This window comes from Carcharodon carcharias, chromosome 20 (assembly GCF_017639515.1).
Source record: "Carcharodon carcharias isolate sCarCar2 chromosome 20, sCarCar2.pri, whole genome shotgun sequence".
NCBI lineage: Eukaryota > Metazoa > Chordata > Chondrichthyes > Lamniformes > Lamnidae > Carcharodon > Carcharodon carcharias.
Genome location: NC_054486.1, coordinates 45,310,862 through 45,382,950, shown reverse-complemented (window position 1 = coordinate 45,382,950; position 72,089 = coordinate 45,310,862). Strand labels below are relative to the sequence as shown.

General features: G+C 40.7%; 1 protein-coding gene across 5 annotated transcripts; it reads left to right on the top strand.

Annotated features, from left to right (window-relative positions):
- Positions 1-14,211: 14,211 nt before the first annotated feature.
- Positions 14,212-69,029, top strand: snx6 (sorting nexin 6). 5 transcript variants are annotated; one of them, XM_041214410.1, is made up of 14 exons: positions 14,212-14,307; positions 14,434-14,484; positions 26,596-26,700; positions 30,983-31,093; positions 34,763-34,884; positions 34,973-35,096; positions 36,748-36,843; positions 40,304-40,409; positions 40,983-41,058; positions 46,966-47,005; positions 50,268-50,354; positions 58,970-59,129; positions 59,870-59,955; positions 68,404-69,029. In XM_041214410.1, the coding sequence occupies exons 1-14, from the start codon at positions 14,302-14,304 to the stop codon at positions 68,455-68,457; spliced, it is 1,224 nt and encodes a 407-aa protein (XP_041070344.1). In that variant the 5' UTR covers positions 14,212-14,301; the 3' UTR covers positions 68,458-69,029. The 5 variants fall into 5 exon arrangements, with proteins under 5 accessions (XP_041070344.1, XP_041070343.1, XP_041070345.1 ...); XM_041214409.1 differs by having other exon boundaries at positions 30,980-31,093; XM_041214411.1 differs by lacking the exon at positions 30,983-31,093.
- The last annotated feature ends 3,060 nt before the right edge of the window (positions 69,030-72,089 follow it).

Sequence of the window (72,089 nt, the reverse complement as noted above, 5' to 3'; positions counted from 1 at the left end):
CTTGAACATAGCTATCAATGTTAAATATATGTGTTTGTGGTCATCTGGAATCCACTGCCTAAATTGGTGGTTGAGGCTGAAACATTCAACTCATTTAAAAGGTGCCTGAATGTGCACCTAGAGTGCTGTAACTTGCAAGGTTACGGACCAGGTGCTGTAAAGTGGGATTAAAATGTGCAGCTAGTTTCTTTTTCTTTCCTTTTTGGCCTACACAGACATGATGGATTGAATGGCCTCTTTCTGTACTGTAACATTTCTGTGATCCTACGGTGTTTGGAATCCAGCTCAATGTTTGTTTTGTTTTTGGTTGACTGAAGTTGTCGGTCGCTATTCAACATTGCTTTAGGCAGTTTGGGATTCTATTGGTTGTAATGGTGTTCTGGAACTGGCAACTAGTGTGCTGCCTGATGTGTTTGTTGTGCAGATGTTGAAGTTGTTTTGCTGGGTTGGTTATGGTGGGTATGAGATGGGTTTCCTTCTACTTTTTGCAGAAGGATCCTCTCTGTGTCCTTCTCATTGTTGTGATTGTTGGTGCGCTATAGTTGCAGGATATAGGGTGTGAGTTTCCAAGATGGAGTGATTAGAATGCTTTTGCTTTGTACAAAGTTATATAGTTTCTCATTTGGTAAAACATGGTTGAGGGCCAACTGACACAATTGGTGCATAGTGAGATAAGAAAACCTGCAATTATAGTTACAAAGCACAAGTTTGAATTATTGAACACCTTGCATTTCTCAAGGATCTTGAGGGATGGGTCTGGAAATATGGAGATAATCATAGAGTTATTACTACACAGAAGAAGGCTATTCAGCTCATCAAGTCCATGCTGGAACAGATGTGTCTGTTTTGGGAGTATAGTGCACCCTTGGAGATCATCTAGGACAGTAACATCTCCTTTGTGTGAAAGTTGAGACTACAGAGCCCTGGGTTTGCATCAGTCATGGGCCAAAGTTCTTGGACATGTTCTGGCATCAAGTCCTGGAGGATGAGTTCATAGTTTGTATTCAGAACAGTTTCTTAGAACAATATGTTCTGAAACTAACCAAGAAAAAGGCTATTTTAGACCTGATAATGTATAATAAGGCAGATTAATTAATGACCTCATAATAAAGGATCCCCTTGGTAAGAGTGATCATAACATGATAGAATGGACTGGGAAAATTGGTTAAAAGTTAAGATAGTAGAGAAGCACTGGCAAACAATTAATGATATTTTATAACTCAACTATGATATATGCCATTGAGAAAGAAAGAGTCTATGAGAAAGATGCACCATCTGTGCCTAACTAAGGAAGATGAGGATGGTACCAAACTTAAAGAAAAGTACAATACAGTGAAGATTAGTGGTATGTCAGAGGATTGGAAAAATGTTAGAAACCAGTAAAGGGTGACTAAAACAATAATAAAGAGTGAAAAATTGGAGTGTAAGTGAAAACTAGGGGGAGGCGATGGTGTAGTGGTATTGTCACTGGACTAGTAATCCAGAGACCCAGGGTAATGCTCTGGGGACCTGGGTTCGAATCCCACCATGGCAGATGGTAGAATTTGAATTCAATAAAGATCTGGAATTAAAAGTCCAATGATGACCATGGAACCATTGTTGATTGTTGTAAAAACCTGTCAGGTTCACTAATGCCCTTTAGGGAAGGAAATCTGTTGCCCTTATCTGGTCTGGCTTACATGTGACTCCAGACCCACAGCAATGGGTCTTAAAAATGCCCTCTGAAATGGCCTGGCAAGCCACTCAGTTGTAACAAACCACTACAAAGACACAAAAAAGGAATGAAACCGGATGGACCACCCGGCATCGACACTATGCACCAGAAACGACAACGGCAATCGCAGCCCTGTTGATCCTGCAAAGTCCTCCTTACTAACATCTGGAGGCTAGTGCCAAAATTGGGAGAGCTGCCTCACAGACTAGTCAAACAACAGCCCGATGTAGTCATCCTCACGGAATCATACCATACAGATAATGTCCCGGACTCCACCATCACCACTGGCAGGTCAGACCCAGCAGAGGTGGTGGCACAGTGGTATACAGTGGGAGTCCTCAACATCAACTCCAGATCCCATGAAGTTACATGGCACCATGTCAAACATGGGCAAGGAAACCTATTGCTGATTACCACATACTGCCCTCCCTCAGCTGATGAATCAGTGCTCCTCCATGTTGAACAAGGGTGCAGAATGTTCTCTGGGGGACTTCAATGTCCATCACCAAGAGTGGCTTAGTAGCATTACCACTGACTGAGCTGGCCGAGTCCTAAATGACATAACTGCTAGACTGGGTCTGCAGCAGGTGCTGAGGGAAAAACATATTTGACCTCATCCTCACCAACCTGCCTGCCACAAGTGGATACATTGGTTGTAACTTTCCAAAATAACCTGGAGGCTGGAAAGGTCCCAGTGGATTGGAAAACCACAAATGTATTCAAGAAAGAAGGAGGACAGAAAGCAGGAAACTATAGGCCAGTTAGTTTACACCTGTCATTAGGAAAATGCTACAATTCATTATTAAGGAAGTAGTAGCAGGACATTCAGAAAATCATAATATAATCAGGCAGAGTCAACATGATTTTGTGAAAGGAAAATCATGTTTGACAAATTTATTACAGTTCCCTGAGCCCATAACAAGCAGGGTGGATAATGGGGCACCAGTGGATATTGTGTATTTGGATTTTCAAAAGGCTTTTGATAACATACTACATAAAAGGTTACTGCACAAGGTAAGGTATCATGGTGTTGGGGGTGATATATTAGCATGGATAGAGGTTTAGCTAACTATCAGGAAAATGAAAGTGGGGATAAATGGATCATTTTCAGGTTGGCAACTTAACAAGAGGAGTGTCACTGGGATCATTGCTGGGGTTCAACCATTTACGATCTATGTTAATGATTGGATGAAGGGATTGACCATAATGTGTAGAATAAAAGGTTAACATCAGAAGCATACATGATGAGGATGTAATGATGAAGCCAGATCACATGACTAAGAATTAAGAGAGATCCGGAAGGAGGAGAAGCTCCAACCTTGTGTAGAGGTTCAGATGTGTGAATAAAGAGTAATTTTGAGAAACTGCAGACTCAAGCAGCATACTTTCAGAGATAGGTAATCCCCAAAAACCTGTTTAGACATGGACAACACAAGAAAACATGGTGGCAGTGAGTAAAAGACCCAACGAACCTTAAACCGAAGATGCATGGATGGTAAGAAAAGATATCCTCAAAGGAAGGATAAAAGAAAAGAAAAACTAAAACTCCCCAAGATGTTGGAACATCAAAGGAGCAGCAGATACAAGCTGAGACACAGACCCAGAGAATGGACAGCAGCGAGCACAGACCTGAAGCAGAAAACAGCAGCACAGAAGCAGTAACAATTCCAGGACTCAGCGGAAGCATGGAATCCTCACTACCACTCCCAGAACCATTTCAGAGTGCAGAATACTTGCAACAGGCCCTGAACTGGAACAGTTGGAGAAAAAGTTTCATAAGGTACAGAAGTGCTTCAGGATTACACAAAACAGATCAAAAAGACTAGGTTAGTACACTACTTTTTGCAGTAGGATCTATCACTGATGACATGATAGCAAGGCAGGGGGTTAATGAGACCAACTTCTTCTGAAGAAGCCCTGTAAACTCTTAATTTAGTGTCTGTCAGAATTTAATAATAGAGAGGGCTAAAATTAATAATAGAAAGCAAAGACCAGACAAAAGCACGGATTCATTCATCAATGATCTTCACAGGCCAGCAGGGAACTACAATTATGGAGCCTTAAAGGATGAGCTGAATCGTGACAAAATCACGGTTGCGGTCTGAGATGAAGCACTTACTACAGCCAAGAGAGGGTTTAACAATAGTGCTAGCAAAGCAGATTGCAAGACAAACAGAATCACAAAGAAGGAAAGGTCCTGTGGAGAAGATTGAGCGAGATCATTCAGTTTGTAGGCCATAAAAGAGAAAGCAAGCCAAAGCCTAAGCATGCCAAAACAGGGAGAAACATACCCATCACCATTTTGAAATATCTTCAATGTGGCGGAAACAAACTGTACAACGAGAAGAATGTCGGGGGGGTGGTGTAGAATGCCACAACTGTGGAAAAATAGGCTACGTCAAAACTTCTTCTCGCTTGCAGATGCTGACGACCTGTAAAAAGATGGAGAAAATGTTAAATCAGTGCCACACACAAAAAATGGAAAAATCACAGGCAAAGGAACCAACCTTCCTTGGGTAGGTAAATGATACTGAAAACAAGTATTGGAGTATTAAACTCCAAATCGATAGACACCCCACAGAGTTTAAGCTAGACACAGGAACAGGGGTTTCTGTTTTATCGGATAAAGCCAAATGGCTCAAACAGATTCTCATCTATCAAATTACAAGGTCCTGGTGGAACAACTTAAAGTGAAAGGCCAACTCATGGCAAAGCTGAACTATAAAGACTGAGAAATCCTCAAGCCTCTCTATGTCATTTAAAATCAAGAGTGCTCGCCACTAAGCAGAAAAGCATGCCTAAAACTGAAATTAATCCACAAAGTGGATTAAGTTGCTGATGAGAAATACAGCAGAACATTTCAAAATAAATTTCCAAAAAAGTTTATGGTCCGAGGGAAATTAAAGACCAAATACTATATCACCCTACGAGCTGATGCTGAACCAATTTGCCTCTTTATGCTTTGGAAAGTCCCTTACCCACTCTTGGACAAAGTCAAGGGTGAAATTGAAAAGATGCAGCAGCAATGGGTCATCTCACCAGTCACCGTGCCAACAAACTGTTGTTCAGGAATGGTTATGGTCCCAAAATCAAACTGCTACATAAGAATCTATGTGTATTTAACTCATCTAAACAAATCAGTGGAACATGAGATCCATCCGATGGCCTCAGTGGATGAGACACTTGCCAAACTAGCCAAGAGTACTTTATTGGACTACAAGTTGGATGCAAACAGTGGATTTTGGCAGTTGCCTCTGGACAAAGAATTCAGATTTCTGATCACATTTATAACACTGTTCAGTCATTATTGTTTCAATAGATTACCCTTTGGAATAGGGTCTGCTCCAGAAACTTTCCAGAGAACAATAACTCACACTCCAGAAGGTATGGAATGTGCCATATGAATGGCATACTTATATATTACTCCAGAAGAGAAGAGCATGATCGCAGACTCAGACAGTCCTGACAGTCCTGCAGAATGCAGGCTGAACAGGAATGAAAAATGTGATTTTGTCAAACCTATAGTCAAGTTTCTAGGTCACATAGTACAAGCCATTGGAATCACAGCAGATTCACAAAAAATGTAAGTAACCAGAGAATTTCTACTATCCTGGGAACGTAACTGAGCTTCAAAGATTCCTCAGGATGGTCAACCAAGTAGGCAAGTTCCTAACAAATTTAGTAAAGGTCAATGAGCCTCTGAGACAGCTGTTGAGACAGGGTCAACAGTGGTGCTGGAATGTGGATCAGCAAAATGCTTTCAAAAGGATTTAAACAACTTTTAATTTCTTCTGAAATCTTGACACATTCCAACCCAGAATTACTGACCACAGTAGCAGCAGATGCATCATCTACAGGTCAGGGGGCAATTTTATTTCCAGTGCAAAGAGATAGCAAATGTAAACCAGCTACTATGCCTCTAGGTCACTAATAGAAACAGAACAATGATACACCACAATAGAAAAAGAAGCATTGGCAGCAACATGAATGAGCAAAATTTTCAAACAATGTTATGGGATTGTATTACAAAATTGAAACAGGCTATAAGCCACTAGTCGCCCTTTTGAATATGAAAGAAATTGTGAAGATGCTGTCCAGAATCCAGCGGTTGAGACTAAGATTGATGAGAAACGGTTCCATCATAGAGTATGTGCAAGGGAAGTATCAAACAACAGCGGACACACTGTCATGAATAACATCAGAAGGAACCAAACAACAGGATTTATACTTCCTCAAAAACAGCCTTAGTCACTCAGTACTTCCCAGCTATTGCGAATAAGTTGTACGGAATAAAGCAAGCCCAGCAACAAGATGAAGAATGTCTCCAAGTCAGAGAATATTGTCTGAAAGACTGGCCAGACTATATCGCCACTAATCTGATACTACAGAAGTACTTTGAACAGTGTAAGCACTTCACAGTCATTAATGACTTACCAGCTTTCAACGAGAGAATAGTCATACCAAGAACACTTCAGCTTGATATTCTTGAAATACTTCACCAAGGTCACCTAGGAATAGCAAAATGTCGTGCAAGAGCACAGCAATCTGTCTGGTGGCCAGGCATTACTCGCTGTATAGAATATATGATTTCTAACTATCTTATTTGTGCTGTAAACAGCCAAGAACAAAAATAACTACTATTGCCTTCTACTTTTCCATCAAGGCCATGGGAGTGCCTGGAAATGGTCTTATTTGAACTTAGGGGGAAAACTTTCCTTATTGTCATTGATTACTACTCACGATGGATTGAAGTAAACAGATTAAACAATATCTCAACAGAAGTAGTCATCTAAGCCCTCAAGAAAATCTATGCAGCACATGGCATACCAGGCATCATAGTGTGTGACAATGGGCTGCAATTTACTAATGAGCTATCCCTTAATTTTTCAACTAATTTGGCTTCATTCATGTAACCAGTTCACCTTGTTATCCTCAAGCAAATGGAGAAGATGAGGGAGGGGTACCAACCATTAAAGGTTTAGCGAAGATAAACAAAGACCTTAATCTAGCTTTTCTGAACTGCTGAACCACACCACTACAAAATGGTTTCCCATCAGAGTTAGTAATGGTTTCCCATCATAGTTAGTAATGGGTAGGAGATTGAGAACACAGCTTCCATCTCAAGAGCAAAAACTGAAACCCGATATCACCAAGAATGACCAGAAGAAGGTAAAGCAGCATGAGGAAAAACAGAGAAGCAACCAGCCTCAGAACTTTAATCACAGGAAAAGAGCATGTGAGTCACCTGTGCTGAAGCCTGGGGAGGGATTATGGATCTGAGACAAATAGAAGGAAGGCACAATCACTGAAAAAACTCCACAACCAAGATCATACAGGACTGAGACAGACCAGGAGAAACATAAGGAGAAACCGCACAGCTTTAATATTCTTGGAGAGAAAGCCAATAGAAACTTGGGCTTACTGCTCAGATCCTGATGATGGAGAAGAAAAACTGACTACAAGCTCTACAGTCACCTGGAGAAGGTCACTCACACTGACAGAAGGTGGGGCACGGAATATCCTCAACCTCAAAAGGAGATCAGAATGAGATCAGGGAGATTGGTCAAGGCACCTCTGGGACTAACCCTGTGAAGATTGAAGACTGAAGGCTTTGGGGGGAGATGTAGGATGATGTAAGGATAAAAATTTGGGGGGACTTGTAGAGTAAAGGGTTAACATCAGAAGTGTACATGATGCTGATGTAATAATGATGTTAGATCACATGACTGGGAAGTAAGCGAGGCCTGGAAGGAGAGGAAGCTGCAACCTTGTGTAGAGGTCCAAATGTGTAAATGCTTGGTGTAAATAAGGAGTAATGATTTTGAGAAACTACTTGAGCAGCATACTTTGGGAGAATAGACAATCCCCAAAACCCCTGTTTAGACTCTGACCACACAACGAAACATATTGTAACCAAATTATCTGTTGATACAAGGATAGGCAGGAAAGCAAGTTGTCAAGAGAATACAACGAGTCTGCAAAGAGATATAAATAAGTTAAGTGAATGGGAAAAAAAAGGAAGGTGGAGTATAGTGTGGGAAAATGTGAGGTTGTCCACTATGGTAGAAAGAATAGAAAAGCAGAATAATATTTAAATGGAGAGAGACTGGGGAATGCTGTTGTACATAGGGTTTTGGGTGTCTTTGTACATGAAGCACATAAAGTTAGCATGCAAGTACAGGAATTAGGAAGGCAAGTAGAATGTTGGCCTTCATTGCAATGAGGATGGAATATAATAGTAGGGATGTCTTGCTGCAACTGTACAGGATATTGATGAGACCACACCTGGAATTTTGTGTACAATTTTATTCTCTTTACTTAAGGGGGGATATATTTGCATTGGAAGCAGTTTAGAGAAGGTTCAGTAGGCTGAATCCTGGAATGAAGGTGTTATCTTATAAGGAAATATTCAATAGGTTGGGCCTATACTTATTGGAGTTTTGCAAAATGAGAGGTGATCTTATTGAAACATATAAGATCTGATCAGGCTTATCAGGATATATGCTGAGATAATGTTTCCCCTTTGGGGGGACAGTTTAAGAAAAAGAGTCTCCCATTTAAGGTGGGAATGAGGAAGAATTTCTTCTCTCCGAGGGTTATTAGACTTTGGAATTCTCTACTCCAGGGAGCAGTAGAGGCTGGGGCATTGAACATATTCAAGGCAGAGTTAAAAAGATTTTTGATCTACAAGGAAGTCAAGAGTTATGGGGGCAGGCAGGAAAGTGGAGTTAAGGCCACAATCATGTCAGCCATGATCTTATTGAATGGTGGGGCAGGCTAATGGGTTGAATGGCCTACCCCTCTTCCTATTTCTTATGATCTCATGAAATCCACCCTGTTATTGAGGTCCAGAAGGGATTTAGGAGTATCTTAGTTAAAGTGAATTGTTCTATTTCTCCCCAGGCCTTATGGGATATCAAAGATCTAGATGTTACCACCCTGATTGTCCAGGTCATCTACCTTGGCACTCTGTGTGAATGATCTGCTTTTGAACAGGAGGTTTTTGAAGAGTGCCTGGGTGGTCACCTGTAGATGTTATACTTTGACTCTAGATCGTTTGCTGTGGTTTGGGACCCAGTTGTGCAAACGTTGACCCAGATGTGCTGGCGGGGGAGGGCAGTTGGTATGGAGGGATTGTAGGTCCTGGTCAGGGTGTCAATCCATTGCTGTGGTTGTTGCCTGGATAGTTATGGGGATTCATTGATATTGGGTTGGTGTCCTGCTGCATGTACTTTGTGGAATTTACCATGATGCATTATCCCTTCTTGTTTTATTTGATGTCTCTGCGTCTATGATACTGTCATATGAACATATGAACAAGGAGCAGGAGTAGGCCATTCAGCCTCTCGTACTGATCTGATAGTAACTTGAAATCTGCATCCCGTCTACCACCGATAACCTATCACCCCCTTGCTTACCAAGAATCTATCTAGCTCTGCCTTAAAAATATTCAAAGATTCTGCTTCCACCATCTTTTCAGGAAGAGAGTTCCAAAGACTCACTACCATCTGTGTGAAAGAATTTTGCCTCATCTCTGTTTTAAATGGGTGACTCCTTGGGCAACATTTATTGCAGGAGCTGGCGTGGGTGGGCGGCCCTCCGATCGGCGCCCCTGATCGGTGGGGGGGGGGGGGGTGCACCGCCATTTTTCATGGTCAGGGCCAATTAAGGCCCGCCCAGACTGATGTCCGCATGGAAGCACTATGCGCTTCCTGTGCGGGCTGGGGGGGGGGGGGGGAATGCCAAATGCGGAAGTGCGTTTCTTCACGAGCGCTTCGATATCCATGAAACTAAGTGCTGCCTCAGGGAGATCGGTTCCCAAAGTGAAAAAGTTATTCTGTAGAAAATTTAATTTACCATCCATGTCCCCTCAGCATCTGTGGAGAGAAAGACAGAGTTAAGATTTCGAGTCCATATGACTCTTCTTCAGAGCTAGGAGGAGTAAAAATGTGGTGAAATTTATACTGTTTAAGGCGGGGTGGAGCAGGTGAAGCTGGATAGAAGGCCAGTGATAGGTGGAGGCAAAGGAGAGATTGCCAAAGATGTCATAAACAAAAGGACAAAGGGGTGTTAATGGTGGTGATACTGGCTAAAGGAGGTGCTAATGGTGACATAAAGGATAGAAAGCAGAATGTGATAATAGCTGGACAACGGTAAGCACTCTGGAAAGAACAACATGAGACAGTTGGCCCTAGTGGGGGTGGGGTGGTGGGAGGGAACATTTTTGGGAAAAAAGATCGAAAATAGGCTGAAAGGTGACGGTAAAACAATGAGTAAAAATGAAAATAAATTTTTGAAAAAATAATAAAAGTAAGTGGAAAAAATCAAAATCAAAATTAATATTAAAACAGGGGATAAAAAAGGGGTGAGGATGGAGGAGGGAGTTCATGGTCTGATGTTGTTGAACTTAATGTTAAATCCGGAAGGCTGTAAAGTGCCTAGTCGGAAGATGAGGTGCTGTTCCTCCAGTTTGCGTTGAGCTTCACTGGAACATTGCAGCAGGCCAAGGACGGACATGTGGGTATGAGAGCAGGATGGTGTGTTGAAATGGCACAGGAAGGTCTGGGTCATGCTTGCGGACAGACCGAAGGTTTTCCGCAAAGCGGTCACCCAGTCAGCGTTTGGTCCAATCAATGTAGAGGAGACCGCATTGGGAGCAGCGAATGCAGTAGCCCAAATTGAAGGAAGTGCAAGTGAAGCACTGCCTCACCTGAACGGAGTGTTTGGGCCCTTAATGTAATGTCTTATTGTGAGGAGGTGAATGTTTAGTAATCTGCATTAACTGAAAGTTATTTCACAAACCACTGGTTGACTATGGAAGAAAAGATTTAGTTCTGGGCTCGAGGATCATCTTTTTTCAACAACAGGCCCTCTGAACTACCTGATTGCACAGCTGATTGCACTTTTTCTTATCATTGGAAGGCAAGGCCAGGCATTGCTAGTGCTTTTTCTGCTCTGCATGGAGCCTGGGGCCTGGAGCTTGAGGAGGGAGTGAGAGAGAATGAGAGAGAGGAATAGGGAAACAATGAGAGCCTCCCTGCCCAACTGCAGAGAAGGACTGCTGAGGTGTTGGCTCTCCATATTAGAAAAGAGAGAGAGGAAGAGGAGACAGGAATTCCAGCAAGAATAACCTCCTGCTCTGAAGGAGGGAGGAAGTGAGAATAAGATGACCAGATGTCCTGATTTTCCACTAAACATCCCAGTGTCCCAACAGTTTTCTTCAGATTATTCAAGTGTCCATGTTTTCAGCTCCTGAGTCCCCTCATTTACCATTTACAAACCCAAAAAATCCTCTCAGCCTGGGAATCAGCATGCCACAACGAGTGTTAAGCAGCTGTGCTGGAACATTCCTACATGCACAGAAACCCTTCTCGGGGACATCCAGAGACTGTGCTGGGGTTAAATTTCTTCCCTAATTCAGTGTCCTGATTGGCCAATCAAGGATTACATAGAGGAGGCCAGTGGGGAAGAGCAGGAGGCCAACGGGGGAGAGGGGAGGCCAGCAGGGGAGAGCAGGAGGCCAGCAGGGGAGAGCCAGTGTGGGAGTGCCAGAGGCCAGTGGGGGAGAGTGGACGAGAACCAGAGCCCAGGAGGGAAAGACCGCGGGGGAGACAGACCAGTGGGGGAGAGCCAGAGGCCAGTGGGGGAGAGTGGGGAAGAGCTGGAGGTGAGGCAGGGCAAGTGGGGAAGAGCAAGATACCAGTGGGGGAGAGCCAGAGGCCATCAAGGGGGAAGAGCCAGAGGCCAGCAGGGGAGAGGGGGGAGAGCCAGAGGCCTGCAGGGAGGGGTCAGTAGAGGAGAGCTGGAGGCCAGTGATGGGGAGAGCAAGAGACTTGCAGGAGTGTGGGGGAAAACCAGAGGGCAGTAAGGGGGAAAGCCAGAGGGGGAGGCGGTAGGCAGTGGCAAGGGGAGGAGGGGGACAGTTACTGGAGTAAATTTACCCACACGACCTCCTATAAATTAACTCCATGACTACCTGGAAGCTGGGAGGGAATCAGCCTCTGGCTAACAACAGAGATTGATAGCGGTATCTGCCAACCACAAGCTACCCTTGAAGTGGTAGTCTGACTGCATCCATCGGTAAACCACCAGTCGGTGCTGAGGAAGGTGGCAGTCAAGTTTGGTTGAGCTGTACCATGTTCAACCAAACTTCTCATTGAAGGATTGTGTGCTTTCCTGCTTCTGGCTCTGGGTGCAAACAAAATCTTCCATACTTCAGGTACATTTGCTAGTTTAAAACCTAACTTGTGACTGAAAGTCTATTGTTAGAATTCAGTATGCAAATGAAAATAAACAAGTCTTTTAAATGGAGATTGGTCTCACCATTGTGCATTGCTCAGTAAAGTTAGAGATGATAGAGGTTTCAGACTGAGGTAACGCGACAAACGAAGCCTTGGTTCAGTATTATTAAGAAAATGAGTCAGAGGTATCATTGAAATGAAAGTCTGGTTCGTAACTGCTGCCTTCAATAATTGGTTGTCTTAATAGGGTTAACTCCAGCTGGATATATGCCAAATTGACATCACATGACCTCCTACCTTCAACTGCACTCCTTCAGATACCTGCCATTGGTCACACAACGTGTCAATCATCACAGAGCCCCGCCTTCCCAACACTTTTCAATGTGTCCTGGTTTTGACTTTTGAAAATCTGATCACCCTTAGAGAGAATAAACACCAAGGATACTTCTAATCAAAAGGTGGGTGCTTGGTGCACTTTATTGCTAAAGTCTGCTGCAGCAGGTGATGGGAGAAAAGGAGGCAGGCTGCAGGATTGTGAGGGTATGTCTGTGTATATATTGCTCTATACTGCCTAATGTTGTGTGTTTATTAAGAAACACCACCCTCCCTTATTGCCTAACCCGGGGCAGCTGGAGTTGCCTAGATGAAGATTTGATTTAATTTAATCCTTAAGATTTTTTGGAGGACAGCCTGGGCCGTTCTGGCTGAAGACATCTCCTTCCCCTACACCAACAGAAACTGTAACCATTAAGGGAGCACACCTTGGCAGCATCCGCCCATCCTATAACCTTCCTCCTTCATTTTCCCTCTGTATTTGTGGAGAGATAATTTTTCTAAAACTTTGGTCTCAGTGCCTATTGCAATTGTAATCATTGGACTGCACGAAAGGGAGCAGGCCACTCTATCATCCCATTCTAAGAATGGGGTGGTCATTCCTTTCATTCTGCTGCCCTTCTGGGCAGTCTGAGACCATCAATCAACTGGTGACTAGGGATGGGTGTGGCTTGCTTGACCAAAATGGCAACTCCACCCACGTCAATGGCAGTATCTGAAAAGAGCTACCCATGAGTAGCTGCCTCTGTTACTCCCGCTGCTCATGCAGCATTGTTCTCTTTCACACTAATCACCAAAAAGTATGGTGTGAAGAGTTACACCCACCCCAATGTGACAACTGAGACATGCGTGAAAGTCATGGCTTGTTTTGTCATCACTTCAGCTACTGTTGCTGTTTCAAAATGTACGGAAGGTAGTGCCTTCCTGAAGACAGAGCAGGTGGTACACCTGGTCCTCAAGAGAGGGCTCATAATGGACGGGACCATCCTGCCCACTGGAGGCCACCACGCAGTGGGTTACCATTTCCTTTTGTCCTGGGTAAGTTTCTCCTCCCCCACCTTCACCAACTGGGGGAGGTGAGGTCAGGTGAGCGACGCTGCTCAGCTTCAGTGAGGCAGGTCTCCAGCTCATGTTCTCCATCTGGCTCCATGCTTTTGTTGCTAAAGTGGATGACAGCAGCTGACTGGGTGTCACTCTCCCTGCCCCAGTGGGTGACAGCAGTTGACTGGGTATCACTCTCCCTGCCCCAGTGGGTGACAGCAGCTGACATTACTCCCAGTGGGTGACACCAGCTGATTGGGTGTCACTCTCCCCAAACCAACTGGGTGACAGCAGCTGACTGGGTGCCACACCCCTACCCCCAGTGGGTGACAGCAGCTGACTGGCTGTCTTTCTTCCTGCACCCAGTGGGTGACAGTTCAATGGGTGTCACTCGCACCCAGTGGGTAACAGTACCTGACTGGCTGTCACTCTTCCTGCAGGCACCTAGTGGGTGAGAGCAGCTGACTGGGTGTCACACTCCCTGCACCCAGTGGGTGACAGCACCTGACCAGGTGTCACTCTTCCAACACCCAATGGGTGAGAGCAGCAGATTGGGTGTCACTCTTCCAGCACCCAGTGGATGAGAGCAGCAGATTGGGTGTCACTCTTCCTGAACCAAGTGGGTGACAGCAGCTGAATGAGTGTCACCCCCTGCACCCTGTGGGTGACGGCAGCAGATGGAGTGTTAGTCTTTCTGCACCCAATGGGTGAGAGCAGCAGATTGGGTATCACTCTTCCTGCACCCAGTGGGTGACAGCAGCTGACAGGGTGCCACTATCCCTGCCTCCAGTGGGTGACAGCAGCTGACTGGGTGTCACTCTCTTTGCTCCCATTGGCGAGAGCAGCTAACTGGGTGCCACTCTCCCTGCCCCCGGTGGGTGACGGCAGCCGATTGGAGGAACTGCGTCGCCGTTTGTTGAGTCACGGGGTTCCCCGGGTGTCACGTGAGCCGGGCTCCTATCCGGAGCAGCCATGATGGTGGGTTTGTTTAATTTGATTCTGGTTTTTACTATTGGCTTCACTTTCTTTCTTAACGTGTAAGTTTTGGGGCGCGGACATTAGTATTGCTGTTTGCAATGACAATGTTGTTTTCTGTTCCATCAGCAAGAAGGCTTGGACGACGGCCCCGACTTCCTGTCAGAGGAGGATAGAGGAGTAAGTTTTTGCTGTTCTCAGTTTCTGCTCCTCCAATCTCGGTCTCTCCTTTGGGCCGCAAGTTCAGCGCTGTCGTTTCACACTTTCCCCCTCCTTCGATCCGCTTGTCCCCGTCCTAATCTTCTCTTTTCCTAAATTATTCCAGATAAGACGCTTTTGAGTGTCAGGTATGTTTCTACAGTACCATTGTCTCGCTTTTTTTTTTGGCTTAATTCTCTATTTTCTCACATCAAGATCTTAACATTCATTTATTTTCTGATTTGTTGTTGGAGTTAATTCCACGTTTTAAATGATTAAGTCTGCTTTACGAAGTTTTGCTACAAAAATGACCTAGAGGACATTAGTATATGTTTGTACAACAGTTAAGAAACTGACTCAAAAAATTGCGGTTTAGGGAAGTTCTTTTTGTAAATTGTATTATTTTCCTTCCCTCAGGAAGCTTAATGTTTTGCTGGGGGAAGAGGGGACAGAGATCAGGGTCTCTCGTGGCTGAGATCTCTGCAGCTCCATTCCTACTTCAGTTTGAAACTCAGTTGGTTCAAATGGTTCAGAATGAACTGGAAATCAATTTGCCCTCCGATCTTCATGATGGTGAAAAATCTGGAGCATCATGAAGTCAATTTTTTGACCAGGCTTACTTCTATCAAGCTACTGATAATGCCAGAAATTATTGCCTTTAAAGATTATAAAGTTATTACTATGCTTTATTTTCTTTCCCCCATGACCTAGTTTATATCAATGTGAACAGTAAGTTGAATAATATTGTGATATACTTCTGAGATTGCACTATGTACATGGAAGTATTTGCCAAATAAAGTTGCAAAAATCATTTACAGGAATAACATGCCTAGAAGCATGTTGCAAGGGTTTGGGGTAGTTGAAGGTCTGAAAGATATTGAAAACATACTTGTGACTTCACCCCCTCCTTTATGTGTGAATGGTACTTTTTATGTTAAATTAGATCTAACATACTTTGAACTTTTGAGTTGGTGCATAAATTGTGTTGCTGATGATCTTGTTACTAATAATACCAGTATTTGTGTCTGAACATACAGATGAATGTGTGCAAATTTATTTGAAGGTCAAATAGTACAAATAGTACTGAATCAACACAGTAGTTAAAAACAGAATTAGGATTCACCCCACAAGTGGTCAAAATACACTTCCCAGAACACATTGCTTGGAATCTAATAAGTGATGGTTAAGTTTGTAGACCTTTCAGGTGCATTGGTGATTTGCATATCAGTTTCCTAAGTATAGATTCCCTGCCAGGACTGAAGCACTGAGGAATTTACTTTATCTTCAGTCCAAAGGTTGTTGAAGTTAGAGCTGTCAATAAAATCTGATTAAAGATGCAATAGTAGAAATTATTGCACAAAATGTGAATGACCATGTGCCTGTTTTATTTTCAGTGGCTCTTAGTGTCTTGACCATGTACAGTTTAATTTGCTCATAGAACAAAGCCCATCCATCCTGGTTATTTCCAGTTTAATCAATCTGGCCTGGCCTTTTAGGCAACTTTCCCCCTGACCATGATTTTGCTATTTAGTAATGGGACAGCTTGAACTTTAGCTCTGAGCCATTTCAAAGTCCGATTGAATAAACTACAGAAATTCTATATTTTGTCACAAGATTTATTGAATTGTGCTGAACTAGCTGAAGGGGATCAAAGGGCGATAGACTCAATGTCCAGTATGTCCAATATTGCAAAGTAGCAGTCAACAGAACAAACAGAATGTTTGAACATATTGTGAAATTAGTGTGGTGCATAAGCCTGAGGGCATCATGCAGAAGTTGTTTTGTGTTCTGGTTAAAGTTTAACCTGAGTACTACAATTACTGAAGCTTTAGAGAAATACCAAACATGGAAACAGTACTAAGAGCTATAAGGCTGATTCATCAGACCTGATTTTAGCGTTCTGCAGGTTGATGGGTTTTGAATGGGTTAAAATTGGGTCCCTCATGTCAACTGAGTTATGAAGTAAAGTTAGAAAAGCTTGAACTCTTCAGCTATGAAAGGAATTGAACGTATTGGAACCTTTTTGAAAAAAAGAACCTGCATTTATATAGCGCCTGTAATAGCCTCAGAATGTGGCACAACTCTTCACAATGAACAGAGTGCTTTTGAAATATAGCCACTAACTGCAATTTGAACACAGCACCATTCAACAAATAAATGGTATTCGTTGAAGAATAAATGTTGGGGAGGACATTTGGCATCATAACATATATAAGATACCAAAGTGGATTGAAAATGGTTAATTTAGGGCATTATTTCAATCTAGACCTTTAATATCAGACAAAGGAAATATTGGTGCAAACTGGTAAGATACAAGTTGAGGATTCAGATGGCACTTCATGCAAAGACTGATGGCTGGATCATTCTAGAGTAAAGAAGGCAAAAGCTGTATTCATTAAAAAGACAGTTCGATGATGTGATGCAGGCACAGTAAGTTTCTACAGAAGGATGATTGTGATGGAACAAATTTTTGTGTACCTTGATTTGTTTGTATGTAACACACTGCACTATCTTTTTATCACTGGTTTTGGTGTTCGGTTTGATTGTATTGTATTCATATATATCATGGGATGTCTGTGCAATGGAATAATTGATTAAAAAAATGTGTTTGTTGACCCTGATCTCCTGTACATTTGACATTTGTACCTAGATGGCACAAGTGCACCCAGATAAGATGCTTAATATGAGCTGATAGCTTAAAGCAAGCAAATCTTTATGCTTTCAATATCTGAATGAATACAGCAATATTGTTATCTTTTATGGAGAACCATAATTGGTTTTGATCTTAATTTTGTAAGTTGTTAATATGCCTGGCACTGAGTTGCATCGAGGCAAGCTTTGATAATTTTTTCTTAAGGTGATCTTTGAAGTGAACGCTTGTATCACGTGGCAATTTAGTTAGCCTATCAGATTATTTTTGTAGCAGTAAAAATGAGCTGGTGCATTTCTTCTAAAAAAAAATCTGTCACATTCTCTTTTGGAAGAACCAGTTTATTTTTCAAATGCTTGCTAAATTTCAACAAAAAGCACTTTTTCCATCCTTGTAAAATTAGCATAATTATTTTCTAAAGAATTTTTCTAACTTTTTTTCTTTATTCTTTCATGAGATGTGGGCATCGCTGGTAAGGTCAGCATTTGCCCATCCCTAATTGCCTCTGAGTAACTTGCTAGGCCATTTCACAGAGCAGTTAAGAGTCAGCCACGTTGCTGTGGGTCTGGAGTCGCATATAGGCCAGACTGGGCAAGGATGGCAGATTGTCTTCCCTATAAGGCATTACTACACCAGATGGGCTTTGGGAACAATTGATAGTTGTCATGGCCATCATTACTGACACTAGCTTTATATTCTAGATTTGTTCATTGAACTTAAAATCCCACCATAGCTGCTGGTGGAATTTTGATTTTTGTGACCCCAGAACATTAGCCTGAGCTAACCTGGATTACTGATATTACCACAATGCCACCATCTCACTGTTTTGATTTTAATAAACTTTAGATTTTAACAACTGTCATGTTAATTGTTTCTTTTACTTCATCAGTAAGAGTAGGGAACAATGTATATATAGTATGTGAATGAGCTTTGTCTAGTTCTGTGACCTGCTGAAGCTATAAGTATGCACTGCTTTGTTCTACTTAGTGGTATGTGAAGTGCAGAGTTAGTGTTGTTGCTGCATTTACGTGAATTAATTACTGCAATTTTAAAAAATGTTGATTTGTTTTAACATATTGTTTTTATGTGAAAAGACCATGTGCTACTGACCTTTATTGGCTCCTGGTACTACAATGCCTCAATTTTTAAATTTTACATCCATGTATTCACCCTATTACTATAACCTCATCCAGTTCTGCAATTCTCCAGGGTCTCAAAGCTCCTCCAATTCTGTCGTTTTATGAATTCCCAATTTCCTTCGCTCCATCATTGGTGGGTTTGCCTTCACCTGCTTAAATCCTTAGCTCTGGAATACCCTCCCTAAACTTTTTCCCTCTCTCTCTCCTTTTAAAGTGCTTCATGAAACTATCCTTTTTGTTCACCTCTCTTTGTGGCCCAGTCTCATATTTTATATGATAACGCTCCTGTGAAGCGCCTTGGGAGATTTTACTACATTGGTTCCTTCCAACTGTAGTATTAACAAAGGTATGGTTGCTAAATTTGCTGATGACGCACAGATGGGTAGGATAGTACGATATGAAGAGGACACAAAGAGGGTACAAAGGAATATAGAAAGGTTAAGTAAGTGGGCAAAGACCTGGCAAATGGAGTATAACCTGGGAAAGTGTGAAGTTGTCCATTTTAGCATGAAAAATAAAAAAAGCACATTACCTAAATGGTGAAAGGTGGCCAGTCTGTGAGGTGGCCGGTCAATCTAGGGGATTTAGTGCATGAATCGCGGAAATAATTAGGAAAGCTAATAGAATATTATCATTTATTACGCGGGGAATTGAATATAAAAGTAAGGAGGTTATATTTCAGTTATACAGGGCATTGGTGAGACCACACCTGGAGTAGTGTGTGCAGTATTGATCTTATTTAAGGAAGGATGTAAAGGCGTTGGAAGCAGTTCAGAGAAGCTTTACTAAGCTAATAGCTGGATTGGGTGGGTTGTCTTATGAGGAATGATTGGACAGGCGAGGTTCGTATCTGCTGGAGTTTAGAAGAGTAAGACGTGACGATTGCAATGCATAAGATCCTGAGGCGTCTTGACAGAGGGATGTGGAGAGAATCTTTCATTTTACAGGAGAATCTAATACTAGGGGGTCACCGCGTTGTGGGCCATCAGCAGCAGAATTGTATTCAACCACAATCTGTAGCCTCATGGCCCGGCATATCCCCCACTCTACCATTACCACCAAGCCATGGGATCAACCTTGGTTCAATGAATAGTGCAGGAAGGCATGCCAGGAGCAGCACCAGGCATACCTAAAATGGAGGTGTCATCCTGGTGAAGCTACAGCACAGGACTACTTGTGTACCAAACAGCATCTACAGCAAGTGATAGACAGAACTAAGTGATTCCACAACCAACGGATCAGATCGAAGCTCTGCAGTCCTGCCACATCTAATCGTGAATAATGGTGGACAAGTAAACAACTCACTGGAAGAAGAGGTTCCACAAATATCCACATCCTCGATGATGGAGGATCCCAGCACATCACTGCAAAAGATAAGGCTGAAGCATTCGCAACAGTGTTCAGTCAGAAGTGCCGAGTGGATGATCCATCTTGGCCACCTCCAGAGGTCCCCAACATCACAGATACCAGTCTTCAGTCAATTCAATTCACTCCACGTGATATCAAGAAACAGCTGAAGGCACTGGATACTGCAAAGGCTATGAGCCCTGACAATATTCCGGCAAAAGCACTGAAGACGTGCCCCAGAGCTTGCAGTGGCCCTAGCCAAGCTGTTCCAGTACAGTTACAACACGGGCATCAACCGTGCTAAAGTTTCCTTTAGATTTTGTCTCTTGTTTTTGCAGTTTCCCTTTAGTTAGGCTGCCTTTAAATTTGTCCCTGATTTTGTTAATTTAGTTTGTTTGTTTGTCCTCAAAGGAGTTACAAAACAGGCATCTACCCAGCAGTGTAGGAAATTGCCCAGCTAGGCCCTGCATACACAAAGCAGGATGCATCCACCCCGACCAATAACTCCCCATTAGTCTACTCTCCATCAGTAAAGTGAGGGAAGGGGTCATCAACAGTGCTATCAAGTGGCACTTGCTTAGCAATAACCTGCTCACTGATGCTCCATTTGGGCTCCTCCAGGGTCACTTAGCTCCTGACCTCGTTACAGCCTTGGTTCAAACAAGGAGCTGAACTCCAGAGGTGAGGTGAGTGTGAATGCACTTGACATCAAGGCAGCATTTGACCAAGTGTGGCATCAAGGAGTCCTAGCAAAACTAGAGTCAATGGGAATGAGGGGGAAAGATTCCCCACTGGTTGGAGTCATACCTAGCACAAAGGAGATGGTTGTGGCTGTTGGAGTTCAATCCTCTCAGTTCCAGGACATCACTGCAGGAGTTCCTCAGGGGAGTGTCCTAGGCCCAACCATCTTCAGTTTCTTCATCAATGACCTTCCCTCCATCATAAGGACAGAAGTGGGGATTTTTACTGATGGTTGCACAATGTTCAGCATCATTCGTGACTCCTCAGATACTGAAGCAGTCCATGTCCAAATGCAGCAAGACCTGGACAATATCCAGGCTTGGGCTGACAAGTGACGTGTAACATTCACGCCACACTAGTGCCAGGCAATGGCCATCTCCAACAAGAGAGAATCTAACCATCGCCCTTTGATGTTCAATGGCATTGCCATCGCTGAATCCCCCATTATCAGTATCCTGGGGGTTACCATTGACCAGAAACTGAACTGGACCAGTCATATAAATACTGTGGCTACAACAACAGATCAGAGGCTAGGAATCCTGCAGCGAGTAACTCAGCATCTTACTCCCCAAAGCCTGTCCACCAATCTACAAGGCACAAGTTAGGAGTGCGATGGAATACTCTCCACTTGCCTGGATGAGTACAGCTCCAACAACACTCAAGAAGCTTGACAACATTCAGGACAAAGCAGCCTGCTTGATTGGCACCACATCCACAAATACTCCCTCTGACGCACAGTGGCAGCAGCGTGTACCATCTACAAGATGTACTGCAGAAACGCACCAAAGCTCCTTAGGCAGCACCTTCCAAACCCATGACCACTACTGTCTATAAGGACAAGGGCAGCAGGTACATGGGAACACCACCACCTGGAAGTTCTCCAAGCCACTCACCATCCTGACTTGGAAATATGTCGCTGTTCCTTCACTGTCGCTGGGTGAAAATCCTGAACTCCCTCCTTGACAGCACTGTGGGCGTACCGACATCAGAGGGACTGCAGCAGTTCAAGAAGGCAGTTCACCACCACCTTCTTGAGGGCAATTAGGAATGGGCAATAAATGCTGGCCTAGCATTCTGTAAATCCAGTAAATGAATTTTTAAAATGTTTTAAAAATAAGGGGGTCACTCTCTTTAGGGTAGAGATGGGGAGAAATTTTTTTGGGGGTTGAGTTTTTGGAGCTCTCCCTCAAAAGGCAGTGGAAGCAGAGTCTTTGAATATTTTCAAGGCAGAGGTGGATAGATCCTCAATAAACATGGGGATGAAAGATTATCGATGTAAGTGGGAATGTGGAGTTGAGGTTCCAGTCGGATCAGCCATGATCACATTGAATGATGGAGCAGGCTCAAAGAGCCGAGTGGCCTACTCCTCCTAATTTGTATGTCCATATGTTATGTCTGCAGCAGTGAAATATAGTTTAATTGAACATAATCATGCATTAGCTACACAAACTTGCATGGACAATCTCAGGAGTGACTACTCGGAACCGGCATCCAACTTCTTTTCATTCTTTCATGGGATGTGGGTGCACTTGTTGCGCACCCCTAATTGCCTTTGAGAAGGTGGTGGTAGAGAGCCATCTTCTTAAACTGCTGAAGTCCACATGGTGTAGGTACACACAGTACTGTTAGGAAGGGAGCTCCAGGAATTTGACTTGGTGATGGTGAAGGGACGGCGATATATTTCCTATCAGGATGGTGTGTGGCTTGGAAGACAACTTGCAGGTCGTGGTGTTCCAATGCATGTGCAGCCCAAGTCCTTCTGGGTGGTAGAGATCGTAGTTTGGAAGGTGCTGTCAAAGGAGCCTTGGTGTGTTGCTGCAGTGCATCTTGTAGATAGTGAACACTGCTGCCATTGTGCGTCAGAGGGAGTGGAGGGAGTGAATGTTTGTGGATGTGGTGCCAATCAAACAGGCTGCTTTGCCCTGGATGGTGTCAAGCTTCTTGAGTGTTGTTGGAGCTGCACTTATCCAGGCAAGTGGAGAGTATTCCATCACACCCCTGACTTGTGCCTTGTAGATGGTGGACAGACTTTGGGGAATCAGGAGGTGTTACTTGTAGAATTCTCAGCCTGCTCTTGTGGCGACAGTATTTATATGATCCAGTTCAGTTTCTGGTCAATGGTAACCCCCAAGAATGTTGTTTGTTGGAATTCAGCAATGGTAATACCATTGAATGTCAAAGGAAAATGGTTGGATTCTCTCTTGTTGGAGATTGATAATGAGGTAGTCAATGCATTGGTGTTAATTTTCCAAAATTCCCTAGATTCTGTGAATATTCCATCAGACTGGGAAGTAGCAAATATAACCCTACTGTTCAAAAAGGGAAGGAGGCAGAAAACAGGAAACTATAGGCCAGCTAGCTTGATGTCTGTTGTGGTGAAGTTGTTAGAGTCGATCGTTATATAGGTTAAAGCTGGGTACTCAGAAAAGCCTAAGGTAATCTGGATGAGACAGCATGGTTTTATAAAAGGGAAATCATGTTTAACCAATTTATTAGAATCCTTTGAAGGAGTAACTTGCGGTGGATAGAGGGGAGCCTGTAGACATGCTGTACTTGGATTTCCAGAAAACATTTGATAAGGTGCCACATCAAGGGTTATTGTGGAAAATAAAAACTCATAGTGTAAGGGGTAACATATTAGCCTGGATAGAAGATTGGCTGGCTTGCTGGCAGAAAACAGAGATTATGTATAAACGCATCTTTGTCTGATTGGCAGTATGTGACAGGGGTCTGTGCTGGGGACTTAATGTTTTACAATTTAAATCAAGACATGGTAGCTAAATTTGCACCCGACACTTTCCCACCTATCTTTGTATGTTGTGAAGAAGACGAGGATTTTGCAAATGGATGTAGGTAAGAGTGAGTGGGCAAAAATCTGGCAGATGGAGCATAATATGGAAAAATATGAAGTTCACCTTTGGCAGGAAGAATTTAAAAAGCAGAGTGTTACTTAAACAGAGACCGACTGCAGAATTCCGAGGTGCAGAGAGATCTAGGTGCTCTCATGCATGAGCCGCAGAAAGTTAATATGCAGGCACAGCGTGTAATCAAGAAGACTAATGGAATGCTATCTTTTATTACGAGAGGAATTGAACATATAAGTAAGGATGTTATGCTTCAGTTGTACAGGGCATTGGTGAGACCACATCTCATACTGTGCGCAGTTTTGGTCTCCTTTGAGATGGATTCACTAGGAAATTGTAACTACTTTGGAGGCAGTTGAGAGGAGGTTTACTAGATTGATACCTGGAATGAGCAGGGTGTCTTGTGAGGAAAGGTTGGACAGGCTAGTCTTGTTTCTGCTGGAGTTTAGAAGAGTGAGGGATGACTTGATTGAAATGTATAAGATCTTGAATGGTCTCGACAAGGTGAACGTGGAAAGGATGCTTTCTTGTGGGTGAGTCCAGAACTAGGGGGCAATGTTTTAAAATTAGGGGTCACCCTAATAGCACGGAGATGAGGAGAAATTTTTTGAGTTGTGTGACTTTTGAACACTTTTTTTTCCTCAGGCGGTGAAGGCGGGGTCACTGAATATTTTTAAGGCAGATGTGGATATATTCTTGTTAGGCAAGAGAATCAATGATTATTGGGGTTAGACAGGAATGTGGAATTCGAAACACAAACAGATTAACCATGATCATATTGAATGGCAGAACAGGGTTGAGGGGCCGAATGGCCTACTTCTGCTCCATTTCGTATGTTCATTGCCTGGCACTTGTGTGGTGCGAAAGTTCCTTGTCACTTATCAACCCATCCCTGAATGTTGTCCAGGTCATGCTGCATATGGGCATGTACTGCTTTAATATCTGAGCAGTTGCAAATGGTGCTGAACATTGTGCAATCATCAGCAAACATCCCCTCTCCTGACCTTATGATGGTGGGAAGGTCATTGATGAAGCAGCTGAAGATGGTTGTGCCTAGGACACCACCCTGAGGAACTCTGCAATGATGTTCTGGGACTAAGATGATTAATTTTCAACAACCACAAGCATCTTTCTTTGTGCTAGATATGACGCCAACCAATGGAGATTTTTCCCCTGATTCCCATTGACTTCAGTTTTGCTGGGGCCCCTTGATGGCACACTTGGTCAAATGTGGCCTTGATGTCAAGCGCTGTGACTCACCTCACCTACTGAGTTCAGCTCTTTCATTCATGTTTGAGCCAAGGCTGTAATGCGATCAGGAGCTGAGTGGCCATGGCCAAATCCATTTAATGTTAAGATCCTTGTTTTTTTATAATACGCATTAAAACTTGCATAAAGGATTGTTTATTTTGAAAGGAAACCAATGTGCTTGTCTTTAATCAGTACTGCACAGTTTATTGATAAGCTTGAATTTTGTTGGTGAATAAATCGCCATCTTGACAATATATTTGGATTTTGGCTCATGCCTTTTGGTTTATTAGGTTATCTTTCTTCACGTGCCCAATTGTGGATATTTGGCAAAATCTTAAATTCTTTCTGTTTGTTGGTCTAATGTTCAGATAAGGTAATTGTCGATTTATACACATGCATTCAACTTAAGGATAAAATGTTGCAGCAAAGAAGTTGATATAATATGGAAGAACTATTTTGTACCAAATGAACTTTGGATACCTTTCCACTAAAGCTTGCAATTGGTAGAAAGAAAATTGTATGTCGGCACAAAGAAGTCATCGGTTGCAGATTTTCCAATGTAATAATGGAACATTGACTTATAGTCATTTGTACTTGCAGTTGGACTTTGTGTTAGATTTTCTGAGATTACCTTCATGTAAATCTTGACATTCTTAAAACAAGATCCCATATGCTTTAATTTTGCTACTAGCCTCTTATATGGGACCTTACCAAAAGCCTTCTTGAAATCCAAATACACTACATCCACTGGTTCTCCCTTTTCTATTCTACTAGTTACATCCTCAAAAAACTCCAGTAGATTAGTTAAGCATGATTGCACTAGAGAGAGTGCAGAGATTTATCAGGATTTTGCCTGGGCTGGAGAGTTTTAGTTAAGAGGAGAGATTGGATAGACTAGGATTATTTTCCCTGAAGCAGAGGAGATTGAGGAGGGATATGATTGAGGTGTGTAAAATTGAGGGGCATAGAGTAGACAGGAAGAAACTTTTCCCCTTGGTGGACGGATCAGTAACTAGGGGGCATGAATTTAAGGTAAGGGGCAGGAGGTTTAGAGGGGATGTGAGGAAGAATTTTTTCATCCAGAAGGTGGTGGGAATCTGGAACTCTCTGCCTGAAAGGGTGGTAGAGGCAGAAACCCTCATAACATAAGGAGTATTTGGATGTGCACTTGCGATGCCATGGCATACAAGGCTATGGGCCTAGTGCTGTAAAATGGGATTCGAATAGTTAGGTACTTGTTTGACCGGCGCAGACTCTATGGGCTGAAGGGCCTTTTTCTGTGCTGTAGACCTCTATGACTCTATGATTAGAATCACAGACCCATCAAGTCTGCTAATATTTCCCCCACATGAGGCACCTAGTCTAATTCTACTCTCTTGGCACACCAGTCTCTGTAAGATTTTTCTTTTTTGTTCAGCTATCTAATTCTCTTCTAAAATTTTGTAGACCCTGCTTCAACAATAGTTGGAGGCATGAAATTCTACATTCTAATCACTAGCTATGTAACAAAACTTATTTTTAACTTCCCCTTCAATTGTTTGTGATTTTAAGAAATTTATGTTACCTTGTTTGCCAAGTAGTGGAAAAGACCTTTCAGTATTTTACAATTGTCTTTCATTACCTTGAAGACTTCTGGTAGAACAGCCCTTAACCATTTCAGCTCCAGTGAAAAATCACCAACTTTGCAAATGTCTTCATAATTAAAACACCTCACCTCTAGCAATTTCCTAGTGAATCCATACTGCACACTTGTTGCTTTTATGTCTATCTTGTAACGGGAGAACCCAAAATATTGCTCTCAACTAATTAAAGTCTTGTACAAGTTTAACATCACCAACATGCTTTTGTATTCCATGACATGAGATATAAAAACAAGAGTTTCATTAGTCCTTTTACTTTTAGTGACTCACATAGCTGCACACCAAGTTCCTCTTGCTGCTTTACTCAATCTAAAATCTTACCATTTAACATTAGTTTCCTTTCCCCATTCTCATAGCATAATTACTAATTCACATTTTCCTACATTAAACTTAATATTCAACTTTATTTTTTGATGAAATGTACATTTTGAGGCTTATTTTTCAATTTTTTTCCACTTCAGCCTAGACCAGTCATTGTGGATCTTCAAACAGATGCCTTTCTTCAGGTTGACATTTCTGATGCTCTTAGTGAAAGAGATAAAGTAAAATTTACAGTTCACACAAAGGTAAAGGGATTTAAAATTTAAGGTGAAAACTGAACCCTTTAAATAACCTGTACTACTTTCTAATATGTGGTAAACAGTGAAATATTGTGCTATAATTTGTGCAGAATGGTTTTGTGTGTAGCTTTTGTGGCTATCTGAAACTTCATTATTCTCAGTAACTTTATTCACAGGATTTCTGTTAAGCAAAAATATATCAAGGGCTTGAATTTCTTGCCTGATTTTTTTTGATCCTGACCCAAATTTCGAGGATTTTTTTCATGAGTGACTGACTTGCTCTGTACACTTTATGGGTTCAGGGACTAATATTCTGGATGGACTTTGTTAGAATAATACAAGTTTTCTTTTTAAACACACTTGCTATATTTCTATTGCTTGGCACTTTTGCTTAGTTACAAATGACAGTGGTCAAAATATATGGAAGTGATAATTTATTAATAATACCCAAATAAAAGGCAAACTTAATTCCTGGTTATAGGCCCTCCAGAGAGCCTAAGTTGGTGGTGCTGATAAAGATTGAGAACTCACTTGTGGGGAACATGGATACAATATTGTGTTATGCTAGCAGAGCGTACTAACAGAGACTAGTACTTCACAGCCCAATACTACATCTATATTGAAATATCAGTCATTGCTGAAAAAGTCCCAGAATTTTGGGTTTGATTATTTTTCTAACTGGAATAGATGTGGCTACATGAAGCTAATCTTCATTATGGTGGTATGGTTTCTGTAAACTCTAGGTGACTATATCAGGTTCTGTAGAAATTTGCAATTACAATAATTGTGGAAACCATAAATGGATTTAGTTCCTCTTTTTTTGTTTCCTATTATCTAAAATCCAGGCCTTATGTTGTCAAAAAATACTTTTTGCTCACTTCTTTGTTATTTAAGGCAACAGACTCAACAAATTTTAAAGCCTCTTTTTAAATCATGCTATAATTTAGACAAGGTATTTTACATAGCTTCCACGATTAATTAGTCGATACAAAATAGGCTTCGAGACAATTGCAGAGTTTCTGGTAAGCAGATACTTGTTGGACATGTTCATAAATATAATAAAAACAGGAAAAATTGGAAATATGCAGGTCTGGCAACATCCGTTGAGAGAGAAAAACAGTTAGCATTTCAGGTCGATCTTTTATGCTCGTTTATTTGATTTACTGTTTAAAAACATAGAAAATAGGAGCAGGAGTAGGTTATTCAGCCCTTCAAGCCTGTCCGATCATGACTGATCCTCTATCTCAACGCCAAACTCCTGCTCTCTCCCCATATCCCTTGATGCCTTTAGAGCCTAGAAATCTATTTCCTCCTTAACTATATTCAGTGACTTGGCCTCTACAGCCTTCTGTGGTAGAGAATTCACCACCCTCTGGGTGAAGAAATTTCTTCTCATCTCCATCCTAAATGACCTACCCCATTTCCTGAGACTGTGACCCCTCATTCTAGATCCTCCAGCCAAAGGAAACATCATCCCTGCATCCAGTTTGTCTTGCCCTATCAGAACTTTATACGTTTCAATGAGATCCCCTCTCAAATCTTCTAAACTCCAGTGAATATAGGCCTAGTTGACCCAATCTCTCCTCATACGACAATCCTGCTATCCCAGGAATCGATCTGGTGAACTATTGCTGCACTCCCTCTATGGCAAGTATATCCTTTCTTAGATAAGGAGACCAAACCGCGCACACTACTCCAGGTGTGGTCTCACCAAGGCTCGTTACAGCTGCAGTAAGACATCCTTGCTCCTGTACTCAAATCCTCTTGCAATGAAAGCTAATACACCATTTGCCATCACTGCATGCTTGCTTTCAGTGATAGGTGTACAAGGACACCCAGTTCCCTTTGTACATCAACATTCCCCAATCTATCACCATTTAAATAACACTACCATTCTGTTTTGCTTGCTGAAGTGGGTAACTCCACACTTATCCACATTATACTACATCTGCTGTATATTTGCCGACTCACTCAACTTGACCAAATTGTCTTGAAGCTTCATAATACCCTCCCCACCACTCACATTCCCTTCTAATTTTGTGTTGTCAGCAAACTTGGAAACATTACATTTGGTTCCCTCATCCAAATCATTGATATATATTGTGAATATCTGGGACCCAAGCATTGATCCCTGCGGGACCTCACTATTCACCTCATCTCTGGAAAAAGACCCATTTATTTCTACTGTTTCCTGTCTGTTAACTTATTCTCAGCCCAGGCCAATATATTACTTCCAATCCCATGTGCTTTAATTTTGCACACTAACTCTTATGGGGGACTTTATCAAAAGCTTTCTGAAAATCCAAATACACCACATCCACTCCCTTATCTATTCTGCTAGTTAAGTCCTCAAAAAAAAACTCTAGTAGGTTTGTCAAACATGATTTCCATATCATATATCCATGTTGACTTTGTCTATCCCGTTGATATTTTCTAAGTGTCCTGTTGTCACATCATTTATAATAGATTCTAGCATTTACCCTACTATTGATGTTAGACTAACTGGCCTGTAATTCCCTATTTCTCCCTGCCTCCTTTTTATATAGCGGGGTTACATTTGCCACCCTCCAATCTGCTGGGACTGTTCCAGAATCTATAGAATTTTGGAAGATGATAACAATTCTATGGCCGCCTCCTTTAGTACACTGGGATGTAGATTATCAGGCCTTGAGGATTTATTGGCTTTCAGTCCCATTAATTTCCCCAGCACTTGTTTTTTAAGTAATACTAATTTCCTTCAATTCCTCCTCCTCACTAGACCCTTGGTTCTCTAGCTTTTCTCAGAAGTTATTTGTGTCTTCCTCCATGAAGACAGAATTGAAGCAGTTCACTATTAATTCTCCCGTTTTGGACTGTAAGGGACCTGCATTTGTCTTCACTAATCTTTCTCTTTTTACATACTTATAGAAGCTTTTACAGTCTGCTTTTATGTTCCTGGCAAGTTTACTCTCATACTCTATTTTTCCCCTCTTAATCAATCTCTCAGTCCTCCTTTGCTGAATTCTAAACTGCTCCCAATCCTCAGGCTTGCTACGTTTTCTAGCTTTATATGACTCCTCTTTGGATCTAACACGATCCTTAATTTATTTTGTTAACTATGTTGGGCCGCTTTTCCTGTTGTGTTTTTGCACCAGAGGGGAATGTATAACTGTTACAATCCATGCATTAGTTCCTTAAATATTAAGCTTTGCCTGCCCATTGTCATTGTTCCCTAAAGCACCCCACACAATGAAATTATTAATTAACCCCTTCTCATTGCACAATACCAAATCTAGGATAGTCTGTTCCCCAGTTGGTCCCTGGATGTACTGGTCTAAAAAGCCATCTTATACACATCCCATGAATTCATCCTCCACAGTATTATTGCTAATTCGGTTTGCCATTTGTGTTATGTTGACACTGATTAATTGGATTTTTCTTCGGGGCTAGCCAAAGTGATGTACAAAAAATTATTTTCTGTTTGAGCAATGTAAAACACTTATTAGACTCTGTTCCACCAATAACGCTCCTTTGACCTATTTCCATGCAATTCCTGACCATCCAACTTCTTTGACTTGGCTTCATGCTGATGGTTCAAGTTTTGTCATCGGACCTAATTCCCACCCTTTTCAGTATTGCTGCATCACCCCAAACATATTTAAGAACTCTGTCATCTACACCTTTATCCTCTCAGTACATATCTAGCCCTTAAATTCCTGTTTCTTGTCAAGGATTTTTAATGGTTCATTGTGGCCCTACTGCTATTGCTACCCTAGTTTGAGTCTCTTTTAAACTGGTTTCTGCTAATTCCACAATATCAAAATCACCCAGATCAAAGTCATCAATAATATCTTGTGTCACTGCAGTTAAGGCTCACTATTCTTGCTGATCTTCAACCTCTTGCTTGCTATAAACACTAATGCTCATCCCTTTCTCCTTTAACACCTCTCATTGACCAACTTCAGTGGCACCAAACTTCAAGCTGCCATTCTACCTATCTTAGTGCATATACCACATCTTTTCTCATAGTTTCTCCTCCCATGCCTGCATGGCTACTGCTAATCTTGCCCAGGATTGTGTACTTAATGCATCCATGTTTAAAATCTACATACTACCCCCTTTACAACTTCATTTATTGGTGGCAGCTTTTTATGTAACCTGATTATGATGTTTCTGCTACTGCATTTATATAATATCCCACTACCTGGGCAATGTCTTTGTTTTCATATTGTATCTAATACATAACAATTCCTTTTCTCTTTAAAACAGGGTAAAGCTAAATTGTTAAAGTGTGCTTGTTTTCCAGCAGAGTTCCCTACCTAATTTCAAACAGGATGAATTTTCTGTAGTGCGTCAACATGAAGAATTTGTCTGGCTTCATGATGCTTTTGTTGAAAATGAAGAATATGCCGGCTATGTTGTGAGTGTTATAGAAATGTAATAGTCTGCTGATTACAATACAACACATTTTTCCTTACCAGCTGTCAATGTTTTAAGTATCTTAAGACAACTTCGAGTTTATGTAGATAATCTGTAAATATTTCTTGAAATTATAAATGACAAACAAGGAAGAAAAAGTTGAATTTGCCTAATAAACATTATTTCTTGAAAATGTCAGGAAACAAAGATGTTTTCTTCCCCTCCCAAATGGCAGTGATTCCCCTTTTAATAGTTGAGTTGTTGGTGGTCTTTATGCTAGAATCAATAGTGTAATCTGATGGATTGCAATTTACTTAATTGAGCATTATTTTTCTAAATAGTTATAGAGCAAAACAAACCATTAGTACTCTGAGCACTTAAGGTAAGTTGCTAAGGTAGTTCAAGTATCGCTTGGGCGAAAGAAATAAAGTGGAACGAATAATCTTTAAAAGTACAGGAGTGTCCTAAGGGGGGAAGCCTGCCAATGTGACACAAGCTAAGTTCTGTCCTAATGCAATTTATAAAATAATTTTATATTTATCTTTCCTATGACATGTACATTCTGTCTACAAAATGTTGCTTCCTGTAACATTTTAATACCAACATTTTTAGTGGAAGTATATGTAAATATTTTGGATTCTTATGTAAATAGTTAAACATTATGAAATGGGAAACTCATTTCTAAACTGCCAATTCAGTGAGCTAATTGAATCATTCTGTTTTTTGAAATAAATCAGAAAATTCCCTCCTCTGCAGAAGTTTCTGTCCTAAATAAGCAATTTTTTCAGAGGCATTGCTCTTACTAACATAAACAATTCAACAGATACATTTTATTTTGTTTTAATATATTCCTTAAAGTTTTTATTTGAATGCTCAGCCTCTGCCAAGCGATGGACTTTGGCGATATGTTTGCCCAAAGCTGTGCATTTGTGCCGAATTTAGTTTTAAACCCTGAATGTATGTGTTGTGCTTAGAGTTCCATCAGTATTGTTCAGTCAATGCCATTGATGGGATTTTTTTTTCTTTGTCTTGGGTACTTTCTGTTCACATTTTCCAAACAATTTTGAAATAATGGAGCAAACATTGATGCTGAAAAATGCACTGTTGTCAAAGCTTTTTGTCTGTGAGAGGAAAACAAATGGCATTTTGGTGAGACATTTCTTGGAGCTTTTTTATGTTCAGTTAGTTACTCTAGCATATGAAAAAGTACATATTGAAACCAACTAATTACCTCCACCTTCATTTTTTTTTTAAACTGAAAAGATTAACTACATAGACCTATAAAACCAAAGTTCCCATTTTTAACACATATGAATGGGGAAATGGGTGGGGGGTGGAAGGTAACACAATTGTATATTGTTGCTTGTCTCATTCTAATTTGACTTCTATCCTTTTTTTAAAAAAAATGCATTTTGGAAGCAAACCTATTCTCAGAAAAACATAGGTTGGGGGGAGGGAAAGTTGTTGAAGTAATAACTTAGAAAGCACATAATTTCATGTTTTTGAGGGATCCTTCAATTTGTTATCAACTTGGAATAAGTTTAAATGACCAGTTAATTATAGTTCTAGTTTTAAATGTCAAATAAAGACTCTAATAAATTGAAGACAGAAGTTGAATGTGGTGACATTCAAGTTTTGGCATACTTTTTATCTACTTTGTTTGAAAGTAAAACTCTTGAAATTATGTCTCTGCTAGTTATTTCCTTTGGTTTAAGTTTGATGTAGACATTGCCAAGTTAGTACCACCATCTGTTTTAGCAGACTTTTACAACACAAGACACTAGTTAGGCTACAGCTGGACTGTTGTGTGCAGTTCTGGTCACTGCATTATTGTAAAGATGTGATTGCACTACAGAAGGTGCAGAGGAGATGTAAGGGTATCTTGCCTGGATGGAGGAATTTTAGTTATGAGGAAAGATTGGATAGGCTAGGGCTTCTTTGGATCAGAGGAGGCTGAGGGGAGACTTAACTAAAGTGCATAAAATTGAGGAGTCTAGATGGAGTGGATAAGACGACCCAACTCTTGATTGAGGGTTCTTCAACCAGGGGACATATATTTGGGATAAGAGGTTTAGAGGGAATTCAAGGGGAGATTTTTTTTCACCCTGAGGGTAGTGGGAATCTGGAACTTGCTGCTTGAAAGAGTGGTTGAGGCAGAAACCCTCAGCATTTTTAAAAGTACTTGGAAATGCACTTGAAGTAACGTACAAGGCTATGGGCCAAGAGCTGGAAAGTGGGATTAGTCTGGATGGCTACTTGTTAGCTAGTGTGGGCATGATGGGCTGATTGGCCTCCTTCCATCTGTATATTTCTATGATTCAGTGATGCAAAATGAAACAAAATTCTAAAACATATTCTCTATCTCCAAAATCAGCTGTTATTTGTGCCTGCTTTAAATGTGGGCTTACAGATCCTAAAAATGCCAGGCATTCATTTTAATAGACTGAATGGAGAGTAGGAGGGAAAGAGGGGGGTAGAGCGATGACATTTGATTGGGTTTGTTTTTTAATAGTACAGCATATTAAAGTTTGGGTTAAATAAAGCTAAGTAAACACGTGGCTTAAGTGAAAATAATCTATAACTCCAGTGAAGGCATTGTAAACTCCAGCTAATTTAGCTAAATTGAAAACAAGCGTCCTGAGCTGTGGAAGTCTTCAAATTTCTTGGCATTATACTTTATACTTGGATCAAATGCTGATTCATTACTTTTTTCAGGGAAGTAGTATTGGGAAATTGTATGTCAAATACAAATTGCATTGGAAATATTTTCTGGTATCCACAACAGAAAACCACAATATTATGATACATCAAGTCCTTGACATGCTCATGGTCACAGATTGAGTTTCTGTTTTCTTTGTTGAGTTATGTACCCAAGAGTTTACAACTTTTTTAGCCCACTACTTCTGTTGGCTAGTAAGGCTAACTTTCTTCTGTTCAACTTAAGTCTGTGACCATTTTTAAGAACTGCACTACTAATGCAGTCAAGAATTTTGTGAAGTATGATGTGGCTACATAATATTTGAGCCTTATTTAACTTTTCATGATTACTGATATTGCTGAAAATATTAAGGTTTCAAAATGTATTCAAATTGCTGTTTCTGGTTCAGGAATATAAGAAAATTTTAAGGATGAGAAAAGGCAATTTGGTTCTTCTGGCTTAGTACTGACATTTCATTACACCCTGTCTAGTACTGTGCTGTGTTTTCCAACAACCTTATCATCTCTGATTCTAGTATTCAGCTGATGCATCATTCCAAACATTAATCACCTTTCGAGTAAAGTTTTCTTTTATTTTAAGCACAACACTTGTGCTGCACAATATCACTCTGGTAAGCTGAATTTGAAAATGTCTCCATTGTAAGATCCAATAAACAAATTTGCTGCTACAACAAATAAAAAGTATAGGGGTAGCATTTCTGTTTTGGGTGCAATTGGAAATGGGATATAAATTGCATTGGTTAGGCTACAGGTCAAGTTTCTTCTAAAATTGAATTACATAATCACAAATGCAAAACTTATCATGAAGTCTGAGTAATAGAATATTGTTATTTTTTTGCCGCCCAGTGCAGTTTTATTAAACAACGGAAAGTGGGTCTATCACAAAAATAAGTATTTTTAGTAAGTGTACCTAATTCTCCAGCTAAAACTAAAGTACGTATCATCTCAACAGATCCCACCAGCACCTCCAAAGCCTGACTTTGATGCTTCAAGAGATAAACTGCAGAAATTAGGGGAAGGAGAAGGATCAATGACTAAGGAAGAGTTCACAAAGATGAAGCAGGAACTTGAAGCGTGAGCATGCTATATACCATGCAGTATAACAAAGCCAACTCATTGTCTGCAATTCTTAATGGTGACTTTAACTATTTTCTTGTTACAGTGAGTACTTGGCTATATTCAAGAAAACCGTTGCCATGCATGAGGTTTTTTTGTGTCGTGTAGCTGCACATCCAGTTCTTCGAAATGACTTAAACTTTCATATCTTCTTGGAGTATAATCAAGATGTCAGTTGAGTTTACTTTATGAAGTCTTTTATCTGTAACATTTATATTGAGATTAGTTTAATTTTCAACTTATGGTAAATTAACAGTTAATTGGAGAATGTCTGATATGCCTGTAGTTTGACAGTGCTCATGTATACTGTGTGCTGGATTCCTTCCCTTATTTCCTGCATTTCAAGTATTTGGTTTGCTTGGAATGCGGCTTTAATAATGGAAACAAAGTAGAAGTTACTTAAATTTTTTTTAAAATTACAGTCTTTAAAAGGTTTATGTTTTAACGCTTCTGCATTACATTAACACAAAACACAAGTTTCCTTTACTGATTGTAAAGCAAAAGCAAACATTGGATTTTTTTTGGACAAACAGTTTGTGTTGTAACATGATGTGAATGAAGACTCCTTTTTAACTGGCAGCAACCTCTAGTTTTCTGAATCTGGTCTGAGTGTAAATTTGGAATGGATATCATTCTCCTTGATATAAATGACCTGCCTTTGTTTAAAAATTCGTGGTGTTAAATTAATAACATTTTTCAAAAACTGAATAAATTTGCACGCAGAACCTGATGTATAATCAAACTTGTAATTGCAAACTGAGCTATTTATAAATTCTCAAATATAATCTGTCTACAGTAACAATAAATAATAAATGTTAGTTGGTTGTAGTGCTACAAATGAATGATAAAACATCAATTAGCATCAGAAAATTTCTCTTATGACATGTTCCAGATGTCAGCCATATTGTCTGACCTACCTCAGGTCACTGAAGCCAACCAAGGATTACAAAGATTTATAAAGACATTTAAATTCTATATTATGTGATTCCTGCCCTCGGCAGGAACTAGTCCATTGCCCTCTAAAAGCATTCGGAGAGTCAGCACCTATGATTAGGGTAATATTGGAAGGAAAAGTTGCCTTAGGCTGCTTTACTGCATCTCTTTGCAGCAGGCTAAACTTTGAAATCAATGGAAACAGAAGATTAAGGGCCTGCCTGTCTATTTCCTCGCCTCTTGAGGACTTAAGATACCTGAAGATATAAATGTGTAGTACCCTTAGCAAGGTGTCCAATATCATCTTGGTTCCCTCCTACAGAGAATTGGGAACTCATCATGTGAGGAAATTAAGTACTGTAGTGCCCCCCCCCCCCCCCGCTGTAACATTATGCGTATGTTGATTATTTACTGTAATTTGCCATCGTATTGTATAAATGTGATCTTAAAAGATATATTTTAAGAGGCAGTTGGGTAAATTTTCACTTCTTTGAATCCTGCTATGGTCCACCTGGCTTGATGCCTACAGAGAATGAGTGATCAGCTTTTCAACTCATTTATGGTAAATGAGAAAAGTTAATAGGAAAGTAGCATGATATTTATATCTGTATTTTGTGCTCATGTTTAAAGTGTTGTTTGGATTGCTTCCTTTATTTTCTCCATTTCAAGTATATTGTAGGTGCCAGGGGTTAGGAACTAAGGAGAGCAAAACTTGGGCCTCTCTCCACCCTTGCTCTCTACAACCTTTTGTATGGTTTTAATTGAGGAAAATTAACACATTGCAGATTTTTCTTGTTTAAAACTAAAAGGTTAATTCATTCTTTTATGTGGAAGAGTACTTCTGTAAACACTGCAGTAGCTAAGATAATGTTTATTTTGTTTTATAAGCTGAGTATTCGTGGAAAAAATAAAAAGGAGAAGCTGGAAGATTTCTTTAAGAATATGGTAAAGACAGCTGATGAAGTTCTTGTTGGAAGTGTTAAGGTGTGTTAATGTTTTTGTATTTTAAAGGCCAAGAAATTTAATAAATCTGTATTAAAAGTTTAATCTGTTATATTATCACACTATAATACAATAAAGTCCTACCGTTCGCGGGGGTTACGTTCCTGCGAAACCTTGCAAATGGCGAAATCGTGAAGGAGGAACATGCCTTCAAATAGGACTCCATTAGATAGGTTCCAACCATGTGAGGTCAGCATTGGTTTGGGCAGTTACAGTACTCTACAATAACCTGTGTTTCTGTTCACTGAAGCTGTTAGATCTGCTGTGTTTACTCCACATTTTTGTTTTGGATTTCCAGCATCGGCAGTTTTATTCGCAACCCATTTAAAAATTGTGGTCAGTGAAAAAGAGAAAAACCCATGTCAACAGGGGGTAAAATATATACTAGAAAATTCCTCTCCCGCCACCACCACCCTCTCCCCAACACCCCGCACCGCGCCCCACCCTGCCTCAACCACCTCGGGTCTGAAGCCAACCAAGGATTACAAAGATTTATAAAGACATTTAAATTCTATATTATGTGATTCCTGTCCTCGGCAAGAACTAATCCATTGCCCTCTAAAAGCATTTGGAGAGTCAGCACCTACCACACCACTCTATTATATTCCAGAGCCTCACTACTCTCTGAGGAAAGACAAATCACCTAATATCCAGCCTATTCCTATTCTCTCATAGTTCAAACTCATGTTCACTGCTTCTCCTAAATCCGTTAACCTGAAATAAACTATAAAATTACATTGAGACACAAATCTGATTTGCGCACTTGCAGACAGCTATTGTAAAATATAAGATCTTTTGTAAAATTTGGACATTTCAAACCAGGATAAGCGAACATTGCTCATGCGATGAGGTGTACAGAACACGGGTAAGTTAAAACGCAAACAAAGAAGCCTCAAAATGCAGGACTTTACTGTATAGTGAGAACAGTGGGGAGGAGAGTTGTGGGGAGGAGTTGCGAGTTGAGAGCGGTGGGGGTGGAAAGCAGGGATCAATGGTTTTTACCAATCGTTTTGCAGACTCTAGAGGCATTGATCTGGCCTCTGATCTCATCCTTTAGGAGGCACTCTCCAAACCATGGCAAGAAAAAAAACGTGTGTGTGTGTGTGTGTGTGTGATGGAGCCCATCAGCCAAGCCCAGGGCTGTCCCGCAAGAGTCTCCATTGCACAGTCACCCTTTGCTCCTCGGAGTGGGGGAACTCATGAACTCATTGGGTTGGGGGGTTTTAGGGTGGGGGGGGGGGGGGTCACAACCCACGATTAGGAATCCCTGCCATATACTAATCTTTTGCTAAGATTTGCCTCTCCTAGGCATATGAACTTAAGAACCAAACAGAAATTCTTCTCCCTGCCCCATTAAAAACAAAGCAGTTATATTGGAATTTGTATTTATTTCAGATTGTTTGCTGATTGATGTTTTTTGAGCATGTCATTGAGGGAGACTCCTAGAAAGCAGAGCAGGATAGTAACGAGACCAGAAGTTGTACAGCAAACCAAAATATGGCACAGCTGATATGGAGAGAAGCAGTTATGAATTAAAATAGTATCTCACAGAAAAAGGCAGGCAATTTTCTTAGAGGAAGAAGAAAGATGTAGGGAGAGGAAGTAAGTTGGGAGAAAACAACCACCTTGATGTACAGATTGTCACCTACCTGCAGCCTCAGGGAAAGGTAAGAGCAAAATCCATATAAATCCATTAGCAGGGTCACAAAATCAGTTAGTATTTGTGTTAAATATTATATACCAATGTCAGAATTGAGTTGCTGAACTTATTGCATCTACCAAACTGCAAGCTATGTTGCTTGGAAAAGGGCTTTAAATCTTGTCTATTTTCCTTCAAGAAATTTTGTTCATTTGCATCACTTCATGCTGTTGTACATTTTCAAAATGGATTTTCCTACTTAAGGAGTTAATGACACAGTTGAAGAAAATTCTAAATGTGTCAGTTTTAAAATGTTTAGTCACTAAACTGACACATTCTAAATGTGTCAGTTTTAAAATGTTTAGTCACTCATCTCTTGGCACATATCATCATGGATGCTGGGAAAATGATCCAAAAAAGTTTGCTGTATGTTTTTTAACCTGAAAGAGGTCATTTATTGGCTGTATCACTGATGCTTTATAGATGGAGATTATTGTTCTTTTGGGAAGTTTAATCTGTTTGAGTATAAACAGATATATTATGGTTTCTTGTGTAAGTTATTTTTTTATCTTAAAAGATTTTACATGTCTGTGAATCAAATTGATCATCTAAATAATATCCAAACATGTTTATTTTATGGTGCAATGGTGGTTGGTTTTGCCACAAGATTGCTTTAGGTCTGTTGTCTCTTTTTTAGTGGGAATGTTGCTTCAGGCCTTTTGAAGATTTTTATCTGAGGTAGCTGCTGCTTATAAAGAAGATATATATACTACAGTAGACTAGGAAAAAAGCAGGAGAGAAAATTTAGCTACATCAAGGTTTGACTAAACGATCGAAACATTGTAAATTCAGTGTCATGTGAAAATAGACTAATTGAATGTTGTCCGAGATTACCAAATTGTCAAATTAACTCTCATAATTAATTAACTACATCTCTGTACTTAGTGTTGTAGTTACATTAATCTAATGTTTGTTTAACAGTTTTTCTAAGGTTTGCTAAATCTTGAACTGCAACTGAAAAATACTTCCACCTCTAGCTCAGCCCCTCCACATTTTGAAACCCTAAAACATGATTTTATTACCATTTTCTGTCCTTACTGACCTATCTGATTCTGTATTCACAAGAAGATTAGATTTAAAATTGTTATCATTGTTTAGAAATCCCTCCACCCTCCATGCAATCTCTGGTATCTCATTCAGCCCTATTTCTTCTCCCATATGCTCCATATCTCTGAATCCAACCTCTTGTAAATTTCTTCATACACCCTACTATTAGTTTAAGAGTGTTCGGCCGTTTTGTCTCTTGCTGTGTAAGCCTTCTGTAAAATTCTCTACCTTGCAATCCTTTTCTCCGATTTCTCAAAATCCACCTCTGATTAAACTTTTGATCACCCTTCCAATCCCTTTCCTTCCTGGCTTTGCTGCCATTTTGTTGTGAAGCATTTTAAGATCTTTCTTTCAGGGTGCTATATAAATGTAAGTTATATACATATTTACAAAAGTATTAATGAGAAATTTGAAATCTGTAAATGTCACATTACCTATTTTCACAAACAGCATTAGACTACTTATTACTTGGTTGCAGCTGCATAAAGGAAAACTTGATGGGGTACATCTCCTAACAAGAAATTACAATATGGCCTCCATTGGCTAGCTGACAAAGGTCAGCTAGTATTGAGATTTAGACCTGAGAACACAAGTACTCAAGCAAGCACTTATCAATTGGGTTGCTGTTTAAGCAAACCAAGTGTTTGAATTCTGTATTAAGTTGTTGATTTTAAACTAGCTGTAAAATATTTTTAGGATGTTGATGATTTCTTCGAACACGAGAAAACCTTCCTTCTAGAATATAATAACAGAATAAAGGATGCAGCAGTCAAGGCAGACAAATTGACAAAATCGCACAAGAGTAAGTAGCAGTTTTTGTTCAGGTGTTGCAATGTGAAGCAATGCCACTGAGATAAAGAGGATATTGGCATGTTAAACAAAATACCCATTCTTGTTCTTTGTGTTGCAATCTTTTCTAGTTTTTCAGTTGCCCCTATGTGACTAGTAGCTAAATCAGTGGAGATATGTAGACATCAGCTACCACAAAATTCTTGTTTTCATTTGGTTAGTTACACAAATAATTATATTCCAACTTTATGTTGTCATTTATTCATTTCACAATGATAGAATGCATCCAGTCTGCATAAAAGTAGCAGCATAGCTGATTCACCCATGGTGAGTAGCTGTTAAGTAGCATTGAGAGACTGAAGCAGTAATCAATATTGGGGTGGAGGGAGGGTTTTACTTTAATACAAAAAGTGATGTGGAAGATTGGCAATGGCTTGGGTGAGTGTCATATAGTAACTGGGATGAAAGGAAAAAGGCAATGCATAATGCAAATAATGCATGTTGAACAGGATACTAAGAAACAAAACTTATGTTACATTTATGTGAAATATCTTGCTGTAGTACCCAACATGTTTTTCCTTTTCAGATGTGGCAGATGACAATAGTAGAATTAGTTCAACACTGTACACTTTAGGAACGCAAGACTCAACAGATCTATGCAAGTAAGATTTATAAAATGCTCTTTTCTAGGTATTCCATATTAATTCTAGTATTGCTTGAATTATGAAATGGGTGTTTTCTGATGGCTCATTGGTCCTGGTGGAATATTAAGTTATAAATCTAGAATGTGTTTTGTTTGATTCCCACTTTGTGCTCATGCAACTCACTTTAGTTGAGGCAATAGTTGGGTTACTGTAATTGACTTTGGTTTTACTGGACTATGGAAAGAAAAATGTCAACAAGGATTCCCACTTTTGCTTGTCATACTTGTGTTGGAAAGACCATATGTGATGAGAGCAGGATCTGGCTTGGCAATGATGCCCCCCACAGTGAAATAACCAACTGATATTCAATGGCACATGAAAGAAGATCACGCACGTGTGTGAGGTGACAGAATGCTGCCAATGCCTGTAAAGATGGATTCCACAGAGAGTAGGTGCTTTTGGAGGAGTTGGAAGGTCTGGTGATGGGGGCTGTAGGGGATGGAAATTAAGATGGCAACATTACAACTGGAAGTAAGTGGTGAGAATAGAGTTCAATTAACAATGTGATGGTTTTGTCTCAACTAGTTTTACAAACCAGTCTTCCTGTACGTTAGTAGTCCCTTTATCACCCCCTCTGTAATGGTTCAAAGATGTATGTTTTTACAAGTAGACTTGCATGATATTGAAGATTAAGTTATATGATATTGTAATATGTTCATTGTTTTAGGCATATTGTCATGCTCTGCTGCATACCCTCTCTGAAAGGAGAGTATTGTATATATGTACAAAATGAAAGGTGAAAAAACACAATCAACCATTCCCCATACATTCAGTGGTGCAACCTTACATACTCCTCGCCAACCTCGAAACCATATAACCCTGGGTGTGGGGAAAAAAACTGCACCCAATTCAGGGAAAAATTCTGGGGTGTTCCTTTGTGACTTTGTAAAATAATCAAGCTAAACTTCAGGAGCCTGTGGCTGTGTGAGATTTATCACAGTCACAACTAAGCTGCAACTTAATTGGGAAATGTACCCTTCCCTTGTGACCATGTCAGGTTCTCTCGTACAGGGCAATAGCAACCGATACTCAATGTGTCTCAGCAGTTTGTACCAGAGGCTGATGACTGTAATTTAATCTAATTCTGCCTATTAATTTTTATAGACATAACGTCCAGTCCTACTTTCCCTATCTATTTTAAATAAATTATTTAACTAGACTGTATCCAGTTCCTTAATTTTAAAAGCTTCAATTGTAATTCCCTCTACAACTGTTATTCCGAAGTAAATAACCCAATTCTTGGACCCTATACTTGTAGTCAGACTTGTAATGGTTTTTATTTAACCTATATTTCCTGCATTAATTTTCTTAATTTCTAATATTTCTGTAACTTTAGTTATAAATAAGAATGGGTTAACTTCTAAGGCTACTTGCAGCATTTTCCTCAACAATAAGTCAGCTTCTTGGATTTTGTCTCTACACAAGTAATTTGGAATGTTAATTCATAAACACAAAGTCTCAAGCACGTCATGTTACTGCTGTAAGCAGTTCCCTTGTGACACCCGAACTATATGCAGTATAGCTCATAGTTCTAGCTAGGTCCAAGGTGGCAGCTTTATTATTTTTTCCAGCATCTTTTCATTCATTTGCACAGCTAGGAGAGTGGATGGGGCAAGTATTGTGTTCTCAACAAAAGGAAGACGTTTTATTTAAGATAACTCCAATTGGTGGCTGAATACGGTTGAACTTCTGATATGTTATTTAAAGGAGCTCACCGGGTTTGTTTTTTCTCTGTTGGTCATACACCCCACCCACACACACTCCACCCACATGCATCCCATCAAAACAAGCTCTCTTTTGATTTACTCATAACTGGGTTTACATCTAGAGCAATAGCATAGAAACATAAAAAGATTTACAGCACAGAAAGGGGCCTTTCAGCCCGTTATGTCTCTGTGGCTGAGAAGAGCTATCCAGCCTACTTCTACCTTCCAGCTTTTGTTCCATGTTCTGTAGGTTACAGCATCTTGAGCACATATCCAAATATCTTTTAAATGCCATGAGAGTTTCTGCCTCACCATCCTTTTTATGTAGTTAATTCCAGGCCCTTCTGGGACAAAAAAATAACTTCTCAACGACTCTCTAATCCTTCAACAATTACTTTAAGTCTATGCCTTCTGGTTATTGATTGTTCTGTTGATGGAAATATGTCCTTTCTATCCATTTTATTGGGCAACTCATAATTTTATACACCTCATTTAAATCCCTGCACAATCTCCTCTGTTTCAAAGACAGGACCCCCAGCCTATCCAATCTTTCCTCATAGCTAAAACTCTCCTTCACTGGCAACATCCTCCTAAATCTTCTCCGTATCCCCTCTAATCTGATCACACCCTTCCTGAAATATGGTGACCAAAACCAAACTAGTCTAAGGTGGCATCTGTATTGTCTTTCCATAACCAAAAATGAGAGAAAATTGTTAATGTTGTATGCTGTTCGTTTTTTTTGTAAATTAAACAAGCTTGTTGGTTTGAGGTCATGCCTCATCTCAGTAATGCTCTTCAGCCCCTCTTCTTGAAGAGTTGTATGCGCAGGGCAGCACATTCGACAGTATAGTAGCTGGTAATATGGTCCCAGGGTCATGCTGTCATTTTAACTCGGTTCTGATCAGCATAAGGTACGTTATAGGGTATGCAACTTATGAGTGACCTTGCTGATGAATCATGTAAAAATCTGAAAGTTGTGATGTGGTCTAAGATTTAATATTGTTCGTTTAACCAACTCAGCAGAGTTCTTTCACTGTGTGCAGCAACTAAAGCTGGACACAGATTACAATAACCTGTCAGAGCCTTACCTTGCCTAAATATATGATTCTTTGTATTAAATGGCCCTAGCAGTACAGCCTAAAAATGTATTTGCTTTCTCCTATTGATTATGCATCTTTAACCAATTATTGACTGCTACCTTTAATTGGTACTCCTGCATTGTGTGAACATTCCAAGAGTTTCCTATCTTCCGGCAGTCACTGTACATATCCATATTAAATAGCATGTGCCACACACAAGCTCTTTTGCTTAACTTATCTTACTTAACCTGTAACCTTCTCATTTGGTCTGACTTATGAACTTCTCCATTTCCTTGAGAAACCATGGGTAAATGGTATTGGGTTCAACAGAGCAATTAATCTTGGTGAAAATGACGTAGTTATAGTCTCACACCTAGCCTGTGCTACTGGGCCCATGGTATCATGTCGGAAAGGAAAACTGATGCAAAGAATCTGTTCAGTTCATCGGAAAATCTTATCTTCATACAAACCCCGGCAAATCTTTCAAAGGACTAATTGTCCTCTGACTTTTAACATAGTTAGACTAGGCTTTGCATCAGTATTGCAATTGTACTTTTTTTTAATGCCACTTCAGCATTCTTAATATAGAACCATTTATTGTATGCTAAAGTGAATTTATCCACATTCAAATAAAAATGTGAAGCATGTAATTTTTCTTGTATTATTGTAGAATATTAAACATTGGGCAGAATTTTGCCCTTGGATGGCGGGTGGGTCCCACTGGTTCGGTGACGGGCGGACAGCCGATCCCCGCCACCGAAATGGGGCCTGCCGCCATTTTGAGTGAGCTGGCCAATTAAGGCCCACCCAGTGGCCTGCCCGACAGGAAGCACATAACGCTTCCTGTGCAAGGGGGGTGCTGGGATTCCCCATCTATCAAGAAAGTCCTGTCTCAAGAAGAATACTGACAGGTAAGAAAATAGAAAAATTAAAAATTTATTAACATGTCCCCCTCGTGATAATGTCACACGAGATGGGACATGTTAATAAAAATGACATAAACTTTATTAAACTTTTTAAAAACGGACATGAAATCTCATCCCTCCAGTGGATGAGATTTCATGCTTTATAGAAGCCCGCTCGGGCTCCTGGCCTGCCCGCCGGCCTTAAGGCTGGACGGGCAGGTCTTTAATTATCTTAATTAGCCTGTCAATGGCCTTAATTGGCCATTGACAGTCGGTGGGTGGACAGCTGATTTTGCTGTCTGCCCACCTTCTTAAAAATTTAAAGGGACTGGGATGACATCGAGGGTTCCTCCCGACATCATCCCGCGTCATTTTCCTGTCGGTCCCGCCCCCAAATTGCCAACAGGAAAATTCAGGCCATTATGATTTAAATGATGGATTAATCATCTTTCTTGGTTATTTATCCTGAAGAAATATTGTCTTCTCATTCTATAAAACGTTATCCAGGTTACAGACACAATGAATTCAATGTTTTAGTTATTTTGCGCCATTTTCGATACTATTGTGTCAATTGGAGTTCAAATGTCTATAATGTATGCTTCATGTTGTGGAGTTTTCCACTGTTCCAGAACGTGAACTGCTGAACTAAAGAAAAAAAATCCAGCTTTTATTATGTTGTTTATTTATGTCGGGTTTTGTATAATTCATGTTTTTCTGATTAGCTTGCAGGTAGTTTCCTGACCCTTAAGACTGCTGAAAAGTTTTGTAATTCATAGTAACAATTAATAATGTTAAACATTTGACATAGAACAGGGAGACAAAACAAATTGTGTGACTTTGCGCTTGCACAAACTAGACATTGACTTTGATATTTTGTTATCTTTGTTTTGCAATCTATATTTTCATCAGTTACAGTACAGACATGCACATTCAGCATTCATATTAGAGGTTACATATGGATATATAAGTTAGGAACAGGCCACTCAGTTAAGCTCAATTGGGTTGTAGTGGCCTCCAGAACCTGGAGATTTAATTACACGTTTTCTGTTATAATAATTATAGCCTCAGTCAGTTGAACTAAGCAATTACAAGCTAAAGGGGAAGATTTCCTCTGTGCATATGTGTAATTAAATCATAGTCATAAATTATAGAGGCCAAGTTTATTACATAATGCACAGAAGGAATCTTCCCCCCAAGAGAGCCATTGCAAAGCCATCATTGCAGATCAATACTGCTACATGAGTCACAGGAGTGTAAACTGAAAAGTTTATTCTTTCATGTCTGCATTTATTGTTGAAGTATACATCAAAAGCACCAATAGAGACCTTCGTTTTTTCAATGCATCCATAGTACCACAGAAACAAGTGATAGTGAAGATTTAGAGAGAATTAAAATGGGTTTTAGCAAGTATGATGCAATTTTGTTTTGTGGTATATCCAGACAAAATTGTTAAGTGTAACCAGTCATTGAGACAGACAACCTTTTTTGTTGCGATGATGGTCCCAATTGAAAGCTAGATGAATAAACAGGACTTTATTTAGTAAATGCAATTAATATATTTTCTGTTGCATATATAGCCAATCACAGATTAACATTTCCAAAAATAAGTCTATGATGTTTTTTTATCAAGTTTATTTGTTTGCACTAAAATGTACTATGCTGTATTTACTAATTTTGAATGTGATGCTTTTGAGTTAAACTGCTCTTCCATCCGGTGACAGAGCAATGGAATATTCTTTCCACTTTTACCCATGTCTGTATCACACTTCTGAATCAGTTCAATACAGAATTTCCTACTCTGTCCAGCATTAAGCAATGGTTCAAACTCTGAAGCATCCCTACTGCACTGTGTAACATTCCTGCTTCCGACAATGGCCATGTTACGAACAATATTGTGGTATGAATTTTTATCCATTGGATTAAGACTAGCCAAAATTATTTCACTTAGGGCTCCTAGATTAAGAGCAGACTCATCGTTCAAACCCAAGGCCAGAAAGTGTTGAGATAATGGTTTGACCCTATGAACCACACGATTTTCCTTAGTTTTGAATGGTAACTTATAAAGTACATTTGTTTGAATGATCAATTTAATAAATTTGCTTTTCTCATTAATTACCATATTATTTTTGGAAAAAGACTTTACAGTTTAGTAATATGTTCATAATTTTGTTTCAGATTTTTCTTGAAGATATCAGAGTTATTTGAAAAAACAAGGGTATGTCAATTTTGACTTGCATGCATCTAGTTTGACTAACTTCCCAAATTTTGAAACTTAGCTGAACTTTCCTTCATAGGTCTTTGTTCATAAGCCATAGGACTATTACCACCTTATTCAGCATTTAAAGGGTGACCAAAAGCTTGTATGAAGGAAATGGGTTTTTGAGGAGGAAACATGGAGGAAGAGGGATTCAGGGAGGGAACTCCAGCGTGTGGGGCCAGGTTAGCTGAAGACATGGCTATCAGTGGTGAGATGAGGGGAAAGGAGGATGTGCAAAAGCCAGAGTCGGAAGAATGAAGAGTTTGCGGGAGGTTAGGGTGTTGTTGGGGCTGGTCGAAGTTAATAGAGCTAGGGGTGGGCAAGGCCATGAAGGGATTGAAACATAAGGATTAAAATTTTAAATGTGTGGGTGATTGTGAGCCAAAGTAGGTTAGTGAGATCAGGGGTGATGGGTGAATGAGGCTAAGAGCAGCAGGGTTTGGATGAGCTGAAGTTTAGGAGCATGAAGGGAGGGACGCTAACTAGGAGTAATTGATTGATTGATTGGAGGTGAAAGGGCAATAGTTGAAGGGTGAGCTCCCATCATGGAGGAGGTCAGCAAAGTTACAAGGATGAGAGTAGGGAAGGATATGGGGTCAGACCCTAAGCTCTAGATCATATGGGATGCTGAGTTTGCAAAATAGCCCAGGTCAGCCCGACAAAAATGGCTGGAGAAACAGATGGAATTAGTTTGTGGTCAGGGATGAAGGTGATGGCTCTGGCCTTCCAATGTTTAATTGGAAAATAATTACAGTTTGTCTGTAATTAGATGTCGGACAGTTTGACAGCATAGACTTTGGAGTTGGGAAAGGTGGGGGAGGAGATAGAACTGTCATCAGTGTTTATGTAAAGGCTAAACCCATGTCTTTGAATGGCAATGTCAAGAAGTAGCATGCAGATGAGGACGAGGAGTCAGTGTCTAGGGTAGACCTTTATGGGAATACTGATGTATTGCTTGAGATGTCCTGGCTATGATTCAATAAGTAAGAATGTATCAAATGAGGTAAGCCCCACTGAGTTGATGCAACAGAGGACAGTCTTGGAGGAGGATGGTGTCAACAGCTGCAGCGAGGAGGGATAATTCATCATTGGATGAAGGTTTGGAAGATCAGTTGATCGAGGGGTGGTGTTTTCAAGAGGGTTCTTAAGAGGGGTACCTTTGAAAGGGAGGGGAACAAACTCAGAATTGAGGGAATCATTTACAATGTCACCTAGCATAGGGACCAGGGAATGAAGTTGGATGGTCAACAGTTTTTGTAGGAAAGGAATCGAGGGAAGTAGGTGGAACAAGATGAGCTCGGCGAATGCACTTGGGGCGATAGGAGAGAAAATGTGAAAGTGTAGAGCTAGGACAGGGAGGAAGCTGGGCATGATTTGGCTTGGTGGGAAGAGGGGAAGGAGCAGAGTGACAGCTATTCTTGAACCACTTATGTTTGTTGAAAGGTGAGAGTGGAGGGGGAGAAGAGAAGTTTAAGGAGATAGATGGCAGTATAAAAATTATGAATGTTGTCTTTACGCTGCTAAATGATCCTGGAGTCATGGGTGATTTTGCTGGTGGAAAGTGAGGCCCAATAGCTCATGATGTGCTCCAACCAAATCTGGTGTTGGACAGCTAAACTAGTTGTGCGCTAGATATGTTGAAGTCTGTACCCCTTGAACTTGAGGGAGTGATGATGATCCCTTAGCAGTGGGAATGACCCAGATCAGGAAAGCAAAGTTTTTATAGAGACAAGGGCATCAAAGGTAGAGGTGAAGTAGTAGAAGAGCAAATTGATGGCTGCAGAAGTATTGCAGTAAATCAAATGCCAGAAGTTAAGCAATTGGGAGTTCAAAAGTACAATTGTAAATAATTTGGGAGTTTTGCTCCAGCGGGTGGGCCGACGTGTTTGGTGGATGACGTGGTTATAGAAAGTGGTTGAAGATGGCCTTATTGATAATCAGACCATGGAAGCACAGAGAACAAGATCTAGGGTGTGACAGTGGATTTGGTTAGGAGTTATCTAGAGGAAGTAGTTTAGGGGAATAAGAGTGTGTGTTAATTTGCAGGAGCGAGAGTTGAGAAGGAGGTTGAAATTAGTGACGAGAAATAATTACTCATTGCATAGGCTGAGGGGGGGGAAACAAAGAAGGATAGCTTGGTGAAAAACTTTGAAAGTCAATGAGCATTTTAAAGAAGTTGAGCAGATTGAGGTGTTCAAAGAAGGAGAAGGTGCCAGAAGAGTAGGTAGCGACACCAAAGTAAAGAATAAATTTTCTAGACAGGCCTGTTTTAATGGACAATTTCCCAGCATGTGGCTCTAGTGTGCATTGTGAGTGCAGAGCTGGGCAATCTTCCCTTTGACTTCCTGCTAGCTCTGGGACCTTACTTTATTGGGAATTTATAGATGTTAACCTACAAACTACCAGTGTTCAATGTGTGGACATAAACTGCTTGTGATATTAGGCTGTGATCGGTCATTAAATTTATTTCAGTATGGTTTATAGTGAAGTTTCTGCATTCATGAGTCTTGGCTACAAACTCGTAGGAGTAATTGTCTGAACATGGTTGACTGATTGATACATATAAGGGGAAAGTTGGAGGAAAATACAATTGAAGGAGATAGGTGTGATAGTCTCCTTCTATACTATAATTTCCCCTTTATATCATCTCTAACTTAAACTAGCATATTGGTTAAAAAAATCAATTACATTTATTTGCAGTTACATTTGCTGCTTTGCCATTTTTGCTTTTTTTTACCTTGGCTGTTATAAGGAATAATTTATTATGTAATCATGTTCTGCTTGATGCTTCAAATAAGTAACATTCTGTGCTAAAATTATAACCAGATATCTCTTTTTCCATTGTGAAGAATGCAGTGAATTGAAAAGTGTGTTTTTTGTGTTTCTTTGAAAACATACAATATTTGAAAACTTAGTATTTTACTGCAGGAGGTTTCAGGATATTTATAAATTAACTATATCCAAAAAGTCAAGGTAAGCATTTGTGTAGTTACCCATTTATTAGAAATGGGTACAAAAGATTAGCTACAATTACCTATTTGGCAGGTATGCATGAACCTGTTTTAAGCATTCAGTTTAGATAAACTATTATATTATATAACATTTTTTGAAAAATATAGGCTAGTGATTTTGATAATAGATGGTTTGGTTCAAGCTTCTCTGACCCAACATGCAGAGGTTGCTAACATTTTCTTTTTGATTTCTTGCATTTCATTTCCAGAAAATAGAGGCACGAGTGTCGGCAGATGAAGACCTGAAACTTTCTGATCTTTTGAGGTATTACTTAAGGGAATCGCAAGCTGGTAAGGTAAATTATTTTTTAACCAGTTACTGTTTTTTTTATAAAATTTGGTATTTTCTGATATTTTTTGGCTGTTTCCTTAATTTTTTTGGGTTTAACCAGTGAATGGCACAGACCAGGATGATCACAGATTCAAAGGGAGAAAGACTAATTTTAACTGCCAGTGGGGATTTGGTGGGAAACCATTTTAGTTAGTTTTCTGTGTTAATTCTAATAATTGTATGTTGAGGAAGAATGAGTCTGAAGCTAGCCTGTACCTTAAAGCAGGTTTATTTCCAAGACAGCAAAGCAAAGTCACTGACTCTAGTTCCTTCCAGACACTGAGTAACTCTTTCGAGTACAAGCACATTTCCATCTGTCATTTCAGATGAAGTTACATTGTTTCATCGTTTGCCATTGTGAGATTTGAACTCTTGATCTTGGGGTTACAAACCCAGTACCGTAACCATAACCACTTGGCTATTTAGGCCAAGCCCAGACACTGAGTATATACACTGTTTATGTACTCTTACAATGATTCCCTAATCGTTCCCCAACTGGGGACAGCTGTGCTTTTTTACCAATTTAAAGCATGCATTTCATTGCAACCCAAATTTAACATTAACATCCTGAACACCCACAGTAGTATGAGGCCACAATGACTTTAACCACAAAGCATCTTTAAGGTGCCATTGGTCCATTTCCTGCTTGGAATAGGTAGGAAGCAATTGTTGGTTTCTGGAATGTGGCACCATTCCGGCCTCACAAAGAAAAACAAATAAAGTTATCTGGAGGCTGTAAAGTCCTATTCACAACCCCCTCTTGACCTTGCCATCTCACCTGGTCTTGCTGGCCCCATCATATCAATTACAGATGAAGCCGTCTCTGATCACTTCCTTATATCACTCACCAGCCACATATCCCTTCCACGCCCTAATCCTACCCTCTCCTGTATCCATACCTGGAAAACTACTATCCTCAATTCACTTACAACTGCACTTTCAAAATCCCAACTATCCAGCCTTTGGTCTGCCATTTGCTGCAACGTTTCTTAAGTTACTGATTTACTCAGTCGCACCCTCATCTCTGAGGTCCTAGTCCCAAGAAAGCTGTTACAACCTCTCACCTTGGCCATTCCCCAGGATAACCCTGGAATGCAAAGATAACCACCTGGCTTCTTTTCTCTATTGCAAACCATCTTCTTAAACCCCTCTACTCTATCCCTCCACTCTCATGTCCAACAACAAGTTGACTTCTTAGTCACTAAGATTGAGATAATCTGATAGCTGCCTTAGCTGCATTCCTCTCACTGGATAACTTCCTTTGATGCTCCCTCCTGCTCTAGCACTGAACTCGCATATTTTCTCTAGTTTTTCTTCTATCTCAGTTATACCCTCTTTGAGTTTGTCTTGACGATGAGACCTATCTTCTGTTCCCTCGATCCTAATCCCCCTGACCATCAAAAGTCCCCTCCAGAGCTGCATGTTAGGTGATATTTTAAACAGAGCTCTCTTCAGGTGTTGTGTCCCTCTTTCCCTCTTTAAGTCTGACATCATCACCCCTCTCTTCAAAAAGAAATAATCTTTGATCCCACAGTCCTTGCAAAGCACTGTCCCATTTCCAATCTCCCTTTCCACTCAAATGTCCTTGAACATGTTTTTGCCTCCCAAATCTGTTCCTATCTTCCCCAGTACTCCATGTTTGAAACCTTCCAATCAGGATTCCATCCCTGCCTCAGTACCCGAACAGCTCTTATCAAGGTCACAAATGACATCCAGTGTCACTGTGACAAAGGTAAACTTTCCCTCCTCATCCTTCTCTACCTGTCTGTAGCCTTTGACATAGTTCACCGCACCATTGTCCTCCAGTGCCTCTCCACTGTCACCAGCTGGGTGGGAAGGCTGTCAAGTGGTTCCATTCTTATCTATCTAATCATGGCTGGAGAAGCACTTGCAATGGCTCCTCTTCCTGCCATTCCCCCTGGGATCAACCCTTAGCCCCCCCTATTTCTCATCTACATGCTGCTCCTTGGTGACATCATTCAAGGGCACAGCATTAAGTTTGACATGTATACTCATGATACCCAGCTGTACCTTGCCACCACCACTCTTGACTCCTCCACTGTTGCTAAATTATCAAATTGCTTATTCGACAGCCAATACTGGATAGGCAGAAGTTTACCCCCAATTAAATGTTGGAAGACTGAAGCCATCGTTTTTGGTCCTCATTCCAAATTCTGTTCGCTCAGCACCGACTCCATTCCTCTCCCTGGCAACAGTCCATTCGCAGCTTTTGAGTTACATCTGACCCTGAGATGAGCTTCCATCACTATTCATGCCATCACTAAGACTGCATATTTCTACTTCCGTAACTGTGCCCCGTCTCAGCTCATCTGCTAAAAACCTCATTCATGCCTTTGTTGCCTCTAGATTAGACTATTCCATGGTTGCTTTCCCAGTTCTACCCTCTGTAAACTTGAGGTCATCCAAAACTTGGTGCATGTTAAGACACAGGCAACTAAGTCTCATTCTCCTATCACTTCTGTGCTCGCTACATACATTGGCTGCCGGTCAAGCAACATCTTGACATTAAAATTCTCGTCCTTGTTTTCAAATCCTTCCATGTCCTTGCCACCCCCCATTTCTGTAATTTCCTCCAGCCTTACAACCCACCAAGATAACTTCGTCACAATTCACTGGGGATAGTGCTTTGCAATATCAAGGCCCACTACTCCCTGAGCTGCAACAAATGTGAACAGTTTGATCAAACAACCAATTGGTTAATTTAGGTTAACAGAATACGAGCACCAGGTTTGTAAACTTAATAAGTATATAACTGTTTGTTGAACAAATTGTCTTCAACCAGTGGAAAAAGAAAGAAATATGAAATGCTAATTTCTAACTCTATAACCGAAACTCTACTTAAATCCTTATACACAAACACATATAAGGCACACAAAAATATGGTTTTGAGGGTGGGATAAAACAGTTCAATAGCACCAATTCTGGAGTACAAGATTCAATGGGTTGATTTTGATCGATGTCTTCAAAACTCCTTTCAATTCTTGTGGATGACACGAGTGATCTTCCAGCACTTTCAGTATTTAGTTCACTGGTTGAGCACTTGCCTTTCAATGTCTCTAACAGTGATTTTTTCCCCTTTGCCTCTTGACAGGGGTTTTTCAGAGAGAGCGCGGTTATAGAGACATGAGGGAAAAAAACAAAACCAACTAGCTATTATTGTAGAATTACTGGAATCTTAACATACAGGAGAAAGGTTTTAGGTTTTTTCTCTTTTCCAGCTGGGAGCTTATCTGCTGCACTGCTCTCACACAAGCCCTGGTCACCTGGTTAGGAGCCAATTAAATGTTGCCAGGCAGTTCCCCGTTAGACCAGACTCCTCCTCAGCACCATCCTGTCTTTCTTGGCACACTCTGTTCCAGGACAGCAACACTGTATATATTCCTTACTCTGTTCCAGTAGACATGTCTTTCAAACAGTACCCATTGTAATTTTAATCCACAGTCCAACAGAAATAAAAAGATATGTTCTTTACAATCTACTTCCCTCTAATTCTGGCCTCTTGTGCATTCCCAATTATAATTATTCCACCACTGGGGATCGTGCCTTCAGTTGCCTTGGCCCCAAGTTATATAATTCCACCCCCTCATCTCCCTACCTCACTTTCCTCCTTTGAATACTCCTTAAAACCTACTTCTTTGACCAAGCTTTTGGCCATCTGATAATATCTCCTTATGTTGCTCAGTGTCATATTTTGTTTTATTATGCTCTTGTGAAGTGCCTTGGGACATTGCATTGTGTCAAAGATGCCATATTGTGTATAAGTTGCTGGCATCTTTCAACTTTCGGAACCTTCTCAATGCTGGCCTCCAATTGGCGGGAAAGCTGAAGTTAGAATCATTGTTGGGCTTATTGACATCATCAGACTGCAATTAGCAGATATGATTTAGGAATCTGCCAGCTCTGGGTAGGTGGCATAGTGTCTTAATGTCTATTAAAATGAGGAACATGAGGATGTTGGAGGTTTTCCAGTTGGTAAGTAACCTAGAGCATTTTAATTGCCCGCCTGCTTGGTTTTGGTGGGCAAGGAAGGTTAAAATCCACCCTTACACCCCTTAGCCCAGATATCTGCTTGGTGCCATGTTAACTGCTTTCAGCCAAGGAAAGAATATTGGTACTACATTAGGCCTTTGACAAATTGTGTTAAATTGTATTTTTATTCCTTTAGCAGCATGTTTCAATGCACTTAATGTGTTTTAAAGGAAAATCAGTGCGGATTCTTGCTCCTAATGTCAGTGTGATGTGAAATGTCAAACACCCCAATTTTCTTTTGGTGCACCTTCATTATATGTTAATGGCTGGTACCCGACATTACTGGAACCCATACATGGTGACTGCTTGCGGGGGAGCAGAAAATCTGGTGCAGCTAGAAGTTGGTTTCAGAAGATCTAGGTGCCTATTTTGTGTCTACAAATTTGGCGTGACATTGTGCCTGAAGACGCTTAAATTGAGGTTTAGTTGTCTAATCTGGTAAGGAGGACCTGGCATTTTAGCCCTGAGGGAAGGAGGCCCATGAAAGGCATAATTCAAGCCCAGTGGAAGGCAGTGCTACACCTCATTTATTTTCCTGCATGTGAGCTTTACTCCCAACTAGACATGCAGCGTTTTAATTACCCAACTGCTTAGAATACACACATGTATCCTATTTCAACACCTGCTTCACCCCGATTAAGGAATGTTTTCTGTAATCTCAATTGCATTCCATATAGTGGCTTACAAAGTGCATTCACGTTCACTACTTTCTTAAAAGGGAAGCGGCCCACAGCCAAAGACATACAAGGGTCACGTCAATCCCCTAAGATTACATCAGTCAGACTACTCAGAGCCTCCTGCTATAGGAAGGAAAAGTACAATGCCAAGATTGTAAGGGCAAACAAAAATAGGCACCAAGGATCATAAACAGTGGGAAGGTTGTCAAATTTGTTTTTGGTAAAATGTTCTACTCACTGATAAGATGTACTATAATGCTTTGAACCAAAATAGGAAAAATCTGCATGAATACCAGAATGATTTCTAAAAGAGTGCCTTGGCAGTTTTGGAGGAAAGCTACATGTTAGAAAGCAAATTATTTGAGTTTGTTACTAGATGGGCCAAGATATCAGGAAATACTCAGTAGGTCAGGCAGCATCTGTGGAGAGAGAGTTAACCTTTCAAACCTGAAAATTTAACTCCGTTTCTCTTTCCATTGATGCTACCTGACCTGCGAGTGTTCCCAGCATTTTCTTTTCTTTCTTTCAGATTTCCAGCAGCTGCAGTATTTTGCTTTTGTGCCAATAGTGTTAGTAGGGGAACATTTAGGTGACAATGCCCATTGTCATAAATTTTAGGTTGGCAATGGAAAAGGACAAGGAGCAATCCAGAGTAAGAATAGTTAACTGTGGGAAAGCCAACTTCAATGGGCTATGAATTGGATCTGGCCCAGATAAATTGCAATCAACGATTAGCAGGCAAAGCTGTAACTCAACAATGCGCTATCTTTAAAGAAGAGAGCTCAAGTGCAGTAACAGAGGTGAAATGTAGGGCAAACAAATCCAGAGCTCCCTGGATGATGAAAGAAATAGAGATTAAGATGAAACAGAAAAATTGTGCTTATGACAGATGCCAGGTGGATAATACAATTGAAAACCAAAAGGCTCAGAGGGGAATTAAAAAAAAACAAATGAGAAGCAAAGAGTGAGTGTGAGGGGAGACTGATAGTTAACATAGAAAGAATCCAAAAGTCTTCTATAGGCATGTGAATAGTAAAAGAATGGTAAAAGGAGTGGGGCAGATCAGGGACCAAAAGGGGATTTACGCATGGAGGCAGGAGGCATGGCTGAAGTATTAAATTCATACTTTGCATCAGTGTTTACCAAGGAAGAAGATGCTGTCCAGGTTTGGTGAAAGAGGAAATAGCTTAGACACAAGATGGGCTTAAAATTGATAAGGAGGTGGTATTAGATAGGCTGTGTGTACTTAGTTGATAAGGCACCAGGATTAGATGAGATGCATCCGAGGATACTAAAGAAAGTGAGTTGGAAATTGCAGAGGCACTGGCCATCATTTTCCAATCTTCCTTAAACTGAGGGGTGGTGCCAGAGGACTGTGGAGTTGCAAATGTTCTAGAGGTGAGCAAAGGTTATGGAGGGCAGCCAGAAAAGTGGAGCTAAGGCTACAATCGGATTAGCCGTGATCTTATTGAATAGGAGAGCAGTTTCAAGGAGCCAAATAGCGTACTTCTGCTCCTATTTTAATGATCATATGTTGCACCCTTGTTCAAAAAAGACAGATGAAATTTAGTGCAGAGAAATGTGAGGTGATTCATTTTGGTAGGAAGAATGCAGAGAGACCATATAAAACCAAGAATATAATTCTAAAGGGGGTGCAGGAGCAGAGGGATCTGAGCGTATATGTGCATGAATCAGTGAAGGTGGCCGGACAGGCTGAGAGAGCGTTTAATAAAGCATATGGCATCCTGGACTTCTTCAGCAGGGGCATAGAGTACAAAAGCAAGGAAGTTATGTTAAACCTGTATAAAACACTGGAGTATTGTGTCTAGTTCTGGGCACCGCACTTTAGGGAGGAAGTGAGGGCATTTGAAAGGGTGCAGAAAAGATTTGTAAGAATAGTGTCAGCAATTGAGAACTTCAGTTACATAGGAAGTTTCGAGAAGTAGGGACTGTTTTCCTTGAAGAAGAGAATGTTAAAAGGAGATTTGATAAAAGTATTCAAAATTATGAGGGGTCTGGATAGATTAGATAGGTGACGTTGGTAGAAAGATTGAGAACTGGAGGGCACAGGTTTAAGGTAATTGGTAGTAGAACCAATGGGGCTATTAGCAAAAATTTTTTCACACAGCGAGTGGTTCAGATCTGGAATGCACTGCCTGAGATTGTGTTGGAGGCAGTGTCAATTTTTTTTTAATTCATTCACGGGATGTGGGCTTCGCTGGCTGGGCCAGCATTTAATGCTCATCCCTAGTTGCCCTTGAGAAGGTGGTGGTGAGCTGCCGCCTTGAACTGCTACAGTCCATGTGGGGTGGGTACATCCACAGTGCTGTTAGGAAGGGAGTTGCAGGATTTTGACCCAGCGACAGTGAAGGAATGGCAATATATTTCCAAGTCAGTGAGTGACTTGGAGGGGAACTTCTAGGTGATGATGTTCCCATCTATCTGCTGCCCTTGTTCTTCTAGATGGGAGTGGTCGTGCGTTTGGAAGGTGCTGTTGAAGGAGCCTTGGTGAATTCCTGCAGTGCATCTTGTAGATGGTACACACTGCTGCTACTGTGCGTCGGTGGTGGAGGGAGTGAATGTTTGTGAATGTGGTGCCAATCAAGTGGGCTGCTTTGTTCTGGATGGTGTCAAGCTCCCTGAGTGTTGTGGGAGCTGCACTCATCCAGGCAAGCTGGGAATATTCCATCACACTCCTGACTTGTGCCTTGTAGATAGTGGACAGGCTTTGGGGAGTCAGAAGGTGAGTTACTCGTCGCGCTACTCCTAGCCCCTGACCTGCTCTTGTAGACACAGTATTTATATGGCTAGTCAAGTAGTCAAGTTAAGTTTCTGGTCAATGGTAACCCCAAGGATGTTGATAGTGGGGGATTCAGTGATGGTAATGCCATTGAACATCAAGGGGCGATGGTTGGATTCTCTGTTGTTGGAGATGGTCATTGCCTGGCGCACTTGTGTGGTGCGAATGCTACTTGCCACTTGTCAGCCCAAGTCTGGATATTGTCCAGGTCTTGCTATATTTGGACATGGACTGCTTCAGTATCTGAGGAGTCGCGAATGGTGCTGAACATTGTGCAATCATCAGCGAACATCCCCAGTTCTGACCTTATGATGGAAGGAAGGTCATTGATGAAGCAGCTGGAGATGGTTGGGCTGAGGACACTACATTGAGGAACTCCTGCAGTGATGTCCTGGAGCTGAGATGACTACAACCGCAATCATCTTCCTTTTATGCTAGGTATGTCTCCAACCAGTGGAGTGTTTTCCAGCTGATTCCCATTGACTCCAGTTTTGCTAGAGCTCCTTGGTGTCAAGGGCAGTCACTCTCACCTCAATCGGGAGTTCAGTTCTTTTATCCATGTTTGAACCAAGGCTGAAATGAGATCAGGAGCTGAGGCCCTGGCGGAATCCAAACTGGACAGCGAGCAAGCTTTTGCTGAGCAAGTGCCACTTGATAGCACTATTGTTGACCCTTTCCTTCACTTTACTGATGATTGAGAGTGGACTGATAGGGTAGTAATTGGCCAGGTTGGATTTGTCCTGCTTTTTTAGCACAGAACATACCTGGACAATTTTCCACATTGCTGGGTAGATGTCAGTGTTGTAGCTGTACTGGAAGCAAGTTCTGGAGCACAAGTCTTCAGTCCTATTACCGGAAGATTGTTAGGGCCCACAGACTTTGCAGTTTATTTGACTTTTACTTAACACATAGTATTAAACAGCAGTTACAGTGATGACATTCAAAACTGAGTTATATGCATAAGTTCAATCTGTATAATCCTGTGTAATTTTTATGGACTTCATATACACTATTTTAAATAAAATTATTCATGCTGCCTGACTTTGTACATAGGACCTCCTTTATAGACGAGCAAGGTCATTAGTGGATTATGAAAATGCAAACAAACTGCTGGATAAATCAAGAGCTAAAAATAAAGATGTGCTTCAAGCTGAGACCAATCAGCAGTTATGTTGTCAGAAATTTGAGAAACTTTCAGAGTCAGCAAAACAAGGTAAATGTTTTCCTGTCATTTAAATTTCAGAATTACATTTATAAGCAAAATCTTCACGTTGTTGGGCTACTCCTGAGAAGAGAGAGTTCTCAATCTCATTCTCTGGGCTATCGATTTAGTGGAGCAGCATAAAGCTAGAAGCTAAGGAGTGGTTGGTGAGGCCTTTGGTGGTTTGCCATGGGAGCGTCTATTGCTGTCTAAGGGGCTACAATGCCTGAATAGGAGGCACTCCCGCTCTGCCCCCGCCCCAAGCCAGAAGGGAGGCCACCAGGGTTCACTAAGCAGCCTCCCAATGTGGTCGAGGGCCCAAATGGTGCTGCTAAAATGCCAGCAGTGTCAGAAAAAATGACCACTTTCGTGGCTCACTTGGCCTCTGGGCAGGAAGGCCAGCCTGCACCTGCTCCAACGCTATTAAAATGGCATGGCAGCAGGAAGATGACAAGCGGTGCCCCCTCGCCACTCCCACCTCACACCTTCCCTTGCCATTTTATGTCGCCTTCTCCCTCTCTCCCACACCCTAGACTGCCCCCAGAGGGCTGGTAAAATCCAGCCCATGGTGCCTTTATTGACTGACATAATGATTGTATCTGCAGATTACTTAGGAGTGATTGGACTAATCTTCTAATTAAATCAGGAATGGATTATGTATTTGAGCATCTGTCCTTTGTTGTCTTGGTGATTAAAGATGTATTTGTCTTCCTTGAGATTATGTAGCCTTGATGATTAAACTTTGTTCCTAGAGCTTATAGACTTCAAAACTCGAAGAGTTGCAGCATTTCGAAAAAATCTTGTAGAATTGGCAGAATTGGAACTAAAGCATTCTAAGGTAATATTTTTGAAATATTAAATCCATTTAAGATCCTTCTAAGTTTAGAGCTTATGTTAAATGTATATTGATATTTAACATTTTTTAAATTTGAAGCACAGGAGCCAAATTTCATCATCCGTTATAACCTTTTGAAGGCTTTCATAAGTATCCCAAAACTATTGATTTGTCCCAAGTTCCTTTGACCATTATGCTCTGAATTATTCTGTCTTTGTTTCCAAACTCCACTTTTTTCAACAGTGTTGCAGATAATATCCCATCTGATACTTTTTTCCCTTCTGGAAAATCTTGTCCATCTGACCTAATAGGATTAAGAGTAAATAAGATGTTGCTGAAACAAGACCCTTGCTATGCATTGTTTCATTACTCTGTATCATCTGCTCGCTGTATGAGTATGAACCTGTTTGACCGCATTTATATATTAAAATCTGGCTTACTGCAAGTAGAAAGTAGGCAGTAGCAGAAATCTGTAGTTTATGTCACTAACAGACTTAACTTGCACCTCTTCTGATACGAAACTAACAATATGCAGTTTTGCAATTTCTTCTAGTAATACCAGGCTAGCATCAACAATTTAAAAATGTAATGTGATATTTCCTCAACTTGTTTCCAATCAGAATTTTCCCATGCCAAAACAGCACTGATTAGTCTATCGTTGTGATTGTGACCATAATGCTCTATCCCTTCTCATTTTTCTCAGCCTGTCTGCAGCCTTTCACGTGGTTGACCACACCATCCTAAAATCATAAAAAATAGAAACAGGCATAGGCGATTCAGCCCATCAAGCCTGCTCCACCATCCAATGAGATCATGGCTGATCTGATTGTGGCCTTAATTCTACTTTTCCGCCTGCCACCTCCCTCTGCATAACCATTGACTCCTTTGCAGATCAAAAATCTGTCCAGCTTACCCTTTAATATATTCAATGACCCAGCCTCCACTGGTCTCAGGGGAAGAGAATTCCAAAGACCAATGACCCTCTGAGAGAAGAAACTCTTCTTCATCGCAGTCTTAAATTGGAGACCCCTTATTTTTAAACTGTGCTTCCAAGCTCTAGATTCCCCCACGAGGTGAAACATTCTAGCTGCATCTAACCTATCAAGCCCCCCCTCAGGATCTTATGCCTCAATAAGATCACCTTTCATTCTTCTATACTCCAATGAGTATAGGCCTAACTTGTTCAGCCTTTCCACATAAGATGATGCCATCATCCCAGGAATCAGCCTAGTGGCCGTTCACTGAACTGCTTCCAATGCAAGTATATCCCTCCCTAACAAGGAGACCAAAATTGTACACAGTATTCTAGTTGTGGCCTCACCAACAGTTTTAGCACATTTCCCTACTTATACATTCCCATCCCCCTTGCAATAAAGGCCAACATTTCATTTGCTTTCCTAATTACTTCCTGTATCTACATACTATTTGTGATTCATGTACAGGACACCCAGATCCCTCTGTACCACAGCAATCTGCAGTATCTCTCTCCATTGAAATATTCTGCTTTTATATTCTTCATGCCAAACCTCACATTTTTTCCACATTATACTCCACCTGCCAAAGTTTTACCCAGTCACAACTTATCTAAGTACTGAGATTGCTGAAAGAAAGAGACGTTCTTAGCACATTGGACAACATTTGCTAAATAATCCTCAATGTGCTAAGAATTATGCTGACAATTGTCAGTCGGGCTCACAGTGTGGTGTATTTGCGTGTACTGGAAGCTACATATATTAATACACAGACAGAAAGAACATGTACATACATTGTGCCTGTTGCAGCTGAACAAAATAAGTGACAGCCATTCACTGACTCACTCCTCAGGACAATGCCTTGACCAATCAGGGTCGAGCTGCCTGGTTTAAATTTCAAACAACGCTTGGCAGTTAATTGTTAGTCACCATCAATGATGCATTCTCCATGGCAACACCATTTGCCAACCAATCAGCACATTATTCACATACAGTATAAATTGTTTTCCCCCTTATATTGGCATTCTTGCGAATGTCCTGATGAGTGCAAGACGAAAAGCTTAGACATGTCTCTTTTTTCAGCAATACTCAAGTTCTGTGCTATCAAACAACTACTTATATCCCTTTGTAGACTCTTTTTAACCTCCCAACCATCTTTCCTACCTATCATTGTATTGTCAGCATATTTGGCTGTAATACAATTGGTTTCAATTCATCTAAATCATTAATATATAGATTGTACATAATTGAGGTCCCAGCACTGATCCCTGTGGCACTCCACTCTTTACAGTTTCCCAACCTGAAAATGATCCATTTATCCCGACTCATTTTCCTGTTAATTAGCCAATCCTCCATCCATGCTAATACAACACCAAAACACCTTCTATGTGGCAACTTATTGAATACCTTTGGAAATCCAAATACACTACATCTGCTGATACCCCTTTAGCACCCAACTTGTTACATCCTCAAAGAACCCTAATAAATTTGTCAAATACAATTTCCCTTTTACAAAACCATTTTTGACTCTGCCTGATTGTATTATGGTTTCCTAAATGTCCTGTGACTCCCTCCTTAATAATGGATTCTTGCATTTTCTCATTGACAAATCATAACCTAATAAGCCTGCTTTCTGTCTCTCTCTTTTCTGAATAGAGCTGTTACATTTGTGGTTTTCCAATCTGCTAGGACCTTTCCAGAATCTAGAAAAATTTTGTTAATTACAACCGCTGCATCCATTATCTCTGTAGCCACTTCTTTTAAGACCCAGGATGCAGGCCATTGGGTGCAAGGGGCTTGTCAGCCTTTTGTCTCATTTGTTTTCCCAGTACATTTTCCCTAGTGATTGTTTAAGATTGAGCCTTAAACATTCACTCCCTCCACTACTGGCCACTACTCCCACTACTGTCCTAGGTTAGAGAAAAGAAACCTGACTTGCCAATCACCTAAGATAAAAGCAAAAAACTGCAGGTGCTGGAAATCCAAAACAAAAACAAAAATACCTGGAAAAACTCAGGTCTGGCAGCATCTGCGGAGAGGAACACAGTTAACATTTCGAGTCCGAATGATCCTTCAACAGAACTAAGTAAAAATAGAAGTGAGGTGAAGTATTAGCTGGTTTGGGGGGCGGTGTGGGACAAGTAGAGCTGGATAGAGGGCCAGTGATAGGTGGAGATAGCCAAAAGATGTCACAGACAAAAGGACAAAGAGGCGTTGAAGGTGGTGATATTATCTAAGGAATATAAGGAATAAGGGTACAAAGCAAGACAAGCAAGGTACAGATAGCCCAGGTGGGGTGGGGTGAAGGAATCGAAAAAAGCTAAAAGATAGAGATAAAACAATGGATGGAAATACATTTAAAAATAATGGAAATAGGTGGGAAAAGAAAAATCTATATAAATTATTGGGAAAAAGGGGGGGGATCGGAAAGGGGGTGGGGCTGGAGGAGAATGTTCATGATCTAAAATTGTTGAACTCAATATTCAGTCCGGAAGGCTGTAAAGTGCCTAGTTGGAAGATGAGGTGCTGTTCCTCCAGTTTGCGTTGAGCTTCAATGGAACAATACAGCAGGCCAAGGACGGGCATGTGGGCATGAGAGCAGGGTGGTGTGTTGAAATGGTAAGCGACAGGAAGGTCTGGGTAATGCTTGCGGACAGACCGAAGGTGTTCTGCGAAGCGGTCACCCAGTCTGAGTTTGTTTCCTCCAATGTAGAGGAAACTGCATTGGGAGCAACGAATGCAGTAGACTAAATTGAGGGAAGTGCAAGTGAAATGCTGCTTCACTTGAAAGGAGTGTTTGAGCCCTTGGACGGTGAGGAGAGGGGAAGTAAAGGGGCAGGTGTTGCACCTGCGGTTGCATGGGAAGGTGCAGTGGGAGGGGGTTGAGGTGTAGGGGGTGATGGAGGAGATTTGCTTCCAATTTCCACCCTTCCATCATTTTCACATGGTCCATCTCTGACACTTCCCTTCCCTTCCTTGACTTCTCTGTCTCAATTTCTGGTGATAGACTGTCCACTAATATCCAATACAAGCCTACCGACTCCCACAGCTACCTCGACTACAGTTCCTCACACCCCGCTTCCTGTAAGGACTCCATCCCATTCTCTCAGTTCCTTCGCCTCCATTGCATCTGTTTTGATGATGCCATTTTCAAAAACAGTTCCTCTGACATGTCTTTCTTCCTTCCTTAACCAAGGTTTTCCACCCACGGTGGTTAACAGGGCCCTCAACCGTGTCTGGCCCATCTCCCGCACATCTGCCCTCACACCTTCCTCTCCCTCCCAGAAACATGATAGGGTCCCCCTCGTCCTCACTTATCACCCCACCAGTCTCCACATTCAAAGGATCATCCTCCGCCTTTTCTGCCAACTCCAGCATGATGCCACCACCAAACACATCTTCCCTTCACACCCCCCCCCAGCGGCATTCCGCAGGGATCGTTCCCTCCGGGACACCCTGGTCCATTCCTCCATCACCCCTTCACCTCAACCCCCTCCCATGGCACCTTCCCATGCAACCGCAGAAGGTGCAACACCTACCCCTTTACTTCCCCTCTCCTCATGGTCCAAGGGCCCAACACTCCTTTCAAGTGAAGCAGCATTTCACTTGCACTTCCCTCAATTTAGTCTACTACATTCGTTGCTTCCGATGCGGTTTCCTCTACATTGGAGGGACCAAATGCAGACTGGGTGACCGCTTCGCAGAACACCTTCGGTCTGTCCGCAAGCATTACCCAGACCTCCCTGTCGCTTGCCATTTCAACACTCCACCCTGCTCTCATGCCCACATGTCCATCCTTGGCCTGCTGCATTGTTCCAGTGAAGCTCAACGCACACTGGAGGAACAGCACCTCATCTTCCGACTAGGCACTTTACAGCCTTCCGGACTGAATATTGAGTTCAACAGTTTTAGATCACGAACTCTCTCCTCCATCCCCACCCCCTTTCCGATTCCCCCCCCGCCTTTTTTTCACAATAATTTATATAGATTTTTCTTTTCCCGCCTACTTCCATTATTTTTAAATGTGTTTCCATCCATTGTTTTATCTCTACCTTTTAGCCTTTTTTGATTCCTTCACCCCACCCCACCTCCCTCGGGCTATCTATACCTTGCTTGTCCTGCTTTCTACCCTTAATTAGCACATTCCTTAGATAATATCACCACCTTCAACACCTCTTTTGTCCTTTTGTCTGTGACATCTTTTGGTTATCTCCACCTATCACTGGCCCTCTATCCAGCGCTACTTGTACCACCACCACCACCACCACTTAAACCAGCTTATATTTCACCTCACTTCTATTTTTACTTAGTTCTGTTGAAGGGTCATTCGGATTCGAAATGTTATCTGTGTTCCTCTCTGCCGATGCTGCCAGACCTGCTGAGCTTTTCCAGGTATTTTTGTTTTTGTTTTGCCAATCACCTACCTGCTCACCTAATTCACAACTCTGGGCTCTATTTCTCAGGTCTTGGTGTCTTTGGCTCCCTCTCAAACCACTCCTTTTTTTGTAAAAGACCAAAGAGCTCCTCCCCCCTCACTGTATCAAATTTCCTCACTCATCAAATTCCCAGAGTTAAGTACTCAACCTTGTTGCACTCAGACAAAGCTGCACCTTCATTCTACAATGCCTCTCCTCCGTTGCCCAGCTGAGCCAACTGCCCTTACCTGGTTCAATTCTTAGCTATCTAGTTGGAGCCAGAGAATCTCTTGCAGTGGCATCTCTTCTCACTCCTGCACTGTTACTTCTGTATCCCCCCCAAGGATCTGTTCTGGACTCCCCCACTTTGCTCCTTGGCATCATCATCTGAAGACAGAGCATCAGGTTCTCGCATATACTGTCGATGCCCAGCTCTACCTCGCCACAACTTCGATTGACCACTCAACTGCCTCTGTGTTGTCAGCCTGCTTGTCCCATATCCCAGTCCCAGATAAGCATAAATTTCCTCCAGTGAAATATCGAGGATGCCAAAGACATTGTCTTTGACAGCAGCAAAGAGCACATACAGGAAATCTGAAATAAAAACCGGAAATGCTGGAAATACTCAGTAAGTCAGGCAGGATCTGTGGAGAGAAACAAAGTTAACGTTTAAGATCAATTATCCTTCGTCAGAAGTTCTTTGATCATCTGCAGCTATGAACAATAGCTTCAAGCACATTGCTAAGTTTCTGGCAAAAGCAACAGCTATTTTATAACCTTGCATCAATTTTCTGAACATACCTTTTTTTTAAATTATCTGTTCCCTGCCTCTATTTATTCAAACTCCCTTATTCTTCCTCTTCTTTTTATCCATCTCTGTGAAACAAATTGAGTGTAGATGCTTCAGGCGGGCAAACCTAAATGGAAGTAAACTGTGATTAGTCAGGTTATGATTATAGTGTACTATATGCTCATTGCACCAAACGGTCCTTGCCTTTTTTAGAAAAGCACCAAGATTTCCAAATCAAAAACACTGGGAGAAGGTAAATGAACCAGGCCATAACCCACAAAAATATTGTTTCAATTTTGTTGCAAAGACTGCTTTACTTAAGAAATAAAAAATTGCATTGCCTTCAATAGTTGAACTGTGCATATTGCAATATTAGAAAAATCTTCAGTTCTTGCATGAGATTTTTTTTGCAATAAGTGCTATGCACAGTGACATTTTTGAGATTGATTAAGAGTGAGTAGTTTTTGTTTTTTTGGGATTTGTGTGTATGCATTTCCTATATATGTGTTCACTTATTCTATGCCGAGGTGACAGGATCATAGCTGGTTAAATGTTTAAGAGTTGGTCTCTTGCATAGTTTTCATCATTCTTAAATTTAAATCACACTTGTAAGTTAAGTATTCGCATCCTAAACAGGAGTCAAAATAGTTTTTGAGGGTTCTTGAGATTTTTGGGGGCTACTTTGTAATTCTCACTAATTCCTTTATTTGGTGATGCAGCCACATAGTAAAATTACCTTCTCTATTTGTGTTGACATGAGGTACTTGGACTCGCACAGAAGCAGAATTCACCAATATCCTCAATAATTGTCACCCCTCCATTAAACTTAAAGCCACAACACACAAGGAAAGCATTAATTTCCTAGACACAGTATTTAAATTGGCACAAGACAACAGGCATAAGTTGGCAACAAAAGTTTTTGTTTCAAAATACCTGACACACTTCTGCACACAAAAGCCATCACTGTAAACACATCTGTTTTGGACTGGTGAGGTGACAGCTAATGCATTTTCATTACATTTACAGAAAGTTGGAAGATTTTAACCAGACATTACTACCTTTTTTACTGTATCTGAGATCTCAGTCTCAGATTTAAACTTAACAATTGATCTAACATTGATATTGATCTAGCTGCAGTTGCTGTTTGTGGAAAAGTTCCAAACTTCTACCACCCTTTGTGTATAGTTTCTAATTTTTAGATTATGCCCCCTAGTCCTAGATTCCCCTAAATTAATTGATCATTTACTTCATTGCATTTCCCTCATTGCAACAGTGACTACACTTCCAAAGAATACATTACAGTTAATAAATACTATGATGTCCTAAGGTGATTAAAAAGTACTATTAAAATGCAAGTCATTCATTACTTTTTGGGATCTCAGTATATGTAAAATGGTTCATGTTTGCCTCTAACACAGTCACTGCACCTCAAGCAATTCACCCCTTTGAGATGTGATAACCCATAAATGCAAATCTTTCTTATGAAATAAAACTGCTTGGTATTAAATTATCCAATTAACGCTGTGCTCATTATAATAGCATCTGCTGCATTTTTTCCCCCTACAGTAGCTCCTGAATTTACATATCCTTAAGCTAGAGACTCCACATTCATTTGTAAGGAATTCATTACTTCAGCGACTTCAAGTTTCCCTGGCTTCCAGTTAGCTGAGTATTTCTTTGTGGACATGTTTTAAACTGTTCTCTTCCCCCGGCAGCCTCGCTTCCACTATTTCACCCCCCACCTCCTCCCCCAGCCTCTCTGATCATCGCCTCTCCAGAGGTCAGGCTGATGCACTGCCACTCATCTTCCCACTGCTAGCTGCTCCTCCAATCACAGGCTGTTTCTTTCCCATATTTGCTGAGCCTTTCAGCAGCAAGCGCGAGAAAGAAACTGTGATTGGAGGAGCAGCTTCTCACAGATTATTCAGTTTCATGTACGGGGGTGGCTTTTCTTTCATTGCTTGCCCCCATGATTCAATTTTCCAGGGTTTTTTGGGCACTTTCAAGGGCGAATTCACCCACCGCTCCCTTTAATTTTGAATACTGATCCTAAACATCTGTGTCTCTCGGATCTTTGTTATCTAATCTCCTTAAATATCATTGAGTATTTTAAGAAACATGAAACTGTATTTATAAGTGAATAGCACAAAGTATTGCCTAACTTTGGCATGATTTGCAAAATTTATATTCCGACCGTGTATGATTGCATCAAATTAGATGTGTTATATTTGCTCAAGATTCTAGCAAAGTGATTTAATTTGTTTCTTATCCACAGGGACACTTGCAGTTGCTGCAGAGCTGCCTTGTAGCACTTAAAGGTGACAACTAAGTGCTTTATGATTGTTACATTGACAAGGGCTGTATACACCAAGTCTAAAAAGGAGAGAAGCTTTCATGGCTCCATGGAGAAGATTTACAGCCAGGGTGTTACATGTATTTCAGAAAGAAACAACAGCACTACACCTGACTAGAAAAGAGAAACTTCAGTGCAGAAAACCCAATTCTGAGATGCCACATAGCACGTCATTTGTATTTGATTCTCCAGAAACCAAAATATTTTCTTCAGCAGTTGCCAATATCTTCAAGAATATTGTATATTTGGTTGCCAACTTTATTCATTTTTACAATTATCAAAGGCTGAATTACAATGTTTTTTAAGAAATAATAAATAATATCATATAGATGTATTCAATATTGTCTCACAATGCATTGTTTGACATTTAGTGCTATTCCAACATCCTAATATGACAATTAGTCTTCATTTTTATATTAATAACACTTAAGTTTTCAACTAAGATTTATGTTATAATTGATTTTAGTTTCTAAATCAAATTATAAGTATAACTGCCTTAAACTTGTAGAATGATTCCTAACCATTGTAAAATAAACTGGTAAATGAGAGAATATTTTCATACCTTGATTTATTAACTTATTTGCTGCCTATATGGGTAAGCCTGTTGTTCTCTACTGATAATTTAGCTGCAGTTTGATAAACACAAAACACCCGCTGCAGGATCCCTGTTAGATTGCATTCTGCCCCAACAGAAAGAGCAGCTTTTGGAGGATGTCTGTATAATCAAAATGTGATTTTATTTTTATTGAACTGTACAATTCTAGTTCTTCCATCATCCCATTTTTGCTTTTCTAATAAGGCCTGGAATTTGATAACCCAATCAAGACTAGTAAAGCTTACTCATTCTGCTAAGTAATGTCTGCCAAACCAGGAACTTCAAACTAGATTTCTAGGTGCTAAAGTAGCTGACATATAAATAATTTTGTTATGCTGCAATATTTGAGTAATTCTGTGCATCACTGAACATAAAGCAACGTGTAGTGAATTTTAAACTGCCCCTTTTAAGAGAGTGATGTACTTAATTGGTGGTGGAAGAATGCCATCACCAAGAACCTGTCAAATGAACAGTCTTTAAAAAAAAAAGCACAATATTTCTGCCGTATTAGGGATACTTTAGAATGTTATCCGCTGTTTAAACTTGTACTTAAAGTTTACTTCAGTGTGCCAGTATGTTTCTGGTTTGAGACTTGTATTTATCACCACAAACCTCTGCACCCTACAGTGTTATATAAGTCAAATAGTCTCACTAGATAGAATCCAAATTTGGAAGGAGAAAAACTGTAACTTTATCGTATTGCTGAATGTTTTTTCACAGTTCCAATGGACAAAGTAAGACATTTTCACATGTTCCCTTCACTAAAAATTTGATAAGCAAGTGGGTGAAAGTTTATCGGGATGGGTGGAAATGTGGAGTTGAGGTTACAATCAGATCAGCCATGATCCCATTGAATGGCGGAGCAGGCTCGAAGGCCCGAATGGCCTACTCCTCATTTGTACGTACGTTATGTTTGCAGTGTTTAAACATAGTTTAATTGAACATAATCTACACAAACTTGCATGCACAATCTCGGCAATGACCACTAACAACTTGGTTTTATTCTTTCACGGGATGTGGGCATCACTGACTGGGCCAGCATTTGTTGCCCATCCCTAATTGCCCTTGAGAAGGTGGTGGTAAGCCACTTTCTTGAAATGTTGCAGTCCATGTGGTGCAGGTTACATCCACAGTGCTGTTAGGAAGGGAGTTCCAGGATTTTGACCCAGTGACAGTGAAAGAACAGCGATATATTTCCAAGTCAGGATGGTGTGTCTTGGAGAGCGATTGCAGGTGCTGGTGTTCCCGTGCATCAGCTGCCCTTGCCCTTCTAAGTAATTGATATCACAGGTTTGGAAGGTGCTGTTGTAGGAGCCTTAGTGAGTTTGTGCAATGCTTCTTACCGATGGTACACATGGCTGCCACTGTCCCCGTGGTGGGGGGAGTGACTTTAAATTGATGGGCTGTTGATTAAGCGGGCTGTTTTGTCTTGAATGGTGTCGTACTTCTTGAGTGTTGTTGGAGCTGCACTCATTCAGACAAGTGGGAGTATATTCCTCCACATTCTTGATTTATAGAATCATAGAAATTTACAGCCACATTCAGACAACTATGTTTCTGCTGGCTGAATAAAGCCATCCAGCCTAATCCTTCCAGCTCAGTCTGTAGCCTTGTAGGTTATAACATTTCAATTGCATATCCAAGTACTTTTTAAAAGTTATGAGGGTTTCTTCTTCTACCATTTTTTTCATATCCCCTGTAAACCTCTTACCCTAAGTCTATGCCCCCTGGTTATGGAACCAAGGGGAATAGGGCCTTCTTATCCACTCTATCTAGACCACTCAATTTTATAAAATCCAAATGGGTCCCTGTTCCAAAGAAAACACCAACCTACGCAATATTTCCTCATAACTAAAATTCTCCAGTTAAGGCACCATCCTTGTAAAGCATCTCTCTACTAGTGCAATCATATTTTTCCTATAGTATGGTGACCCATAGTGCCTTGTGGATGGTTGGTAGTTTTTGGGGGACTTGGACTGATTTGCACTCCACAGAATTCCCAATTCTGGACTGCTCTTATAGCCACAGTATTTATATGGCTGATCGTTAAGTTTCTGGTCAATGATAACCATCAGGATATTGATGATAGGGGATGATCGGTGATGCAAATGCTGTTGAATGTGAGGTGGAGATGGTCATTGCCTGACATTTGTGTCGTGTGAATATTATTTGCCACTCATCAATCTAAGCATGAATGTTATCCAGGGTACAGACTGTGTCTAAGGACTATGTGCAACCATCAATAAATGTTTTTTTACTGGAGGAAAGGTCTTTGAAGAAACAGCTAAAGATGGTTGAGCCCAGGACACTGTCCTGAGGAACACCTACAGCAATGCAGGGCTGAGATGATTGACCTCCAACAACGACAATCATTTTCCTTTGCCAGGGCTCCTTGATGCCACATTTGGTCAAATGTTGCCTTGATGTCAAGGGCAGTCGCACCCACCTCACATCTGCAGTTCGGTTCTTTTGTCCATCTTTGGACCAAGGCTGTAATCAGCTCTGAAGCTGACTAGTCATCATTCTTTCATGCACTCCACAAGCTATTTATATCTCAACATTTTATTTAAAATCTTAGCTGTGCATGCATTTCCCATCTGTGCTGTTTTCTTTCCTACTGCCACATTTCTAGTGTCAACTTTTTACATTTTAAATTCCCATGCCTATATTTAACATGTATTTTGCCTCTGTAAATCTGCCATATTGTAATTATACCTCCCCGTACTTGTAGCACTGTGACCTTACTCTCCTGTCACCAAGTTTATTGCTGGGGTGACACTGGTAGCCTATAGCCTGTGGTTACTGAGCCATCAGCTAAATGCCCAGTGACTTTGCTTCCATTCTCAATCGTCCTGGAGGGCTAAAGGCCAGTCTTGCTGCTCCAGGCCTCACTTCTCCAGAGCCTCAGTGGAGCTATGGGGTCAAAGTAATTTTTTTAACAATGTTTCATCAGCAGTCCTTTTTGCTGGTCGGCTCTGTGGAGGGGGATCCTCCTTTTAAGTTAAGGATTCCA

Coding starts and splice junctions, on each gene's coding strand:
- snx6 (XM_041214409.1), top strand. Junction 31,094..34,762: donor AAGAATATGCCGGCTATGTT/GTGAGTGTTATA, acceptor TCATCTCAACAG/ATCCCACCAGCACCTCCAAA. Junction 36,844..40,303: donor TTCTTGTTGGAAGTGTTAAG/GTGTGTTAATGT, acceptor AAATATTTTTAG/GATGTTGATGATTTCTTCGA.